This window comes from Hordeum vulgare, chromosome 3H, assembly GCF_904849725.1.
Source record: "Hordeum vulgare subsp. vulgare chromosome 3H, MorexV3_pseudomolecules_assembly, whole genome shotgun sequence".
NCBI lineage: Eukaryota > Viridiplantae > Streptophyta > Magnoliopsida > Poales > Poaceae > Hordeum > Hordeum vulgare.
In genome coordinates this window covers 59394639-59466727 of record NC_058520.1, presented here as the reverse complement: position 1 = coordinate 59466727, position 72089 = coordinate 59394639, and positions in this window count along the sequence as shown.

Sequence of the window (72089 nt, the reverse complement as noted above, 5' to 3'; positions counted from 1 at the left end):
GGGTTCTTCGTAGACATCGACGACGACGAGTAGCTGGTGTCCCAGCTACGATCTGGCCCTACGTTGGATCTGTAGTATAGTCAGGCCATGTGCCTTCTAGTTGCCCTGTCTGTACTCAGACAGTTTAAACTCTTCCGCTGGCTTGTAACTGAATGACTGCTATTATGGGTCGTGAGACCCTTAATGTGTAATATTATGTGTGTGGCTCTTCCAAGCCTCTTAAATAAAGGTTGTATGTTTATGGTTATGTTGTGATGCCATCGATGTATCTATACATATCGGTATGCCATGCGTACGTGTGTCGTACTTGATATGTATGGGGTTCGATTACCTAGTCGTGAGCTTTAGTAGCATTCCTTACAAGGAAATGCCCCTTTGTGATCCAACGAGCCTTGGTAGTTCGCTACTGCTCCGGACACATTGGTTGACCGGCATGTGTCCTTCTTAGCTGATGTGTCTGTCCTCTTTGGGGAAATGTCACGCGATGTAATGGAGTCCTTGTAGCTTGATACGACTCGTCTACACTCGCTGGTGACCGACACCTGCTTTGTTGGGTCATGTATGCCTATCCTTGTGCGGTACTGCCACTTTGGTTTATGACTAGACATGTCGATCCGGGTTCTTTGACATTGGAATGCTAGCGACACTATTGCATACGCGAGTCAAAAGACGCAAACGGTCCCGGCTAAGGTAAGGCTGCAGCCGTGGAGTTAACCGTGCGTGAGACCGCAAAGGGATGCGATGTGTTACAGGCTGGATTCCTATGGCTTAGGATCGGGGTCCCGATAATTCTCCACTAGCTCCTCCGCGAGACACACCGTTCTCAGGCTGCAGGTGGGACTACCCGTGGGCACCCCACCTCAACCCACCTGACCCCACTATGTATTGGTGGGAATGATTGGGTAACCCACCAAAAAATACATTGGTTAACTAGGTGTCAGTGTAACCCTAGCCGCCAAAAGAGGTCAGCCTTCCAGCGTCGTCCTCCGGCGGCACTCCTCCACTGAAGTGCTTGGTCCTCAGTGGTGTGGGGGTCGCCGGATCCACGCATGTGGATAGTTTTAGTCCAAGGTAGTTTAGTTTTTAGGTTGTTCATCGTCTTGGCTTCGGCGATGGCGACGCTGAACAAAGTTTCATCAGATCCTACTTCGACAAGGCAATCGATCCTATGGTTGGGGATGGATCTGGAATCCAATATGTTCAAGCAAGGATGGTACGGCGGCGGAAACATCCTCATGGTGGACATGTGTCCTCGGGTTCCTCCATTGCGACGGCATTTGCTCCAGCGCCGGCATGGATCTTGGGAGGTAGTCTAGGAGTGGATGCAGATTGTGATCGGCATCAATGGAATCTAGAATATGATGGACTGTGTGCTGGGTTTGTGGTACCTGGATGACACGTATGATTTCCTCCTCCGATGTCTTAGTCATGTGGGGATGCCAGATATGGAGTTTGATGGTGTGTGCGAGATGTTGCCCCGGTCTGATTCGTTCAACGGTAATGGTTTCACCTTTGGCGAGCCACCTCGAAGGTCCGCAAAGCTGCATATCAGCGATGGAGCTGCCTCGAGCTCAGGTGTGGAGGTGATCCGTCATTTTTTCCTTTCATCGCTACTATGGTGGTGCCAGAGGCACATGACGGGCGTTTGTGTCAAGCTCAGAGGTTTCTTCGGTCTTGTTTGTAATTTTACTTCTTGGATGTTGTTCCTTTGTGCAAAGACTAGCGTTCTGCTACTTATTCAATTTTATCGGGTTGGTGTGTATGAAAGCACAATATGCTCCGTTGGTGGTTTTGATAATTCATGACAACATACACTGTCTCTTGGACTAACACTTTTACCTAGATATTTCAGGAATAGTCCATGGAGAGCATTGGCTAAAGGTTTATGTGGAGATGCCCCTTGATGCAAGAAAGGAATAAGATTGGCTCAATCTTCAAGCTAGAAGACTCTTCATTTTATATTTCTGAGAAATCACTTTTGAGTCCAAAGGAAAGCCAATACTATTAAAATGGGGTGAGGTAGTAAAATAAACGGATTGCTCAAGTGCTCAAAGTTAGCCACCAAAATACTCAGTCATTTTTCCCACATAACCATTCTGTCCAATTCCACATACTCAAATTTGGTGTCACCAACTTTCATATTTCGGACTCACCGAGTTTGACCTCAGACAAAAGTCCTAGCCTGTCCCACCAAATCGATGCAACCGACTCCATATCGGTGCTACCGAGTTCAGGGTGACCAACTTTTTGTTGCCTCGGTGCACAAAATCGAAATTTCTGAGTTTGAGTATCGGTGCCACCGAGTTTGGCCATCTAACCGTTACCCACCTTTTCGGTGCCACCGAGTTGTGTATATTGTCCCACCGAAACTCAAAAGTTACTGCCTTTGTGAGAATCGGTACCACCAAGTTTATGACTTCGGTGTCACCGATTTTTCCACCTTAGGTGTAACGGTTGGATTTTGTGTGCTGTCAATATATACCCCTTCACCCACCTCTCACTCATGGGAGAAGCACTTTGAACACACACTTCATTGCGAGATCCATTTTTTGAGAGAGAACCTCCTACTCATGTGTTGAGATCAAGATATTCCAATCCAATCATTTGAAACTTGATCTCTAGCCTCCCCAAACTGCTTTCCACCAAATCAATCTCTCCTACCCATGTCTATTGTGTGAGAGAGTGATTTTGTGTTGAGGAGACTATCTTTAGAAGCATAAGAGCAAGGATTTCATTGATCTACCACATCTATTACCTTTTGGAGGCTGGTGCCTCCTAGATTGGTTTGGTGTCGCTTGGGAGCCTCCTACTTCGTGTTGTGGAGTTGAACCAAGTTGTTCGTAAGGGCAAGGAGATCGGCTACTTTGTGAATATCTACCGTGAGTAAGGCTAGTCATTCGTTGGGGGAAGCCTTGGTGGAATAGACAAAGCCGCTTCTTCGTGGACACCTTGTGGGTGGAACCCTTCGTTGACTCTTGCAGCCGTTACCCTCCATGGGTTGAAGTCTCCACTAACATGGACGTGCGATAGACCCACCTATCGGAACCATGCCAAAAATCGTTGTGTCAAACTCTTTGCGTTTGATCTCCTAAACTCTACTCCCTTACATGTGCAAAGTCTTTACTTTTCCGCTGCCATATATGTTGACTAGCATGTGTAGGGTGCACTAGACTTGTTAGAACTGATGAATTTATGCCTTCCTTAAAATTGGGTTAGGCTAGGAATTTTATCTTGCCAAGTAGTTTATTCACCCCCCCCCCCCTCTAGACACATATTCTATCGATCCCATAGTGTAGGTGACTTGTATTATGATCCTTATGACATAAACAAGACACGTATTATCATGAAAAAATTGGATGTAAGTGGGATCCGAGCGTCCCACTTAAAAAATGCAAACCCTAGAAATATTCCCACCAACATGATCTGCAAATCAATTCATGCACGATGCTCTGCATCTCTTATCTTTCTATGAACGAAACAAAAGCCCCCTACTTTCGATCGTGTTCTCGTGTTCGTCTCTCCGGCCACCAACAGGCATACATAAATTACTTGGTTGGCCGACGACATGCTCGACCTCCTGATGCGGCTACGCTTCTCATTAGTCTGGTTGTCTTCCCCATTGCCATCCAAGCCTTGAAGGACCTATGCTGCCAGTCTACTCCCTGTCGTCTGGCCGGTGACCTCAAATCGTGATTGTTCTTCCTTTTCTCTTTCTTGAAAATCGCGGGTACAAAATTCAGCACCTCCGCGAGCATCGACGCCAGTTGTGTCCTCTCCATCGGTGATCTTGGCATGGACATGCTCTTTACTGGGTGTCGGGGTCAAGGCTGACGGAGGAGGGGAAAGGAGTGAGGCAGTGGTGTGAGGAGTAGCTAGCAGAAGGTGCGCTAGCAAAGTGGAGCGCTGCCGCCGTCACATGGAATTTATGCACTTGGAGTCTCGAACGGCTTGCTCTATCGACTCTAGTCTGGGCCCTCAAGGCTCAAGTAACCAGTGGGTTGTGGTGGGTTCCCAATGCGCAAATAGGGCTAGCCTACATAATATTTTTCGAGTCCAATGAAAGTCCACTAATGCAATTTAAGTGGGATGGGATGATCAGTCCCACTTAGTTCCACCTTCAATCACAAGTGTACAGGACAAACTCTATTGCGACAAGAAGGTTTTTCCCCTTGCTTTAGGGTTTTCTTCCTCTCATCTCCTGCGGCGATGTTGAGACTACGCCGTCCTTCTCCTTGCTAGACCAAGTTCTTTGCTTTGGTTGATGATTTTTTCACATTTACATGGGTATTATTTCTTGATGATAAGTCGCATGTACAAAAGATCTTCAAGAACTTTGCTTGGAAAGCTCAAAATCAGTTTGAACTGAAGATCAAGAAGGTTCGAAGCGACAACAGAATAGAGTGCAAGAACACGAATGTGGATACTTTTCTTGATAAAGAATATATCTCACATGAGTTCTCGGCGGCGTACACACCTCAACAAAATGGAGTTGTTGAGAGGAAGAATCGTACTCTCATAGAGATGGAAAGAACGATGCTTGACGAATACAAGACTCCAAGACACGTTTGGGCACAGGCCATGGAAACAGCTTGCCATGCCATAAACCGACTCTACCTGCACAAGCTTCTCGATAAAACGGCATATGAGCTACTCACCGGTAACAAACCTCGAGTTGAATACTTTCGAGTATTCGGCTCTAATTGCTATATTCTTGATAAGCATTGTCGCTCTAAATTTGTTCCTAAATCTTATGAAGGTTTCCTACTTGGTTACGGATTGAACTCTCACACTTACCGTGTCTACAACAACTTCACTCAAAAAGTTGAAGAGACGGTAGATGTGAAGTTTGATGAGACAAATGGTTCGCAAGTCAAACAATTGCCAAACGATGTAGGAGATAAGGAACCTTCATAAGCTATCAAAGACTTGTCCATTGCAAAGATTCTTCCCACAGATATGAAGGAAAGTACTTCGTCAATTCAAGTGGAAGCTCCTACTTTGCGTCAAGGCGAACCACAAAACGACATGGAAGCATAAACAAGCGGTACACAACATGATGAAGAAGAGGAAGACGTACATCATGATGATCCACCTCAACCCTCCTCACCACCACCTCAAGGAGATGACAATGTCAATGACAATGTGCAAGATGATGATGATGAAAAAGAAGCTCCACCATCCAACAAGAAGAAGATGTCAAGAGTTAGAGCAAGAGTGGATATAGATCATCCATTGAATCAAATCTACAATAAAAACTGGGAGAATCACTCACTCTAAATCTCGTTTAGCTAAATTTTGTGATCATTATTCTTTCCTTTCCAGCATTGAACCTCTCAAGGTTGAATAAGCCCTTCAAGATACGGATTGGGTGAACGACATGCACGAAGAGCTACACAACTTCGAGAGGAACCAAGTATGGACACTTTTTGAAAAGCCTGAAGGCGAGCAGAACATCATTTGTACAAGATGGTGTTTCGGAGAAAGCAAGATGAAGACGGACTAGTTCTACATAACAAGGCATGTTTCGTAGCCCAAGGATACACGCAAGTCGAAGGTATGGACTACGGTGAGACTTATTCTCATGTTGCTATACTTGAAGCCATTCGCATTCTTCTAGCTTATGCCAATCACCATGGTATTACTCTATACCAAATGGATATCAAAAGTGCTTTCCTCAATGGAGAAATTGAGGAGGATGTTTATTTTAAACAACCTCCTGGATTTTTTAATCCTAAGAAACCTAATCATTTTTACAAACTTCATAAAGGTTTATACGGTCTTAAACAAGACCTTAGAGCTTGGTACAAATGCCTAACGAAGTTCCTTATTGATAAGGGCTTTGAGATTGGAAAATTTGATACAACCTTATTCACTAAAAGAGTTAATGGAGAACTATTTCTTTGCCAAATATATGTGGATGATATTATCTTTGGTTCTACTAACCCACATTTTAGTGAAAATTTTGGAAAGTTGATGTCAGAGAAGTATGAGATGTCCATGATGAGTGAACTGAAGTTCTTCCTTGGATTGCAAATCAAACGATCGAGAGAAGTATGTTTATCTTTCAAACCAAGTCACCAAGGACTTAATCAGAAAGTTCCACATGCAAGAATGCAAAGGTATGAGAACCTCCATGCCTACTAGTGTACATCTTGACCTCACTAAGGAGGACAAACCAGTTGATCAAAAGGTTTATCGTTCAATGATTGGTTCATTTCTATATTTATGTGCCTCCCGTCCCGACGTCATGTTGAGTGTTTGCATGTGTCCCCGATACCAAGCAGCACCAAAAGAGTGTCATCTATTGGTTGTAAAAAGGATAGTGAGATACCTGATACATACATCAAACTTTGGCATATGGTATCCCAAGGGATCTTCTTTTAATCTCGTTGGCTATTACGACTCGGACTATGCTAGAGACAAGGTTGACAGAAAATCCACATCAGGTACATGTCAACTTCTTGGGAGATATCTTGTGTCTTGGTCATCCAAGAAACAAAACTCGGAGTCCTAATCTACTGTCGAAGCTGAATACATTGTCGTTGGATCATGTTGTGCACAATTACTTTGGATGACTCAAACGCTTAAGGATTATGGCATTCATTTTTAGAAAGTTTCCATTGTTATGCGACAATGAAAGTGCTATTAAGATTGCCTATACTCATGTGCAACATTCTAGAACAAAACACATCCAAGTGCGACATCATTTCATTCATGATCATGTTGGAACAGGAGATATAGGTCTCAAGCACATTCGTACTGACAAACAATTAGCTGATATCTTTACCAAACCACTTGATGAGAAAGTGTTCTATCATTTGAGGAGTGATTTGAACATCATTGATGCTTCAAACCTGAGCTAGACTCACTCAGATGCATGTAGGGGCATGATCTTGATTCCCATTCCATGATGCCATTGATATGTCTACCTTGTATCTTGGAAACTATGCTCCCTTTTATTGCATCTCACCTTTTGTAGGTACTTGGAAGAAATACACTCCACGAGATTGCAAATCAACTCACATCAAAAAAATCTTGACATGGCCAAGTATCAACAACCTTTTCTTCGAAGATGGAGGAAGAAGACAACAAAATCACATCCTTGACAATTCTATGATATTGAATTTCACTCATGTCATTTGGATATATTATGGTCTTCCTTGCAAGAATAACCGCTGTAGGTGAAAAGTGAACCAAAACGACATGGATAGCTCCCAACTCAAGATGATTTTCATCAATCTTGAGCATCCACAACAAGTTCACCTACAGGCCATGTCATCAACATCATACAAAGGTATGTACTCATATCCTTGATAAAGCTTTACACCAATTTATGAGGTAAAGCAACTCAAGTGATATGAAGATATTGAAATGCTTAATCGAAAAATGGTAACCCCATTTCATGCTTAACGATGAGTATGACCTATGATCAAGCATCCTTGCTTGACTCCTCAAGTCAAATACTCTAATATAGATGACCTAGTCACCGCCCCACATCTAGATGGAGATTATTGTATGGTTCACATCTGTCATTTCATACATTCTTGGAACCATTTAACTCTCATCTATTGTATGTATATTTCAAAAACACACACAAAAAATTGTTGCTACCTTATGTTTTTTCTTTTACTTTTGTGTTCTTTCACAATTGGAATCATTTACAATTGGAATCTTGAAAAATCCTTTCATTCTTATCAGCCATTTTTATTTAAGGAGTTGGTTTTCATTGCAACCCGGTCTCACCGATCTGGGAAACACGGTCCAACCGATTTCTCCGAGAGGCCTGATTCTCATTCTTGGTTCTACCGAACTATTTTTCCTCGGTGACTTTGATATTATAACTGCCTTAGATTTTCTGATATTTTCTTATGGATTTTTTCCTTATGGGGAGAAAGATTATCAATGATCCTATGTTTCACTGCCTCCTAACATCTTATTGAAAAATTTCTGAGACAAAATCCGTTTTAGCATTATTTATCTAGGGGGAGAAAACTTCTCTTGGGGAGAAAAACCTGACTGATCCCATACAATATAAGAGGGAGAATCATCTAGGATCCCTAACATGGGGGGAGATAGTTCAAGGGACTCTTATCCATATCAAAGGGGGAGAACATTCGATGAACCCTACATACTATCCAGGGGGGAGAAAAGATAAATTCAAGGAACCCTTATAAAAGAGAGAAGATTCAAGGAACCCTTTCTCTCAATGATCCCTTACCCTCTGTCCTTTTTAGAAAATAATGCCAAAGGGGGAGACATATCAAAGCTTCCATCCAATGAACCTATTTATAGGGGAGAAATATCACCAAGAAGCTTACACAAAAGAGGGAGAAATATCAATTGGGCAGATATATGTTCCTAAAGGGAGATCTACGTGAAGGGAGATATATCAAACCTTACATATTACGGTGGAGAGAGATAAAATTGTTTTATTAGTTTGAACGTATATTACCCTACCTACTCCCAATATCCACAATGCTATAATTCAGGGGGAGAGGAAACTATTACATATTCATCCTTAGGGGAGAAAGTACTTATTTCTCTTGGAGACATATCTTTCATCAAATCCTATCTTCAACATGTCTTAAATATCTTGGTACTTTTGAAGCTCTTTGCATATTTACAATAGAGTACTCTTGTGTTATCTAACATTTGTTTTCCAAAGTGTACTCCTATGTTAAGACGCTCAAGACCATCAGGGTAAATATATGCATCATATCCTTGATCATGATGATCTCTTGTTTCTTGCACATATTGTTTGCAAGAGGGAGTCTTGAACATGGAAACTCTTCATTCACTCATGTTTGATGCATATAGTGAGGATGTTTATGACTTTCTGGTCCTTCTACCTTGTGTGTGTCCATGCATTCGAAAGCGACTATCATTTAAAAGGAATTATACACATTTAGGGGGAGCCTGTATGTCGGGGATATACCCTGCGGTGTATCCCGGCTTGAAGCATGACCCAGTTGGGACTTGGCGACTCACTGGCGACTCATTAGTGACCTGGCGGGCGGCTCATACATGACCCGGCAGGCGACTCAAACAAACGACAAAACCCAACGGCCCAGAAGGCGGCTCATGAGAGGGTCGGCTCACAAAAGAAAGCCCAAAGAAGAGGAAAGACTCCCTCGCAAAGGAAACAAGACCCGGATTAGGATTCAAGAGAGACTAGTCTTAGTCCTACTCCTAGTAGTACCCTACATGTAAACATACCCCTTCCACCTATATAAGGAGGGGTAAGGCGCCCCAAGAGGGACAAGTTAGGTTGAGCCATGACAAGTTCCAGTCATTAGAGATAGACAGATTAGACACCCTCGAGATTAGAGGTAGCGATTCTGCACCCTTGTAATCGAGATCATCATCTTCATCAATGAAACACAAGCAGGACGTAGGCTTTTACCTCCATCGGAGGGGCCGAATCTGAGTAAACTCGCGTCTCTAGATTCAGACCAACCCCTCTCAAGCCGCCAGATAGTTGCAATGGCTCCACACCTAAGTCCTTGCACGAGGACATATGCCGTGATAAGACCACGACATTTGGCGTCTATCATGAGGCCACGCACGATGGATTTGTGTTCTTGAAGGGATCTCTCCTAGAATCGAGAAAGCTCATGAATTGCCGGATCCATGAGAGCTGATGCAGAAGATCACATCATCGAAAAGCAGTCAAGACGATGTGTACAAGTTTTGAGATCAAGATGAAATTAGGGTTTCCTGGTGTGCGTCGACGCAAGTCGGCACAGGATTTCCATCGCGTTAGCTGCCGTGCTCGAGATTGAAACCAGAGAATCAGCATTGCGCCAGTACGCGACACGACCCATCGAATCCAGCACAATATTGATACCTCTGTTGCTGCCGCACGAAGCCAAGATCGAAAAATTCAACCAGGGTCGTCTCCGATTGGTGCAATACTTTCAACATCAACACGCGTGGAGAAAATCAGGAGACAATACTAGTTTGGATACGTCAAAGGCTGAAACAAAGACCAACTCTGATAAAGAGCGTCTGGCGATTGACCAGGCTCCCCTATACTCGACCGCCGTGGCCTCACCCCGAACTGGGTCGCTATCACGCTTCACCACGCCTATACGTCCCCGAGCCGCCGCACCTGTTTGCCTCCCCCTGAGCCGGTACGTCGTCGTGCCCCTCCTGGCCTCGCCTCCGTCGTGCTCTTTCTGGCCTCGCCTCCACCGTTGCATAACCGAGTCGTACTTGGGGTTGACCTCTTCTCCCAGTCATCATCCCAGCCATCGCCCGTCTCGGCTTGGTCTCGACCCGCCGCTGCACATGGGGCCGCAGCACCGGTCACCGTCGCACCTAGTGCCGCCATGGCACCGGCCTGCAGCTCCGCCATGACCAAGCCGCCATCGCAGCCACCGCCTACGGTCGCAGTTTCCGCTGTCGAGCGCGCCCGTTTGCCCACCTGCTGCACTTCGCCTCACGCATCGCATCGGCCCCTCCCAACCATGCCTGCCGGCTTGCCGCGCTCAAGACGCTCCACCTCGGCACTGCGCGTCCGCGTGCCTGTGCTGGGTCCGGCTAGCTCAGCTCCGCCATCCATTACGCACATAGCCAGCCACCACGGACGAGGATCCATTCACCAACACACAACAGCGACCGTACACGACTGCATCTATATCCAGCTATGAGACGTGCGACAGCAGTCAGACCTGAGCATGATGAGACGAGACGCATGACTGCAGTCGGCCATCGCGAGTTTCCAACACCTCTCTCGAATGAGACCATGGATCTCTTACCCGCATCGCACGAATAGATCAATACAGATGCAGACGAGGGAGGAGCTAATGGTACTCAGCAACCAGGACAGATTCATCTCTGGCATCTTCAACGGCGAAATCAATTTTGTCGGCATGGAGAGGGAGGAGCTGTTGCAGGTTATAATCGACAAGGGATTCGATCCCATATGGGGGCACACGTCTGTTCACGAAGCAGTAGTAGGCGGAGAAGAAAACTCGGCTGAAGAAGACCCCAGCAGCTACTGTTACGAGTACCTCATCTATATCCCACTCCGTTTCCTCAAATGATGATAGCGACTCAAATCAGCAGACAAATTAATTGGGCAACAGGAGCAACCCAAAGTATTAATATAAACCAAATACTAAAAATTGCAGCTGCACTATTTCGGTGGAACGAGCGCTCCCTCACATAGCACGTCATTCCACTTTATTTTATTTTTTAAAAAAATACTATAACTTTTGAACCAAGCGTCAGAACGACGTACGATTCCTTTTCACGGATGTGTTTCTTACGACGAGCTCTTCAAAACTAGATCCCATATGGATAGATTTTGGCAAACTTTTTTAAGCAACTGTGGGGTGATATTTAGGCAACTTTAGTGCTAAAGAAAAGCAACTTTTTATTAGTGTGTGTAGTATGATCGCCTATCAACAAAAATTCCTTCAAAATTATCTATCATGACTAGAAGGTTAAATAACTTCACCCTTTAGCAACCACATGGTAAATGTCATCAGCTATTTCCAAACTAGAATGGTTAAATTATGTGTCGGATGTGCATGCTCGACTCTGCATGTGTTGGATGTCCATTAATTCATGTATGAAAAAAATTCAAAAAGCTATAACTATCAAACTGTGTGTAGAAATTATGATGTGTTTTCATCGTTGGGTTCCTCGTGAGGAACTCTTCAAAATGAGATCCCATATGAATATGTTTTGAAGAATTTTTTCAAAAGCAACTTCGATGCTAGATGAGGCAACTTTAGTGCTAAACAGAAGTAGTTTGATGCTACATGTATTGCATTGTGGGTATACACATGAGTTGCTTGTTGAATGCACTGGAGTTGCGCAAAGAACTGTGCAAAGTCATAACGATATCTAAGGCAATGATCATACATATAGGCATCACGTCCGAGACAAGTAGACCGATACTTTATGCATCTACTACTATTACTCCACACATCGACCGCTATCCAGCATGCATCTAGTGTATTGAGTTCATAACAAATGGAGTAACGCCTTAAGCAAGATGACATGATGTAGAGGGATAAATTCATGCAATAGATATAAACCCCGTCTTTTTACCCTTGATGGCAACAACACGATGCGTGCCTTGCTACCCCTTCTGTCATTGGATGAGGTCACCGCACGATATGAACCCAAAACCAAGCACTTCTCCCATTGCAAGAATTATAGATCAAGTTGGCCAAACGAAACCAACAACTCGAAGAGAATTACAAGGATATGAAATCATGCATATAAGATATCAGAAGAAACTCAAATAAGATTCATAGATAATCTGATCATAAATCCACAATTCATCGGATCTCGACAAACATACCGCAAAAGAGGATTACATCGGATAGATCTCCATGAAGATCATGGAGAACTTTGTATTGAAGATCCAAGAGGGAGAAGAAGCCATCTAGCTACTAGCTATGGACCCGAAGGTTTGTGGTGAACTACTCACGCATCATCGGAATGGCAATGGTGTTGATGAAGAAGCCCTCCGTGTTCGAATCCCCCCTCCGGCAGGGCACCAAAACGTGCCCCAGATGGGATCTTGAAAATTCACGATGAGTGCATGTCTCACTCAAAAGGTGTGCATCAAGGATGATTGTGACACAACAAAAAGAAAAGACTCCTATAATACACGACGCTCCAAGCAAAACACATATCATGTGGTGAATAAAAATATAGCTCCAAGTAATGTTACCGATGGATTGAAGACGAAAGAGGGGATGCCTTCCCGGGGCATCCCCAAGCTTAGGCTTTTTGGTGTCCTTAAATTTGGCTTGGGATGCGTTGGGAATCCCCAAGCTTGAGCTCTTTCCACTCTTTACCCCGTTTTCCATGAGAACATCACCCAAAACATGAAAACTTCACAACACAAAACTTAAACAGAAACTCGTGATATCATTAGCACAAGAAAACAAACAACCACCTCTTTAGGTACTGTAGGAAACTTGATTTCTATTTATATTGGTGTTAGATTACTGTATTCTCACTTTTCCATGGCTAGTACCCCCCGATATTATCCATAGTTTCATCAAAATAAGCAATCAACACAACAAAAACATAATCTGTCAAAAAGAGACCAGTTTGTAGCAATATGTATACTCCGTATTTTTGTGGTATCTCACAAATTCTGAAAAATTACGACAATTTGGTCAATTGGCATATCAACTAGCAGCAAAAAGAATCAACTCAAAATCTCTTTCTGGATAAAAATGAAAAATAATTTCATGAGCGAAAAGTTTGTCTTTTACAGCACGATCAAACAACCACCACCAAAACTAGTCATAAAGGTTTTACTTGGCTCAAACACAAAAAGAAACAAAAAAAACACTATCATAACAAAATTATGATGGTATGGACGCAACAAAACAGAAAGCAAAAACCAAAGATAAATTCATTGGGTTGCCTCCCAACAAGCGCTATTGTTTAACGCCCTTAGCTAGGCATAAGGCGATAGAATCATGTATCGTCGTCTTTGGTGCTCAAACCATAAGTAGCCCTTATCATGGATTCATAAGGCAATCTTATTTTCTTTCTAGGAAAATGTTCCATGCCCTTTTTTAATGGAAATTGAAATCTAATATTCCCTTCCTTCATATCGATGACAGCACCAATAGTCCTTAGGAAAGGTCTACCAAGTATGATAGGACACGCCAGATTGCAATCAATATCAAGCACAATGAAATCTACGGGTACATAGTTCCTATTTCCAATAATAAGAACATCATTGATCCTTCCGATAGGTTTCTTAATAGTAGAACTTGCAAGATGCAAATTAAGAGAGCACTCATCAATCTCATTGAAGCCTAGAACATCACATAAAGACTTTGGAATCGCGGAAACACTAGCACCCAAATCACACAAAGCATTGCATTCATAGTTTTTGATCTTGATTTTATAGTAGGTTCCCACTTATCATGAAGTTTTCTAGGAATAGAAACTTCCAATTCAAGTTTCTCTTCAAGAGATTTCATCATAGCATCGACGATATGATCGGTAAAGGCCTTGTTTTGGCTATAAGCGTGTGGAGAGTTTAGCATGGATTGCATCAAGGAAATACATTCAATCAAAGAGCAACTATCATAATTGAATTCCTTGAAATCCAAAGTAGTAGTTTCATTACTACTCAAAGTTTTGATATCCTCTACTCCACTTTCAATGCTTTTAGCATCAAGATAGATAGACTCCGAATCATTGGGGCGTTTTTCAACCAAAGTGGATTCATATCCAGCCCCGTCATCATTAGGTTTGACACTAGAAAACAAGGATTCAGTGGGAGTCACACCAAGCACTTTAAGATCTTCATGATTCTTATCACGAGAACACGCCTTTTTAAGCCATTCATGTCTAGCACGAATTTGGGCGCTTGTTTCTTTACTATCATTCAGGGAAACACGCATAGCTTTCAAAGTTTCATCCATATTGATCTTGGTAGGAGAACATATCACTTTCAAAGCATCAATATCAAGAGACATTCTATCAACGCTCCTAGCCAAATCATCAATTTTGAGTAGTTCTTCTTCTATGGGTGCATTAAAAAATCTTTTGTGAGTTGATAAACTCTTTAATATTACTCTCTAGATCAGAGGGTAATTTATTGTAATTTCCGTGAGCATTGTTGTAGGAATTGCCAGAGTTATTAGAGGGATTACTAGGAATAGGCCTAGGAATATGTTTCCTCTAAACGCATTGTTGTTGCCAAAATTATTCCTACCAACAAAATTAACATCCAAGCTCTCATTGCTACTCTCAATCAAGGAAGACAAGGGCATATCATTTGGATCTAAAGGAGCACCTTTACTAGCAAATAATTTCATTAACTCATCCATCTTAGCACTCAAAGAGTTAATTTGTTCTATAGCGTGCACTTCTTTACTAGTAGGTGTCCTTTCAGTGTGCCATTGAGAATAGTTTGTCATGATATTGTCTAGGAGTTTTGTGGCTTCTCCTAATGTGATTTCCATGAAAGTTCCACCGGAGGCGGAGTCTAAGATATTTCTAGAAGCAAAATCAAGCCAATATAGAAGATTTGTATAATCATCCAAAGACTCAAGCCATGAGGGGAACAATTTCTAATCATCAATTTCATTCTCTCCCAAGATTGTGCAACATGTTCATGATCTAGTTGCTTAAAATTCATGATATCATTACGGAAAGAGATAATCTTTGCCGGTGGAAAGTACTTGGATATATAAGCATCTTTGCACTTGTTCCAAGAATCAATACTATTTTTGGAAAAATATGAAAACCAAGTTTTTACTCGATCTCGCAATGAGAACGGAAATAGCTTCAATTTAATCACATCATTATCCACATCTTTCTTCTTTTGCATATCGCATAACTCAATCAGGGTATTAAGATGGGATGCGGCATCTTCACTAGGAAGGCCGGAGAATTGCTCTTTCATAACAAGATTCAGCAAAGCAGCATTGATTTCATATGATTCCGCACTAGTGGCAGGAGAAATCGGAGTACTAATAAAATCATTATTATTAGTATTCGAGAAGTCACAAAGTTTGGTGTTTTTAGTCATGGTGACTTTAGCAAGCACACAAGCACACAAGCAAACAGAAAGCAAGTGAAAGAAAAGGGCGAATGAAAAAGGCAAATATTTTTGTAAATTTTTGTTTTTCAGAAGTGGGGGAGAGGAAAACGAGAGGCAAAAAAGTAAATGCAAGACATGAGTTTGCGACGGTTACTTGGATAAGCTTCACTTGGAATAATCCCCGGTGCCAGAGATTGACACGTTGGAGGAAGACTATTCTTGACTTGATGCTCCCCGGCAATGGCGCCAGAAATTGGCACGTTGACGGGAGACTATTCTTGACTTGATGCTCCTCCCCTGCAACGACGCCAGAAATTCTTCTTGCTGCCTCTTGAGCTTGCGTTAGTTTTTCCCTTGAAGAGGAAAGGGTGATGTAGCACAGTAGCAGTAACTATTTCCCTCAGTTTGAGAACCAAGGTATCAATCCAGTAGGAGTATCAAGCCAAGTCTCCAAAGTACCTGCGCAAAAACAGCAAACTTGCACCCAACGCTACAAAGGGGTTGTCAATCCCTTCATGATTGATTGCAAGGTGAGATCTGAAGGCGGAAAGTGCAACAAAGTAAAAGTGTAGGATTGAAAATATGATGGGAAGTAGACCCGGGGGCCATAGTGTTCACTAGAGGCTTCTCTCATGATCGCAAATATTACAGTGGGTGAAAGAATTACTGTCGAGCAAAGTCATGACGATATCTAAGGCAATGATCATACATATAGAACCGCGCAAAGTCATGACGATATCTAAGGCAATGATCATACATATAGGCATCACGTCCGAGACAAGTAGACCGATACTTTCTGCATCTACTACTATTACTCCACACATCGACCGCTATCCAGCATGCATCTAGTGTATTGAGTTCATAACAAATAGAGTAACGCCTTAAGCAAGATGACATGATGTAGAGGGATAAATTCATGCAATAGATATAAACCCCATATTTTTACCCTTGATGGAAACAACACGATGCGTGCGTCCCTACCCCTTCTGTCACTGGGTGAGGTCACCGCATGGTATGAACCCAAAACCAAGCACTTCTCCCATTGCAAGAATTATAGATCAAGTTGGCCAAACGAAACCCACAACTCGAAGAGAATTACAAGGATATGAAATCATGCATATAAGAGATCAGAACAAACTCAAATAAGATTCATTGATAATCTGATCATAAATCCACAATTCATCGGATCTCGACAAACACACCGCAAAAGAGGATTACATCGGATAGATCTCCATGAAGATGATGGAGAACTTTGTATTGAAGATCCAAGAGAGAGAAGAAGCCATCTAGCTACTAGCTATGGATCAGAAGGTCTGTGGTAAACTACTCACGCATCATCGGAAAGGCAATGGTGTTGATGAAGAAGCCCTCCGTGTCCGAATCCCCATCCGGCAGGGCACCAGAACGTGCCCTACATGGGATCTTGCGGAGACGGAAGCTTGCGGCGGCGGAAAAGTATTTTCGTGGCTCTTTCCCGTGGTTTTAGATTTTTCGGGGATTTATAGGCGGAAGAAGTAGGGCAAAGGAGCCACAGGGGACCCATAAGCCTGCTAGCCCCCCCCCCAGGCCGTGGCTAGGGGTCTTGTCACCTCCCGTGGTGCCCTTTGCCTTGGACTATGTTTGATATTCTCCTCTGAAAAAGGTCAAAAACAAGGAAAAAACAGGAACTGGCACTTCGCACTGAGTTAATAAGTCAGTCCCAAAAAAGATATAAAATGCATACAAAACATCAAAAGTTTGACAAGATAATAGCATGGAACCATAAAAAATTATAGATACGTTGGAGACGTATCAGTCTCCTCTTTGGAATTAATTCTTACTCTGCATTTTAAAGGTACTTCTCTTCATGTTTTTTATATTCCCATAGTTTATTATTTCTAGACTAGTATTCCTAAACTAGTATATGGTAGAGTAATTATATTTATCAATTAGTCTCTGTATTTACACATTAGTCCTAGAATTCTTTTAGACATAGCACTTTTCTTCCGTAAAACAGCTTGGCCATGATTTTTCAAATAGTCATAATTTTTTACTCGTTTATCCGAATTAGATGAAACCAACGCCTAGAGTTTCGTCTTGATCCCACCTATCTGGTGAACCTATCACATCAGCTTTTTGAAATTTTCAAATTTCGAAATTGGTTCACACTCATATTCAAACTTCTTTTGATCATATCTTTTTATCCGTAGCTCCGTTTTAGATGAATCCAATTGCGTCGGATTCGTATCAAAGTAATATTCCCGTTTGTTTCATTAGTTTTAACGTTTCAACTTATAATTTTGATCAAATCAGATTTATCTATTAGTGGCCAAAAGTGTTCACATCATCCTACCTTATTCAATGTTATATTGAAGTATTTGTATGTTTTGATCCGCTATTTCAAATCTAGTAATTCTTTTTTTCTAAATGTTCATATTGATCTCCTATATCCATTAGCATCATTAGTTTCGACCTTTGAACCACAAATTTGAGCGATTTAAATTTGTATTCGGACATTCATTTGATCGTATCTTGCAAATCGTAACACCTTTTCAATCGATTCCTTTTACCCCTAAATACTCATGTCATATATTTTTGTACATAACCATCGTACTTCAGTTCAACTTCTTTTGACCTTCTGAATGCAAATTCAGTTCATACTTCAATTCGCTATAACTTGTGTTGTAGTTGTGGTGCTCCATTTGAAGAAATTCTTTCTACAAATAAATTCTTATGTATTATTCTATTTGTCAAACAACATTGCATGTCGTTCTCCCAATATTTTTTATCATCTCCCACAGTGTATGCAAGTCGAGCTTATATAGCGATACTTGATCATCCTTTGACTCTTTTGAGTTGACCTCTTTCACCTTTCCTTTTACAACACCATAAGGCCCTATCTTTTCTTATTAAATCTTGGTATGTTGTTATTTTGCGCCAAGACATGTTATGTTCTTATGTTATTTTGGTTCTTCCTTTTGGCATGAATGTTTATTGAATGTTATTCATTTACGATAGATCGCTCGGAGTGTGACGAGTAGAATTATCAGGATTATGAGAGTGACTATCTTCATCAAGTAATACCAGGCAAGTTCACATTGATCATATTTTTACATATGGTTTTATTGCATTAGTTTCAACCTTCTTCACCCATTACATGCAAGTAGGTGATGACCCACAAGTGTAGGGGATCTATCGTAGTCCTTTTGATAAGTAAGAGTGTCGAACCCAATGAGGAGCAGAAGGATGTGACAAGTGGTTTTCAGCAAGGTATTCTCTGCAAGCACTGAAATTGTCGGTAACACATAGTTGTGTGACAAGATGATTCGTAGCAAGTAGCAAGTAACAAGTAGCAATAGTAACAAAGGTGCAGCTAAGTGGCCCAATACCTTTTGTAGCAAGGGACACGCCTGGACAAACTCTTATAGGAGGTAAAGCGCTCCCGAGGACACATAGGAATTTATGTGAAGCTAGTTTTCATCAAGTTCATATGATTCGTGTTCGCTACTTTGATAGTTTCATATGTGGGTGGACTGGTGCTTGGGTGATGCCCTTATTTGTAAAAACCTCCCACTTATGATTAACCCCTCTCGCAAGCATCCGCAACTACGAAAAAAGAATTAAGACAAAATCTAACCATAGCATTAAACTAGTGGATCCAAATCAGCCCCTTACGAAGCAACGCATAAACTAGGGTTTAAGCTTCTGTCACTCAAGCAACCCATCATCTACTTATTACTTCCCAATGCCTTCCTCTAGGCCCAAATAATGGTGAAGTGTTATGTAGTCGACATTCACATAACACCACTAGAGGAAAAAAAACATACAACGCATCAAAATATCGAACGAATACCAAATTCACATGACTACTTATAGCATGACTTATCCCATGTCCTCAAGAACAAAAGTAACTACTCACAAAGCATAATTATGTTCATGAACAGAGAGGTATTGACTAGCATCAAGGATCTGAACATATAATCTTCCACCAAGTAATCCAACTAGCATCAACTACAAAGAGTAATTAACACTACTATCAACCTTACAAGTACCAATCGGAGTCGCGAGACGGAGATTGGTTACAAGAGATGTACTAGGGTTTGGAGATGAGATGGTGCTGATGAATATGTTGATGGTCATGAGTCCCCTCCGATGAGAGGAGTGTTGGTGATGACGATGGCGACAATTTCCCCCTCCGGGAGGAAAGTTTCCCCCGCAGGACGGCCCTATCGGAGCTCTAGATTGGTTCTGCTCAAGTTCGCCTCGTGGAGGCGGCGATTCCTCCCGAAAGCCTCCTCTTGATTTTTTTTGGAACGAAACCCTCCTTATAGAAAAGAGGGGAGCCATAGGGCCAACAGGGATCCCACAAGCCCCCTAGGCGCGGCCAGGGGGGTAGGCCGTGCCTAGCAGGCTTGTGGCCTCCTCGTGGCTCCCCTGTGGTACTTCTTCAGCCCAGTATTTTTTATAAATTCCAAAATAATTCCTCGTTTATTTTCACGGCTTTTGGAGTTGCGCATAATAGGTATCTCAAACTTGCTCCTTTTTCAGGCCAGAATTCCAGCTGCCGGCATTCTCCCTCTTCATGTAAACCTTGAAAAATAAGAGAGAAAAGGCATAAGTATTGTACCGTGAAGTGTAATAACAGCCCATAAAGCGATAAATATCAACATGAAAGCATGATACAAATTGGACGTATCAACTCCCCCAAGCATAGACTTCGCTTGTCCTCAAGAGGAAACCGAGATCAATAAATATGCCCACATGATTAGAGAGAGAGGTATCAACTAAACAAAATATGGAATTGCAGGCATCATGATCATAATCAGAACAGAAATATCATCATATAATATCTTATGCTAAAGTGATAATTCCTTCACAAAGTAAAGTATGGATCAAGAACTTTATTGAGAATTAACAACCAATAGCCTTTAGTCATTGAAGCAATTGGAATTTATCATAACATCAGAAAGAGTCAAATAAGAGCTTGTAAAGCAAATCCACATACTCAGTTATCCATTTGTCTTCTACAATTGCTACAACTCACGTGGTACTCATGAGATCAAAGTTTCTATCGGACACAGAGAACGATAGGGGCTTATAGTTTCGCCTCCCAACTATTTACCTCAAGGGTAATGTCAAAAATAATAATTCATGAATACTTACTTCCAAGTTAACATATGAATATAGATCTTTCCCTAGCATATGACGTTAGCCAAGATAAAGGCGAAATAAGGAATTGGTGTAGATCACCATGACTCATTCAAGGGAAAAAGTAAAGGTACAAGATAGGCCCTTCGCAGAGGGAAGCACAGGTTGTCATGCGCTTTTGAGGTTGGATGTGTGACCTCTTAGTGTGAAGGAACGTCACTTTATATTGCCTCCTGTGATAAAGAACATTATTATGCAGTCTGTCGCTTTTATGTCTTCTTCATCACAGGTTCGTACAAAGCTTATTTTCCACACACTAATAGATCATACATATTTAGGGAGAAATTTTTATTGCTTGCAACGATGACAACTTACGTGAGGGATCTTATTAAATCCATAGGTAGGTATGGTGGACTCTCATGGCAAAACTGGGTTGAAGGTTTATGGATGCACAAGTAGTATCTCTACTTGGTGCGGGAGTTTTGGCAAATATGGGCTGGAAGCAATCGTCACATGCTAAGGGATCTCTAGTCATATAATCATTGTTCGGAACCAAGCAAACATAATTCATTATGTTGTCTTCCTTATCCAACATCTACTTCTAAGCATGCAATAGTTTAGTGAGTGTTCACAGTTATAGATGGTGCCCAAGATGATATATTTATATGTGAACCTCTCTTTCTTTATTACTTCCTATTAATTGCAACAATGACCAAGGTCTACGTTTGTCCACCCACAACAAGTTTCAATCAACATTCTTTTTATATGTGAAGTCATCACTTCCCATAAGATGATTACATGATCTTTCATGCTTTGGTTCTTTTATGATTCTTTTCTTTAGATCATGGCATGAAGCAAGTCCCTTAATTAAAACACTCTTTACTATAAGACTCACGAACTCGAATACATCGGGGGCGACACAAAGCAAAACTCAAACCTAAAACGCTAAGAACTTTATTCTACTAGAGAAAGATAGAACCAAAAAGGATCGAACTAAGAAAAGGTAAAGGCAAAAGATGTGATGATGATACGATACCGGGGCAACTCCCCCAAGCTTGGCACAAGCCAAGAGGATTGCCCATACCCGTGCTTAGTTGTCTTCCTTTGAAGGTGATAGTGGTGGAGTTGTTGCAACCTGGGTTTGATCCTCCGTCTTCCAAGGCATAGGTGCTCCATCATGGAAAGATGATCGAGTCTTCGGAATCCTCAAATCTGCAGCCAACCGTATTGATTTAAATCTATACTCATACTCACAGTTTTGGTTCTGCAGGTCATAGATCAGGGCTTGGAGTTGATCAATTCTGTCATAGAGCCTGGAGAGGTGCTTCCCGATGTCATTGGCATCGATCTTGTGCTTGTTGGTGAACTCCGTGATCATCATGTGTTTGGCCTTGAGTCCGCGTTCCACCATCCCTTGGCACTTGAAGACTTGTTGCTCCATTGCTTCGAGCCTCCCCTCCATGCTTCCGGTCTTCTTGGACCCCTCAACATCACGGATGTGCAGCACCCCCTTGGTGTCCCACAAGCGTATGGGATCGCAGCAGTTTTCGAGGGTAGAGTATTCAACCCAAATTTGTTGGTTCGCACGATGGGAAGCGAAAGAATATTCTCAAGTATTAGCATCTGAATGTGTCAGATTCAACCACACCTGAAAGATTAGTGTCTGCAAGCAAAGTATCAGTAGCAAAGTAGTATGATAACAACGGTGCCAGAAACGATCTGTTGATGGCAGACTATTCCTAACTGGTGTATCAATGGCGCCAGCACGTTGGCGGGGGATTATTCTTAAGAAGAATGCTTCCCCGGCTACGGCTCCAGAAAAGTCTTGCAAGAAGTAGTAGCAAAGTGGCAAGGAACAGCAGTAGCAGCAGCAGCAAAGTAACAAGTAACAGCAGCAGCAAAGTGGCCCAATCCCTTTTGTAGCAAGGGACAAGCCTAGGCAAAGTAACGTATCGAGGACTAGTAGTATAAGACTCGTAGGGAGTGGATCGGTGATGGATGAGTATAACGGATGTGATTCATCATGTAACTGCTATAACACGAAGAGATATGTAACTAGCTCCCATTCATCAAACTAATGTAGGCATGTATTCCGTATGTAGTCATACGTGCTTAGGGAAAAGAACTTGCATGACATCAATTGTCCATCCCTCCCATGGCAGCGGGTCCTAATGGAAACTACGGGATATTAAGGTTCTCCTTTTAATAAAGAACTGGACCAACGCATTAACACGCGGTGAATACATGAACTCCTCATACTATGGTCATCTCCGTGAGTGGTTCCGGCTATTGTCACTCCGGGGTTGCCGGGTCATAACACATAGTAGGTGACTACAACTTGCAAGATAGGATCTAAAACACACATATATTGGCGACAACATAATAGGTTCAGATCTGAAATCATGGCACTCGGGCCCTAGTGACAAGCATTAAGCATAGCCAAGTAGTAGCAACATCAATCTAGAACATAGTGGATACTAGGGATCATTCCCCGTCAAGAACTAACTCGATTACATGATAGATCTCATCCAACTCATCACCGTCCAGCAAGCCTACGATGAGATTACTCACGAACGATGAAGAGCGTCATGGAATTATCGATGGAGAAAGGCTGATGATGACGATGGCGACGATTTCCCCTCTCCGGAGCCCAGAACGGACTCCAGATCTGCCCTCCAGATGAAGAACAAGAGGTGGCGGCGCTGCCGTATAGTAAAACGCGATGAATCCTTCTCTCTGATTTTTTTTCCGGGCGAGACGGAAGATATAGAGCTGAGTTTGGAGGTGGTGGTGCCACATGGTCCCCACAAGCCTGCATGGCGCGGCCATAGGGGGTGGTCGCAGCCTGTGGGCTTGTGGCCCACTCGCACGCCCCTCCGGTGGATCTTTGCGCAGGTATTTTTCTTTTATTCCATAAAAAATCTCCGTAAATTTTCAGGACATTCCGAGAACTTCTATTTCTGCACAAAAACAAAACCATGGCAATTCTGGTGAAAACAGCGTCAGTCCGGGTTAGTTCCATTCAAATCATGCAAATTAGAGTCCAAAACAAGGGCAAAAGAGTTTGGAAAAGTAGATACGACGGAGACGTATCAACTCCCCCAAGCTTAAAGCCTTGTTTGTCCTTAAGCAACTAAGTTGACAAACTGAGAGACACAAAAGAAAAACTTTGATGAACTCTGTTTGATCTTGTTGTTGCAACTATGTCTAACTCATAACCAGAGTTTCAGCAACATCACAAGCTAACCACATAAGAAAATGACATATAGGTCTCACGGTAAACTCATATCAATGGCATAATCAACTAGCGAGCAAATAATAGTAAGTCTCAAGTGTCAACACTTCAATCAAAACAACATGAAGCAGTACGAATAGATGGTATCTCGCTAGCTCTTTCTGCGACAGCAAAACATAAATGCAGAGCACCTTCAAACACCAAGGGCTGACTAAACATTGTAATTCATGGCATTGAAGATCCAGTCATAGTCATACTCAACAAAGTTAAAAGCAAAGCATATAAAAATGACAGAGGTGCTCTCTAATTGGTGCTTTTGTAAGAGGAGGGTGACTCAACGGGAACATAAATAGACAGGCCCTTCGCAGAGGGAAGCATTGATTTGCAGAGGTATCAGAGCTCAAGCTTTGAAAACACAGATAATAATTTTGGGTGGCATGCTTTCATTGTCAACATAATGACTAAGAGTTATCAACATCTTCCACGCTACACATGCTATAGGCGGTTCCCAAATAGAAAAGTAAAGTTTTGACTCCCCCAACCACCAATCAATCACACTCCACGGCTAGCCGAATCCTCGAGTACCGTCCATACCAACATCAATCCAGGGGGAGTTTTGTTTGCAATTATCTTTTTGATTTGAGCATGGAACTGGGAATTCCAATTACCGGCCCCTTTCTCGTGAATGATAGTGAATAAACACATATCGAGGATAACACGCCTAGCATGGAAGATACCAATAGCTCCCTGTCACCACATGAGCGGTTCGGGCATGCAAAACTGTGGCACATGCAAATTTACTTGGAACGGCAGGTAGATAACGCACATAGGTAGGTATGGTGGACTCATATGGCACAACTTTGGGTTTATGGACGTGGATGCACAAGCGCTATTCCCGCTTAGTACAAGTGAAGGCTAGCAAAAGACTGGGAAGCGACCAACTAGAGAGCGACAACAGTCATCAAAATGCATTGAGAGTAACTAACATTGAGTGCAAACATGAGTAGGACATAAATCACCATGAACATGAACATCATAGAGGCTATGTTGATTTTGTTTCAACTACATGCGTGAAAATGCGCCTAGTCAAGCACTTGAAACATTCAAACGAGGATACCATCCTATCATACTACATCATAGTCATCTCAACATTCATGTTGGCTGTTGGAATTATGCCCTAGAGGCAATAATAAATATAGTTATTATTATAATTCCTGCATCAAGATAATAGTTTATTATCCATGCTATAATTGTATTGAATGAAGACTCATTTACATGTGTGGATACATAGACAAAACACCGTCCCTAGCATGCCTCTAGTTGGCTAGCCAGTTGGTCAATGATAGTCAGTGTCTTCTGATTATGAACAAGGTGTTGTTGCTTGATAACTGGATCGCGTCATTGGGAGAATCACGTGATGGACTAGACCCAAACTAATAAACGTAGCATGTTGATCGTGTCATTTTGTTGCTACTGTTTTCTGCGTGTCAAGCATTAATTCCTATGACCATGAGATCATATAACTCACTGACGCCGGAGGAATGCTTTATGTGTATCAAACGTCGCAACGTAACTGGGTGACTATAAAGATGCTCTACAGGTATCTCCGAAGGTGTTAGTTGAGTTAGTATGGATCAAGACTGGGATTTGTCACTCCGTGTGACGGAGAGGTATCTCGGGGCCCACTCGGTAATACAACATCACACACAAGCCTTGCAAGCAATGTAACTTAGTGTAAGTTGCGGGATCTTGTATTACGGAACGAGTAAAGAGACTTGCCGGTAAACGAGATTGAAATAGGTATGCGGATACTGACGATCGAATCTCGGGCAAGTAACATACCGAAGGACAAAGGGAATGACATACGGGATTATACGAATCCTTGGCACTGAGGTTCAAACGATAAGATCTTCGTAGAATATGTAGGATCCAATATGGGCATCCAGGTCCCTCTATTGGATATTGACCGAGGAGTCTCTCGGGTCATGTCTACATAGTTCTTGAACCCGCATGGTGTGCACACTTAAGGTTCGACGTTGTTTTATGCGTATTTGAGTTATATGGTTGGTTACCGAATGTTTATCGGATTCCCGGATGAGATCACGGACGTCACGAGGGTTTCCAGAATGGTCCGGAAATGAAGATTGATATATAGGATGACCTCATTTGATTACCGGAAGGTTTTCGGAGTTACCGGGAATGTACCGGGAATGACGAATGGGTTCCGGGAGTTCACCGGGGGGGCAACCCACCCCGGGGAAGCCCATAGGCCTTGGGGGAGACACACCAGCCCTTAGTGGGCTGGTGGGACAGCCCACAAGTGCCCTATGCGCCAAGGAGAAGAAAATCAAGAGAGAAAGAAAAAAAAAGGAGGAGGTGGGAAGGAAGGGGGACTCCCTCCCACCAAACCTTGTCCAACTCGGTTTGGGGGGGAGAGTCCTCCCCCTTGGCTCGGCCGAACCCCTTGAGGGTCCTTGGACCCCAAGGCAAGGCCCCCTCCCTCCCACCTATATATACGGAGGTTTTAGGGCTGATTTGAGACGACTTTTCCACGGCAGCCCGACCACATACCTCCACGGTTTTTCCTCTAGATCGCGTTTCTGCGGAGCTCGGGCGGAGCCCTGCTGAGACAAGGTCATCACCAACCTCTGGAGCGTCGTCACGCTGCCGGAGAACTCTTCTACCTCTCCGTCTCTCTTGCTGGATCAAGAAGGCCGAGATCATCGTCGAGCTGTACGTGTGCTGAAAGCGGAGGTGCCGTCCGTTCGGTACTAGATCGTGGGACTGATCGCGGGATTGTTCGCGGGGCGGATCGAGGGACGTGAGGACGTTCCACTACATCAACCGCGTTCTCTAACGCTTCTGCTGTACGGTCTACAAGGGTACGTAGATCACTCATCCCCTCTCGTAGATGGACATCACCATGATAGGTCTTCGTGCGCGTAGGAAAATTTTTGTTTCCGATGCGACGTTCACCAACAGTGGCATCATGAGCTAGGTTCATGCGTAGATGTCTTCTCGAGTAGAACACAAAAGTTTTTTTGGGCGGTGATGTGCGTTTTGCTGCCCTCCTTAGTCTTTTCTTGATTCCGCGATATTGTTGGATTGAAGCGGCTTGGACCGACATTACTCGTACGCTTACGAGAGACTGGTTTCATCGTTACGAGTAACCCCCTTTGCTCAAAGATGACTGGCAAGTGTCGGTTTCTCCGACTTTAGTTGAATCGGATTTGACCGAGGAGGTCCTTGGATGAGGTTAAATAGCAACTCATATATCTCCGTTGTGGTGTTTGCGTAAGTAAGATGCGATCCTACTAGATACCCTTGGTCACCACGTAAAACATGCAACAACAAAATTAGAGGACGTCTAACTTGTTTTTGCAGGGTATGATTGTGATGTGATATGGCCAACGATGTGATGTGATATATTGGATGTATGAGATGATCATGTTGTAATAGAAATATCGACTTGCACGTCGATGGTACGGCAACCGGCAGGAGCCATAGGGTTGTCTTTATACTAACGTTTGTGCTTGCAGACGCGTTTACTATTTTGCTAGGATGTAGCTTTAGTAGTAATAGCATAAGTAGCACGACAACCCCGATGGCAACACGTTGATGGATGATCATGGTGTGGCGCCGGTGACAAGAAGATCGTGCCGGTGCTTTGGTGATGGAGATCAAGAAGCACGTGATGATGGCCATATCATGTCACTTATGAATTGCATGTGATGTTAATCCTTTTATGCACCTTATTTTGCTTAGAACGACGGTAGCATTATGAGGTGATCTCTCACTAAAATTTCAAGACGAAATTGTGTTCTCCCCGACTGTGCACCGTTGCTACAGTTCGTCGTTTCGAGACACCACGTGATGATCGGGTGTGATAGACTCAACGTTCACATACAACGGGTGCAAAACAGTTGCGCACGCGGAACACTCGGGTTAAGCTTGACGAGCCTAGCATGTGCAGACATGGCCTCGGAACACATGAGACCGAAAGGTCGATCATGAATCATATAGTTGATATGATTAGCATAGGGATGCTTACCACTGAAACTATACTCAACTCACATGATGATCGGACTTGGGATAGTGTAAGTGGATCATGAACCACTCAAATGACTAGAGAGATGTACTTTTTGAGTGGGAGTTTAGCATATAATTTGATTAAGTTGAACTCTAATTATCTTGAACATAGTCTAAGTCCACTTTGAATATATTTGTGTTGTAGATCATGGCTCACGCGACAGTCATCCTGAATTTTAATACGTTCCTAGAGAAAGCTAAGTTGAAAGATGATGGAAGCAACTTTGTAGACTGGGCTCATAATCTTAAGCTAATCTTACAAGCTGGGAAGAAGGATTATGTCCTTAATGCTGCGCTAGGAGATGAACCACCCGCTACGGCTGATCAGGATGTTAAGAACGCTTGGTTAGCACGTAAGGAGGACTACTCAATAGTTCAATGTGCAGTCTTGTATGGCTTAGAACCGGGACTTCAACGTCGCTTTGAGCGTCATGGAGCATTTGAGATGTTCCAGGAGTTGGAATTTATCTTTCAGAAGAACGCCCGGATCGAGAGGTATGAGACCTCCGATAAATTCTATGCTTGCAAGATGGAGGAAAACTCGTCTGTCAGTGAACATGTGCTCAAAATGTCTGGGTACTCAAACCGTCTAGCTGAACTGGGGATTGAACTCCCGCAAGAAGCTATCACTGACAGAATCCTTCAATCACTGCCGCCAAGCTACAAAGGCTTTGTGTTGAACTACAACATGCAAGGGATGAACAAGTCTCCCGGCGAGTTGTTTGCGATGTTGAAAGTCGCAGAGTCTGAACTCCGTAAAGAGCATCAAGTGTTGATGGTGAATAAGACCACTAGTTTCAAGAGAAACGGCAAAGGCAAGAAGGGCAATTCGAAGAAGAGCGGCAAGCCTATTGCCAATCCGCCGAAGAAACCCAAAGCTGGACCTAAGCCTGAAACGGAGTGTTTCTATTGCAAGGGTATGGGTCACTAGAAGCGCAATTGCCCCAAGTATCTGGCAGATAAGAAGGCGGGCAAAGAAAAATCAGGTATATTTGACATACATGTTATTGATGTGTACTTAACTGGCTCTCGTAGTAGTGCCTGGGTATTCGATACCGGTTATGTTGCTCATATTTGCAACTCGAAGCAGGAACTGCGGAATAGACAAAGGCTGGCGAAAGACGAAGTGACGATGCGCGTAGGAAATGGTTCCAAGGTTGATGCAATCGCCGTCGGCAAAGTGTCACTTCAGCTACCATCGGGATTAGTGATGAACTTAAAACATTGTTATTTAGTGCCTGCGTTGAGCATGAACATTATATCTGGATCTTGTATATTGCGAGACGGTTACTCTTTTAAGTCTGAGAATAATGGTTGTTCTATTTCTATGAGTAACATCTTTTATGGTCATGCACCGAATGTGAGAGGATTGTTCATATTGAATCTTGATAGCGATACGCATATACATAACATTGAGACCAAAAGAGTTAGAGTAAACAATGATAGCGCCATATTTTTGTGGCACTGCCGCTTGGGTCATATTGGTGTAAAGCGCATGAAGAAACTCCATGCTGATGGACTTTTGGAGTCACTTGACTTTGATTCACTTGACACGTGCGAACCATGCCTCATGGGCAAGATGACTAAGACTCCGTTCTCCGGAACAATGGAGCGTGCAAGTGACTTATTAGAAATCATACATACCGATGTGTGTGGTCCAATGAGCGTGGAGGCACGCGGCGGATATCGTTATTTTCTCACCTTCACTGACGATTTAAGTAGATATGGTTATGTCTACTTGATGAAGCACAAGTCTGAAACATTTGAAAAGTTCAAACAATTTCAGAGTGAAGTGGAAAATCATCGTAACAAGAAGATCAAGTTCCTACGGTCTGATCGTGGGGGTGAATATCTGAGTTTCGAGTTTGGTGCTCACTTAAGACAATGTGGAATTGTTTCACAGTTGACACCGCCTGGAACACCACAGCGTAATGGTGTGTCCGAACGTCGTAATCGTACTTTGTTAGAGATGGTGCGATCTATGATGTCTCTTACTGATTTGTCGTTATCATTTTGGGGCTATGCATTAGAAACAGCTGCATTCACTTTAAATAGGGCACCATCAAAATCCGTTGAGACGACACCATACGAACTGTGGTATGGCAAGAGGCCAAAGTTGTCGCTTCTTAAAGTTTGGGGATGTGATGCTTATGTCAAAAAGCTTCAGCCTGAAAAGCTGGAACCCAAAGCGGAAAAGTGCGTCTTCATAGGTTACCCAAAAGAGACAGTTGGGTACACCTTCTATCTCAAATCCGAGGGCAAAGTGTTTGTTGCTAAGAACGGAACTTTTCTCGAGAAGGAGTTTCTCTCGAGAGAATTGAGTGGGAGGAAGATAGAACTTGACGAGGTTGTCGAACCTCTCATCCCTCTGGATGGTGGCGCAGGGCAAGGGGAAACCTCTGTCATTGCGACGCTGGTTGAGGAGGAAGTTAATGATGATGATCATGAAACTCCAGTTCAAGTTTCTGTTGAACCACGCAGGTCGACGAGATCACGTGCTGCTCCAGAGTGGTACGGTAATCCCGTCTTATCAATCATGTTGTTAGACAACAATGAACCTGCAAGTTATGAAGAAGCAATGGTGGGCCCAGATTCCAACAAATGGCTAGAAGCCATGAAATCCGAGATAGGATCCATGTATGAGAACAAAGTGTGGACTTTGGAGATACTACCTGAGGGCCGCAAGGCTATTCAGAACAAATGGATCTTTAAGAAGAAGACGGACGCTGACGGTAATGTGACCTTTTATAAAGCTCGACTTGTGGCAAAGGGTTTTTCACAAGTTCCAGGAATTGACTACGATGAGACTTTCTCACCCGTAGCGATGCTTAAGTCCGTCAGAATCATGTTAGCAATAGTTGCATTTTTCGATTATGAAATCTGGCAGATGGATGTCAAAACGGCGTTCCTTAACGGTTTCCTTAAGGAAGAGTTGTATATGATGCAACCCGAAGGTTTTGTCGATCCTAAGAATGCTAACAAGGTGTGCAAGCTCCAGCGATCCATTTATGGACTGGTGCAAGCATCTCGGAGTTGGAACAAACGCTTTGATGAGGTGATCAAGGCATTTGGGTTTATACAAGTGGTTGGAGAATCTTGTATTTACAAGAAAGTGAGTGGGAGCTCTGTGGCATTTCTAATATTATATGTGGATGACATATTACTGATTGGAAACAACGTAGAGTTTTTGGAGAGCATAAAAGGTTACTTGAATAAAAGTTTCTCTATGAAGGACCTAGGAGAAGCTGCTTACATTCTAGGCATTAAGATCTATATGGATAGATCAAAACGCCTGATAGGACTTTCACAAAGCACATACCTTGATAAAGTTTTGAAGAGGTTCAAAATGGAACAGTCCAAGAAAGGGTTCTTGCCAGTTTTACAAGGTACGAGATTGAGTAAGACTCAGTGCCCAGCAACTGATGAAGATAGAGAGCATATGCGCTCCGTCCCCTATGCTTCAGCCATAGGTTCTATCATGTATGCGATGCTGTGCACTAGACCGGATGTTAGCCTGGCCATAAGTATGGCAGGTAGGTTCCAGAGTAATCCAGGAGTGGATCACTGGACAGCGGTCAAGAATATCCTGAAGTACCTGAAAAGGACTAAGGAGATGTTTCTCGTGTATGGAGGTGACGAAGAGCTCGCCGTAAAAGGTTACGTCGATGCAAGCTTTGACACAGATCCGGACGACTCTAAGTCGCAAACCGGATACGTATTTATTCTTAATGGGGGTGCAGTAAGCTGGTGCAGTTCCAAGCAAAGCGTCGTAGCAGATTCTACATGTGAAGCGGAGTACATGGCTACCTCGGAGGCGGCTAAGGAGGGTGTCTGGATGAAGCAGTTCATGACGGATCTTGGAGTGGTGCCAAGCGCACTGAATCCAATAACCTTGTTCTGTGACAACACTGGTGCCATTGCCTTAGCAAAGGAACCACGGTTTCACAAGAAGACCAGACACATCAAACGACGCTTCAACCTCATCCGCGACTACGTCGAGGAAGAGGACGTAAATATATGCAAAGTGCACACGGATCTGAATGTAGCAGACCCGCTGACTAAACCTCTTCCACGGCCAAAACATGATCGACACCAGAACTGTATGGGTGTTAGATTTATTACAATGTAATTCACATGGTGATGTGAGGGCTGGATTATTGACTCTAGTGCAAGTGGGAGACTGTTGGAATTATGCCCTAGAGGCAATAATAAATATAGTTATTATTATAATTCCTGTATCAAGATAATAGTTTATTATCCATGCTATAATTGTATTGAATGAAGACTCATTTACATGTGTGGATACATAGACAAAACACCGTCCCTAGCATGCCTCTAGTTGGCTAGCCAGTTGGTCAATGATAGTCAGTGTCTTCTGATTATGAACAAGGTGTTGTTGCTTGATAACTGGATCACGTCATTGGGAGAATCACGTGATGGACTAGACCCAAACTAATAAACGTAGCATGTTGATCGTGTCATTTTGTTGCTACTGTTTTCTGCGTGTCAAGTATTTATTCCTATGACCATGAGATCATATAACTCACTGACACCGGAGGAATGCTTTGTGTGTATCAAACGTCGCAACGTAACTGGGTGACTATAAAGATGCTCTACAGGTATCTCCGAAGGTGTTAGTTGACTTAGTATGGATCAAGACTGGGATTTGTCACTCCGTGTGACGGAGAGGTATCTCGGGGCCCACTCGGTAATACAACATCACACACAAGCCTTGCAAGCAATGTAACTTAGTGTAAGTTGCGGGATCTTGTATTACGGAACGAGTAAAGAGACTTGCCGGTAAACGAGATTGAAATAGGTATGCGGATACTGACGATCGAATCTCGGGCAAGTAACATACCGAAGGACAAAGGGAATGACATACGGGATTATACGAATCCTTGGCACTGAGGTTCAAACGATAAGATCTTCGTAGAATATGTAGGATCCAATATGGGCATCCAGGTCCCGCTATTGGATATTGACCGAGGAGTCTCTCGGGTCATGTCTACATAGTTCTCGAACCCGCAGGGTCTGCACACTTAAGGTTCGACATTGTTTTATGCGTATTTGAGTTATATGGTTGGTTACCGAATGTTGTTCGGAGTCCCGGATGAGATCACGGACGTCATGAGGGTTTCCGAAATGGTCCGGAAACGAAGATTGATATATAGGATGACCTCATTTGATTACCAGAAGGTTTTCGGAGTTACCGGGAATGTACCGGGAATGACGAATGGGTTCCGGGAGTTCACCGGGGGGGCAACCCACCCCGGGGAAGCCCATAGGCCTTGGGGGAGACACACCAGCCCCTAGTGGGCTGGTGGGACAGCCCACAAGTGCCCTATGCGCCAAGGAGAAGAAAATCAAGAGAGAAAGAAAAAAAAAGGAGGAGGTGGGAAGGAAGGGGGACTCCCTCCCACCAAACCTAGTCCAACTCGGTTTGGGGGGGAGAGTCCTCCCCCTTGGCTCGGCCGACCCCCTTGAGGGTCCTTGGACCCCAAGGAAAGGCCCCCTCCCTCCCACCTATATATACGGAGGTTTTAGGGCTGATTTGAGACGACTTTTCCACGGCAGCCCGACCACATACCTCCACGGTTGTTCCTCTAGATCGCGTTTCTGCGGAGCTCGGGCGGAGCCCTGCTGAGATAAGGTCATCACCAACCTCCGGAGCGCCGTCACGCTGCCGGAGAACTCTTCTATCTCTCCGTCTCTCTTGCTGGATCAAGAAGGCCGAGATCATCGTCGAGTTGTACGTGTGTTGAACGCGGAGGTGCCGTCCGTTCGGTACTAGATCGTGGGACTGATCGCGGGATTGTTCGCGGGGCGGATCGAGGGACGTGAGGACGTTCCACTACATCAACCGCGTTCTCTAACGCTTCTGTTGTACGGTCTACAAGGGTACGTAGATCACTCATCCCCTCTCGTAGATGGACATCACCATGATAGGTCTTCGTGCGCGTAGGAAAATTTTTGTTTCCCATGCGACGTTCACCAACATTGGCAACCAAGACAAACCATTATAAGCTCCTAGCTAATTAAGCATGGCATCAACAACTATGATCTCTAAGTTGTCATTGCAAACATGTTTCTCTCACAACAAAGCTGAACTAGGAATAGTGAGCTAGTCATATTTACAAAAACAAAATAGATCGAGTTCATACCAGCTTTTCCAGGCTCAGTCACTTCATCATATATCGTCATTATTGCCTTTCACTTGCACGACCGAACGATATGAACAATAATAAGAGTGCTCGTGCATTGGACTAATGCTGGAATCTGCAGGCAAACACAAAGGAGAAGACAAAGTAATATGGCTCTTGATAGCTAAACAGGTATGCATGCAAGAGCCACTAAACATTGTAACCAATATCTTCTACCTTGACCCAAAGAAAAAGAAAACTATCTACACGGGAAAGCTCCCAACAAGCAAAAGAAAAAAAAAGAAAATATTTTTGGGTTTTCTCAAACTAGACAGACACACGAAAAGAAAACGAAAAAAAGAAAATAAACTAGCATGGATGATACAATGGCAAAGTGTGAACACCGGCTAACAAAGTGAAAGCGTAAGCAAGAATGTAAAGTCGGTGAGAACACGTACTCCCCCAAGATTAGGCTTTTGGCCTAAGTTGGTCTACTCCCAAGGAGGGAAATAACCAGCTCCGGGGTACTCCGGAGTGGACTGAGGATGCCACTGATGTGTGAGCTCCTGTGGCTCCCACTGATAAACTGGCGTCTGGTACTCGACTGGCGGCTCGGGCACGGGCACCTGTGGTTGGGCTAGGCCCCAATATGCGTAGATGTCCGAGGGCATAATAGTGTACTTGCCTGCATGAAGATTGAACAAAGAAGGAGCAGGCAAAGTAATAGTCTCACGGGTACCCTGACTAAATACCAGGTTATAAATCATCCTTCTACTTATATCTCTATCAAGAAAGTCATGGCGAACCATGCTATCGTAATCTAGATATCTCTCGGGAAGAAGAATCTCTTCTTCCTCCTCCAGTCTAATAGGTATCTCAAACTGTCTAGCAAGACGAGTAGCGTAGATACCTCCATAGACAATACCCTTAGAACGATTCAGGTTCAACCGTTGAGCTACTATAGCGCCCAAGCTATAAGTTTTATCGTTATAAAGGGCTTCGCGCAAGACCGCAAGATCTGGGGAACTAAGTGACCCAGCTTTCCCACAACCAATCAAACATTTTCCCACAAATAATGAGAAGTACTGAAGTACGGGAAAATGAATGTTAGCAGCTCTAGCGCAAGACACTCCTCTATCCTCTCCTACAGCAGTTGTACCGATGAAAGCTTCCAAGTCTCGTGGACGAGGTTCATGAATATCCCCAACGTAAGGCAATTTGCAAACAATGAAAAAATCCTGGAGTGACATGCGCTGGGGGATCTCATAAAGTTTAAACTCAACCATAGGAGGATTCTTCCTCGGATAGAAGTTAAAGCTTTGTACAAAGATATTAGTGAGGAGGAGGTATTGCAGACACTTACCTTGAATGAAGGCGGTAAGGCCTGCGTTCTCCACCAAGTGATAAAAGTCCTCATAAATTCCAGCGGCGCGTAAGAACACGTCGCTTGGCCACTCGCACGCTCGAACTTCTGCGACTCGAGGAACCAAATACTTGGGCTTCTTCTCACTCACATCATCGTTGGGGTCACGGCTTGACGAGCCTCTTAAGAACCTCCTCATCTTTTCCCTTTCTATCTCTGAAAATTTCTGAAATTTTTAGTGATTCTAAGGAAAAGTGAATAAGGCTCAACGAAACTTGTAGCAACTACTCCAACAAGTTCCTAGAGGCCATATTACGCATCAAAACTACTTCGGACCAGCTAGAATCAGCATGCAAAGCTCAAGAACATGGTCACCAAGGCAGCAAAAATACGCGGAGTATAAGGCACTAGAGCAAAAACTAATTGGACCAATGGAGGAGTCACTTACCAAGGAGTAATTTCCCCAAAACAGTTCGGAGAACGGTGATTTGAGCAAAGAGATCGAAAATCCCAGTAAGAGGAGCAAGAACACGGGTTTGAGCTGCGAAACGATTTTTTCTGGAGGTAGGAGAAGCGGATGAGAGCAAGAATGAGTGGATGGGGTGCCTGTGGGCCCCACAAGCCTGGCTGGCGCGACCAGGGGGTGCCCGCGCCCCTAGGGCTTGTGGCCCACTCGTGTGGCCCCCAGACAGACTCTTTGTCCCATTATTTTTCAAAAAATCCAGAAAAATCATACTTGATTTTCACAGCGTTCGGAGAACTTTGATTTTTGGGGTTCTTTTCTACCGGACACTAAAACAGAAAATAGGGAAAACTAAACTAAATCTATCATTTTTCTTCTAAGCAACCTAAAGGAAAGCTTGGAACACAGGTTTGTGACTCCTTGATTCATCCATCTCACGGTCATCGAAAGAAATCCGTCAATGGGGTTGATCAAATCCTCTCAACAAAATATCTGGAATCGCAAAAGAAGACGGAGAATTTTCGAATAGTCACTAGGTCACCTCAATGGGGATGTGTATCTCCCCAACCAGTAAGTCATACTTCATCTTGACACGGGGAATAGGGCATTCAAAGCTCCCAATAAGAATTGATGAAGTCTTTTCGATAGCATTGATGCAACGTACGCGATATTGTTTCTTCGGAAAGTGCACCGTATGCTCATTACCGTTGACATGGAAAGCGACATTGCCTTTGTTGCAATCTATAACAGCCCCTGCAGTGTTTAAAAAGGGTCTTCCGAGGATGACAACCATGGCATCGTCCTTAGGAATATCCAAGATAACATAGTTTGTTAAGATAGTGGTATTAGCAACCACAACAGGCACATCCTCACAAATGCCGATAGGGAAAGCAGTTGATTTGTCGGCCATTTGCAGAGAGATTTCAGTTGGTGTCAACTTATCCAGTTCAATTCTACGATAAAGAGAGAGAGGCATAACACTAACACCGGCTCCAAGGTCGAATAACGCAGTTCTAATGTAGTTGCCTTTAATGGAGCAAGGTATAGTGGGCACACCGGGATCACCTAGTTTCTTCGGAGTTCCACCCTTGAAAGTGTAATTAGCGAGCATGGCGGAGATCTCAAGATCAGGTATCCTCCTCTTATTTGTCACAATATCTTTCATGTACTTAGCATACGGAGACATCTTGAGCATATCAGTCAAACGCATATGCAGAAAGACAGGTCTGGTCATTTCAATGAATCGCTCAAAATCCTCATCATCCTTTTTCTTGGATGGTTTGGGAGGAAAGGGCATAGGTTTCTGAACCCATGGTTCCCTTTCTTTACCATGCTTCCTAGCAGCGAAGTCATTCTTATCGTATCTTCTATTCTTAGGTTGTGGGTTATCAAGATCAACTTCAATCTCCACATCCTTATCGTTGCTAGGTTGAGCATCAACATGAACATCACTATTGATATTATCATTAGGCTCATGTTCATCACCAGATTGTGTTTCAACATCAGAGACAGAGACATCGTTTGGACTCTCAGGTGTAGCAGCAACAGGGTTGCTAGCGTGCAGGTTCCTATCATCTTTCTTCTTCTTTCTAGGATGACTAGGTGCATTAGTGCTAACTCCTTGAGAATCTTGTTTAATTCTCTTCGGATGACCCTCACGATACAAAGGTTCCTGGTTCATTCTACCGCCTCTAGTGACGACTCTAATGGAATTGTCATTCAACTCATTGAGCAAGTCATTTTGAGCTTTAAGTACTTGTTCTACCTGAGTAGTAACCATAGAGGCATGTTTACTCAAAAGCTTAAGATCGTTGACGTTTCTATCCACACAAGCACTTCAATGACTAAGCATACGAGCATTCTTTTACAATTGTTTGCTAACATAATCATTGAAGCTCTGTTGTTTGGCAACAAAGTTATCAAATTCATCCATGCATAGGCTAGCAGGTTTATCAAAAGGAATTTACTTCTACTACTTGTATCGGGTTATCGAGACCATGGATCTCTTTGATAGGTGGTAGATTTTTGACATCTTCAGATTTAATGCCTTTCTCTCGCATAGATTTGCTTCTTGCATATCTTCAGGACTGAGGAATAGAATACCTCTTTTCTTTAGAGTTGGCTTAGGAGGTGGTTCGGGAATAGTCCAAGCATTCTCATTGCACAAGATGTTATTCAATAGAATCTCAGCTTGTTCTACAGTTCGTTCCCTAAAAACACTACCGGCACAACTATCTAGGTGGTCTTTGGAAGCATCGGTAAGTCCATTATAGAAGATATCAAGTATTTCATTCTTCTCAAGAGGGTGATCAGGCAAAGCATTCAGTAGCTGGATAAGCCTCCCCCAAGCTTGTGGGAGACTCTCTTCTTCAGCTTGAGCAAAGTTGTATATTTCTTGCAAGGCAGCTTCCTTCTTATGGATAGGGAAATATTTTTCAGAGAAGTAGTAGACCATATCCTGGGGGCTATGCACACAACCAGGAGCAAGAGAAGTGAACCAAGTCTTAGCATCATCCTTTAGCGAGAAAGGAAACAGCTTGAGGATATAGTAGTGGAGGATCTTTTCCTCACTAGTGAATAGGGTGGCTATATCATGCAGTTTGGTAAGATGGGCTACAACCGTTTCAGACTCGTAACCGTGAAAAGGATCAGATTCGACCAGAGTGATTAACTCAGGGTCGACAGAGAATTCATAATCCTTATCGGTCACAAAGATAGGTGAACTGGCAAACTTCGGGTCGTATTTCATCCTAGCGTTCAGAGACTTTTCTTTCCACTTACGCAGATGTTTCTCAACATCATAGCTATCCTTACACGCAAGAAAGTCCTCAGCTATCTCTCCCTCCATAACATAGCGCGTATCAGGCATAACAGGCAATTCACGCATAGTAGCAGGTTCTACCTCAATAGTATCAGCAGTTTCAGAAGTATCATCACGTCTAGCAGCAACTCTAGCAATATGTGCATCAAGGAATGCACCAAGTGGCAAAGCAGTATCAGGCATAGCATCATCAGGCATAGTATCAAGCATAGCATCATCAGGCATAGTATCAAGCATAGCATCATCAGGCATAGTATCTAGCATAGCATCATCAGGCATAGTATCAAGCATAGCATCATCAGGCATAGTATCTAGCATAGCATCATCATAAGCATCATGGACAGCAGAAGTAGCATCATCAAGCACAGGTGACATATCAAGATTTCTAGCAGGAGGCGATGTCGCAAACTTACTCAAAACTGAAGGTGAATCAAGTGCAGAGCTAGATGGCAGTTCCTTACCTCTCCTCGTAGTGGAAGGTAGGATTTTAGTTCTTGGATCTTTTGGATTAATCATAGTGATCAGCAGACGTCAATCCCAAGTGACTCAGACAATATAGATGTGCCTCCCCGACAACGGCGCCAGAAAAAGCCTTGGTGTCCCACAAGTGTATGGGATCGCAGCAGTTTTTGAGGGTAGAGTATTCAACACAAATTTGTTGGTTCGCACGACGGGAAGCGAAAGAATATTCTCAAGTATTAGCAGCTGAATGTGTCAGATTCAACCACACCTGAAAGATTAGTGTCTGCGAGCAAAGTATCAGTAGCAAAGTAGTATGATAACAACGGTGCCTGAAATGATCTGTTGACGGCAGACTATTCCTAATTGTTGTATCAATGGCGCTAGCACGTTGACGGGGGGTTATTCTTATGAAGAATGCTTCCCCGGCTACGGCTCCAGAAAAGTCTTGCAAGAAGTAGCAGCGAAGTGGCAAGGAACAGCAGTAGCAGCAGCAGCAAAGTAACAAGTAACAGCAGCAGCAAAGTGGCCCAATCCCTTTTGTAGCAAGGGACAAGCCTAGGAAAAGTAACGTAGCGAGGACCAGTAGTAAAAGACTCGTAGGCAGTGGATCGGTGATGGATGAATATGACGGATGTGATTCATCATGTCACAGCTATAACACGGAGAGATATGTAACTAGCTCTCGTTCATCAATCTAATGTAGGCATGTATTCCGTATGTAGTCATACGTGCTTAGGGAAAAGAACTTGCATGACATCTATTGTCCATCCCTCCCGTGGCAGAGGGGTCCTAATGGACACTACGGGATATTAAGGTTCGCCTTTTAATAAAGAGCCGGACCAACACATTAACACGCGGTGAATACATGAACTCATCATACTATGGTCATCTCCGGGAGTGGTTCCGGCTATTGTCACTCCGGGGTTGCCGGGTCATAACACATAGTAGGTGACTACAACTTGCAAGATAGGATATAAAACACACGTATATTGGCGACAACATAATAGGTTCAGATCTGAAATCATGGCACTTGGGCCCTAGTGACAAGCACTAAGCATAGCCAAGTAGTAGCAACATCAATCTAGAACATAGTGGATACTAGGGATCAATCCCCGTCAAGAACTAACTTGATTACATGATAGATCTCATCCAACTCATCACCGTCCAGCAAGCCTACGATGAGGTTACTTACCAGCGATGAAGAGCATCATGGAATTGTCGATGGAGAAAGGTTGATGATGACGATGGCGATGATTTCCCCTCTCCGGAGCCCCGAACGGACTCCAGATCTGTCATCCAGATGAAGAACAGGAGGTGGCGGTGCCTCCGTATCGTAAAACGCGATGAATCCTTCTCTCTGATTTTTTTTCCCGGGCGAGACGGAAGATATAGAGCTGAGTTTGGAGGTGGTGGTGCCACGTGGGCCCCACAAGCCTGCACAGCGCGGCCATAGGGGGTGGCCGCGGCCTGTGGGCTTGTGGCCCACTCGCACGCCCCCTCCGGTGGATCTTTGCGCAGGTATTTTTCTTTTATTCCAGAAAAAATCTCCAGAAATTTTCAGGACATTCCGAGAACTTTTATTTCTGCACAAAAACAACACCATGGCTATTCTGCTGAAAACAACGTCAGTCCGGGTTAGTTCCATTCAAATCATGCAAATTAGAGTCCAAAACAAGGTAAAAAGAGTTCGGAAAAGTAGATACGACGGAGACGTATCAACTCCCCCAAGCTTAAAGCCTTGCTTGTCTTCAAGAAACTCAGTTGACAAACTGAGAGACACAAAAGAAAAACTTTGACGAGCTCTGTTTGATCTTGTTGTTGCAACTATGTCTAACTCATAACCAGAGTTTCAGCAACATCACAAGCAAACCACATAAGCAAATGACATATAGGTCTCACGGTAAACTCATATCAAAGGCATAATCAACTAGCGAGCAAATAATAGTAAGTCTCAAGTGTCAACACTTCAATCAAAACAACATGAAGCAGTACAAATAGATGGTATCTCGCTAGCTCTTTCTGAGACCGCAAAACATAAATGCAGAGCACCTTCAAAGACTGAGGGCTGACTAAACATTGTAATTCATGGCAATGAAGATCCAGTCATAGTCATACTCAACACAGTTAAAAGCAAAGCATAAAAATGACAGAGGTGCTCTCTAATTGGTGCTTTTGTAAGAGGAGGATGACTCAACAGGAACATAAATAGACAGGCCCTTCGCAGAGGGAAGCATTGATTTGCAGAGGTGCCAGAGCTCAAGCTTTAAAAACAGAGATAATAATTTTGGGTGGCATGCTTTCATTGTCAATGCAATGACTAAGAGTTCTCAACATCTTCCATGCTACACATGTTATAGGCGGTTCCCAAACAAAAAAGTAAAGTTTTGACTCCGCCAACCACCAATCAATCACACTCCATGGCTAGCCGAGTCCTCGGGTACCGTCCATACCAACATCAATCCAGGGGGAGTTTTGTTTGCTATTATCTTTTCGATTTGAGCATGGAACTGGCAATTCCAATTACCGGCCCCTTTCTTGTGAATGATAGTGAATAAACACATATCGAGGATAACACGCCTAACATGGAAGATACCAACAGCCCCCTGTCACGACATGAGCAGTTCGGGCATGCAAAACAGATTATTTCTTGAAGATTTAGAGAGTGGCACATGCAAATTTACTTCAAACGGCAGGTAGATACCGCACATAGGTAGGTATGGTGGACTCATATGGCACAACTTTGGGTTTATGGAAGTGGATGCACAAGTAGTATTCCCGCTTAGTACAAGTGAAGGCTAGCAAAAGATTGGGAAGCGACCAACTAGAGAGCGACAACAGTCATCAAAATGCATTGAGAGTAACTAACATTGAGTGCAAGCATGACTAGGACATAAATCACCATGAACATGAACATCATAGAGGCTATGTTGATTTTGTTTCAACTACATGCGTGAACATGCGCCAAGTCAAGCCACTTGAAACATTCAAAGGAGGATACCATCCTATCATACTACATCATAGTCATCTCAACATTCATGTTGGCAACCAAGACAAACCATTATAAGCTCCTAGCTAATTAAGCATGGCATCAACAACTATGATCTCTAAGTTGTCATTGCAAACAGGTTTATCTCACAACAAATATGAACTAGGAACAGTGAGCTAGTCATATTTACAAAAACAAAATAGATCGAGTTCATACCAGCTTTTCCAGGCTCAGTCACTTCATCATATATCGTCATTATTGCCTTTCACTTGCAGGACCGAACGATGTGAACAATAATAAGAGTGCTCGTGCATTGGACTAAAGCTGGAATCTGCAAGAAAACACAAAGGAGAAGACAAAGTAATATGGCTCTTGATAGCTAAACAGGTATGCATGCAAGAGCCACTAAACATTGTAACCAATATCTTCTACCTTGACCCAAAGAAAAAGAAAACTATCTACACGGGAAAGCTCCCAACAAGCAAAAGAAGAAAAAGAAATCTTTTTGGGTTTTCTCAAACTAGACAGACACACGAAAAGAAAACGAAAAAAGGAAAATAAACTAGCATGGATGATACAATGGAAAAGTGTGAACACCGGCTAACAAAGTGAAAGCGTAAGCAAGAATGTAAAGTCGATGAGAACACGTACTCCCCCAAGCTTAGGCTTTTGGCCTAAGTTGGTCAACTCCCAAGGTGGGAAATAACCAGCTCCGGGGTACTCCGTTGTGGACTGAGGATGTCACTGTTGTGTGAGCTCATGTGGCTCCCACTGATAAACTGGCGTCTGGTACTCGACTGGCGGCTCGGGCACGGGCACCTGTGGTTGGGCTAGGCCCCAATATGCGTAGATGTCCGAGGGCAAAATAGTGTACCTGCCTGCATGAAGATTGAACAAAGAAGGAGCAGGCAAAGTAATAGTCTCACGAGTACCCTGACTAAATACCAGGTTATAAATCATCCTTCTATTTATATCATCCTTCTACTTATATCCCTTATGTACTCCTTCGGAGTTATGGTATTGATAATATTGCTTTCAACATTTATGGGAGTACCTCAGATATAGTGCTTGATTCTTTGCCTATTTACCACTCTCGGAAAATGACCTTCCGTGTTGTTGATCTTGATGGCACCGGAACGATATACTTCCTCAATAATGTAAGGACCTTCCCATTTAGAGAGAAGCTTGCCTGAAAAAATCTTAAACGAGAATTATATAGCAAGACATAATCACCTACATTGAACTCACATTTTTGTATCCTTTTATCATACCACCTCTTAATTTTTTTTTTGAACAACTTGGCATTTTCATATGCATGAGCTCTCCATTCATCAAGTGAGCTAATATCAAATAACCTCTTCTCACCAGCAAGTTTGAAATCAAAGTTGAGCTCTTTGATTGCCCAATAAGCCTTATGCTCTAGCTCAAGAGGTAAATGACATGCTTTACCGTAAACCATTTTGTACGAAGACATGCCCATGGGATTCTTATAAGCAGTTCTATAATCCCACAGTGCATCATCGAGCTTCTTAGACCAATTCTTTCTAGACCTATTGACAGTCTTTTGCAGAATTAGTTTAATCTCTCTATTACTTAGCTCTACTTGTCCGCTGGACTGAGGATGATAGGGAGATGCAATTCTATGGTTGACATCATACTTAGCAAGCGTTTTACGGAAAGCACCATGAATGAAATGTGAACCACCATCAGTCATTAGATATCTAGGGACTCCAAATCTAGGGAAAATAACTTCTTTAAGCATCCTGATAGAGGTGTTGTGATCAGCACTATTAGTTGGGATACCTTCTACCCACTTAGTAATGTAATCAACAGCAACTAGGATATGAGTATACCCGTTGGATTTTGGAAAAGTTCCCATATAATAAAAACCCCAAACATCAAATGGTTCAATGACAAGTGAATAATTCATAGGCATTTCCTGACGTTTACCGATATTACCTATTCTTTGACATTCGTCACAAGATAGGACAAACTTACGGGCATCCTTGAAGAGAGTGGGCCAATAGAAACCTGATTGCAATAATTTGTGTGTAGTTCTATCTTCCGCATGGTGTCCTCTGTAAGCCTCGCAGTGACACTTCTGTAGGATCTGTCCCTGTTCATGTTCAGGTACACAACGTCTAAGAACACCATTTACTCCTTCCTTATAAAGGTGAGGATCATCCCAAAAGTAATGTCTCAAATCAAAGAAGAATTTCTTCTTTTGCTGGTATGTGAAACTAGGTGGTATATATTTGGCAACAATATAATTTGCATAATCATCATACCACGGTGTACTACGTGAAGCATTGATGACATTCAATTCCTCATTAGGAAAGCTATCATCAATAGGTTGTGGGTCATCAACAACATTCCCCAACCTAGACAAGTTATCTACTACGAGGTTCTCAGCACCCTTCCTATCGACAACATGCAAATCAAATTCTTGTAGCAAGAGAACCCATCTGATAAGTCTAGGTTTAGCATCTTTCTTTTCCATAAGATACTTAATAGCAGCATGATCAGTGTGAATAGTCACCTTGGAGTCAACAATGTAAGACCTCAACTTTTCACATGCAAACACAACTGCTAAAAATTCATTTTCAGTAGTAGCATAGTTTCTTTGGGCACTTTCTAGAGTTTTACTAGCATAGTGAATAACATTCAACTTTTTTATCAACTCTTTGTCCTAGAACAGCGCCAACGACATAATCACTAGCATCACACATGATTTCAAAAGGTAAGTTCCAATCAGGTGGTTGAACAATAGGCGTAGCTATCAAGGCCTTTTTAAGTATTTCAAAAGCTTCCTCACAATCATCGTCAAAAACAAAAGGAATATCCTTTTGCAAGATATTGGTAACAGGCCTAGAAATTTTAGAAAAGTCCTTAATGAACCTTCTATAGAAACCAGCATGACCAAGGAAACTTCTTATACCTTTGATGTCAGTGGGGCATGGCATTTTCTCAATCGCATCAACCTTAGCCTTATCGACTTCAATACCTCTTTCAGAAATTTTATGTCCTAAGACGATGTTTTCATTAAGATTTTTATTCCCATGCCCCTGGTTCCTTAGTCGTACTCAGTTTTCCCCCACACGCTCATTTTGGGTAAGTTTTGAGCCATTTTTGAGGGGCAAAAGCGAGGAAAATGTGAAAGCATAATTTCACCGCATGGGGAAAAGTGAGCAAAAACTAAGGAAATGAGGAAAACTGAGTACGACTAAGGAACCAGGGGCATGGGAATAAAAATCCCTTTCATTAACCATAAAGTGGCACTTCTCCCAATTCAAGACAAGATTGGTATCTTTACATCTCTGCAAGACTCAATCAAGGTTGCTGAGGCAATCATCAAAAGAATACCCGTAACCGGAGAAGTCATCCATGAAAACCTCAACAATCTTTTCACAAAAGTCAGAGAATATAGCCATCATACATCTTTGAAAGGTAGAAGCTGCATTACATAAGCCAAAAGGCATACGTCTGTAAGCAAAGGTACCGAAAGGGCAGGTGAAAGTGGTTTTCTCCTGATCAGATTGTGCAACTGGTATTTGGGAGAAACCAGAATAACCATCTAGAAAGCAGAAGTGTGGGTGGTTAGACACTCTTTCTAGCATTTGGTCGATAAAAGGCAAAGGGTAATGATATTTCCTAGTGGCTTTATACAATTTTCTAAAATCAATCACCATCCTATAGCCAGTAATAATCCTTTGAGGGATCAATTCATCCTTATCATTAGGGACGACGGTAATACCTCCCTTCTTAGGGACGCAATGCACCGGACTTACCCAATCACTATGTAGCGACCCGACTCAAGACGAGTCAAGCCTCTGTGTTTCTGTGCCATCCCTGGATCAGTATGCTGGCACCCACAGTAGATCAATGTATATATAAAAGTGCAATCACATGTAAATAGCGTAAAACTGATATATACCTTAAATATCTCAGCGGAAGCAGTCAAGGGAGTGGAGTCCCAATAAACACCAACGGCAAGTTGAGTGTAGACCGTAACCCTGAATCGTACTCTTACTCGTCGAAGAAAAATATCTGCAACATAAGACGTTGCAGCCGTGTAGGTCAGCATATTTAATATGCCGGCAAGTCACATAAGAGAGGGGTGAAAAGTAATCATCTATACTATATGCATATATGGCAGGTGGGGCTATAAGTTTTTAGCGAAAAGCAAGTTTTCTCCTACATCAAGAGAGGGCTAAAAGCAAAATGTTACTACATTGTTGGTTGTTAACGAGATGGTTCCACCAACCAATTCTCGTACCCATGTTGTCAATAATACCCCCATCATTATTAAATTGTGTTGAGAATTTCAGATAACTTCAGTTCCTTTGGCTCAAGTTGTCCATGACCGTGGACACGGCTAATCGATTAGGTTTGAGTACTCTGTAGAGTTTTGCACACGTTCCCCACAAGATTTGATCGTCTCCGAGTATGTCCTCGCACTTCAGGGTGTTTGAAGACCGGATGATCAAAACATGGTCTTTCAACGGGTCCCTCTGAATCCCTGTCGGTGCCCATCCATTCCTACTGTTCTTCTACATCTGCTAGAACCGCCTGTCCAGAGTCGCCGCGTTGTCCTACCAAGCCAGAGCCCATAATGACTTGTGGCTGTGCAGGTAAGCCTTGGGTCTTGAAAATATCCGTCCGTCTCTTTGAGCCTGGGTGAAGCTTCCCGCAGGATGTCATGGCCGTCCCCAGCATCCCGGGCATCCACTGGGTTCTCCAGGGAGCCGATCAACCGCCCTTCACCCAGTGTTGCATTGCGTCCGAGGTCTTGAAAATCTTGTCTTAACCGGTCTTGATTATTTAATCAACCTCGCATCACTCGTGTTATGCACTCAACCGAATTCCCGTCTACTCAAGCATAGCAATATGAAATTTGTCGTCCCGGGCCAAGTATCGGGGTTGTTGTGTGCCTACCACATGATACTACAATCTATACTAAAATTTCCAAGTACCTAAGCAGCATGCAATTGGGCATAGGATGGTAGAGCTACGATGCATAAAACATAGGTGATAGTATGATCAAAGTGACTTGCCTGGTATTACTTGATGAAGATAGTCGCTCTCAAAATCCTAATAATTCTACTCGCCACACTCCGAGCAATCTATCATAAACGAATAGCATTCAATAAACATTCATGCCAAAAAGGAAGAACCAAGAGAACATAAGAACAAAGCATGTCTTGGTGCAAAATAACAACGTACTAAGGTTTAATAAAAAGGTCCTAAGTGTGTTGTAAAGTGAAGGTGCATGAATGAGATCAAAAGAGTTAATGGACGAGGAACCATTGCTATATAAGCTCGACTTGCATACACTATGGGAGATGATCAAACATATTGGGAGAACAACATGAATGTTGTTTGACAAATAGTATAAGACATAAGAATTTATTTGTAGCAAGAATTTCTTGAAATGGAGCACTACAACGCAAGTTATAGCGAATTGAAGTATGAATTAAATTTGCATTAAAAAGGTCAAGAGAAGTTGAACTGAAGTACGATGGTTATGTACAAAAATATATGACATGAGTGTTTAGGGGTAAAAGGAATCAATTGAAAAGGTGGTACGATTTGCAAGATAAGATCAAATGAATGTTTGAATATAAATTTGAATCACTCAAATTTGTAAGGTTCAAAGGTCGAAACTAATGATGCTACTGGATATAGGAGATCAATATGAGCGTGTAGAAAAAAAGAATTACTAGATTTGAACTAGCGGATCAAAAGATACGAATACTTCAATATAACATTGAATCGGCTTACAACGATGTGAACACTTTTGGGCACTAATAGATAAATCTGATTTGAACAAAATTATAAGTTGAAAAGTTAAAACTAATAATAGAAACGGGAAGATTACTTTGATCCGAATCCGACGCAATTGGATTCATCTAAAACGGAGGTACGGATAAAAAGATATGATCAAAGAAGTTTGAACATGAATATGAACAAATTTCGAAATTTGAAAATTTCAAAAAGTTGATATGATAGGTTCACAGGATAGGTGGGATCAAGATGAAACTCTAGGCGTTGGTTTCATCTAATTCGGATAAACGAGTAAAAAGTTATGGCTATTTGAAAAATCAGGGCCAAGCTGTTTTACGGAAGAAAAGTGCTACGTCTAAAAGAATTCTAGTACTAATGTGGAAATACGAAGACTAATTAATATATCTAATTACTCTACCGTATACTAGTGTAGGAATACTAGTCTAGAAATAATAAACTACGGGAGTATAAAAAAATACGAAGAGAAATACCTTTAAAATGCAGAGTAAGAATTAATTCCAATCAGGAGACGACTTCGAGAAATCCCGCCGAAGAGAAGAAAAAATATTTTTATTTAATAAATCTAGTTAAACCAAAAGATAGATTTAACCCGAAATAGATGATTTTTGGATGCTCCTATGGGTCTATATTTATTGGTGGAAAGGAGGTCTAATGGTCTATAGATAGGCAATGTGGGACTAAACATATACGTAACGTGGAGAGAAAATAAAAAGAAAGGAAGAGGGGTGCCGCATGGGCCAAAGAGTTTCGGCCAGCTGCATGAGCACGTTACGGCCGGCCGTGGCCTTTGTTTTTGTTTTTTTTTTTTTTTGCGAACGAACAATTTTTTTAAAAACAAAGAAGAAAAACGTATAAATAAAAAAAAGAACATTTTATATAGACATATTATATATCAAAATTTTCAGAATAAAATTTTCTAAAACATGAACATATTTTCAAAACCAAAAAAATACTTTTTAAAAAAATTTATTTTTTTGCAATAACTTTAAAATGAAAAGGAATTTGAATTTCAAATAAATTGCAAATACTTCAAATTTAAATCAAGACATTGTCTCTGATTTTGGAGTGTCATTTTCCTCCTCTCGTTTGATTTTTTTTTAATCAAAGGGTTTTGGAAATATTCAAACTCAAAATTGAAAAGGGATTCAAAATAGAAAATTTTGGAAAAGTCATTTTATTCCCTCTCATTTTTTTTGAGAAGTTTCAAATTCCACTCAAGTTTCAATCACTCAAACAAACAAACAATCAATCTAATAATTATATTAACATTCCAAAACTTATAATTTTGGATGTTACAAACTACCACACTTAAAATGAATCTCGTCCTCGAGATTCGGAGAGGCTAGAAAGAAAAGGTTATGGTTTGGGGGGTCTTCTAACAAATATAGTCTCCTGCAAAGTGGGGTGCTACCACACTTAAAATGAGAGTTACTGGTCGCTCAAATTTTTAACAATCCTCTCGGGTCTTGGCATCTCGCTCGTCATATTCTTCATGGTAACTTCTTTGGTGAAGTTCTTCCATTATAATCATAATGTTTCCATCAAAATCGAGGGTTCTTCTGTTGATATAAGATTCTTCCGTCACTGGGTCTTCTTAAGTGACAAGTCTCGTGACCATTCTAAATAACCTATCGATGATTTCTCATGGTGGTCTACCATTTGTGGTTATCCTGCAGAGAGAAGGGTCTTGGCTTCATCCTCACCGTAAAATTTTCTACGCGTGACAACAAGTGCCATGTACATGGGGCTTTCATCATACCATTCTAAGGCTTAAACAAAGGCTTCAAAGAACGTCGTCTCTCACTATGGTTAAGTCTCTTAGATTTACCATTCAGAATAGCAAGAGAATGACAATAGTAAGTCGTCATGGTGGCCAAGCCATGTCGCACTGAAATCATTACCTTGTATAAGGCTTAGTGAATCTCGTATTCTAACACTTGGACATCCTCACAAGCGTTGCAGAGTTTCTCTTGTCCACGAACGAAGTTCGGATAAACCATTGGTTCTGCAAGCTGAACAAAACATCTATCGTTTCTTCACAACTCTCAGGTTTTCGTATGCTCCTAAGAAAACGTTTGACGATCCATGTTTCCTTCTCCAAAAAGATAGTACTTGGTCCTTGTTAGTCCCGGGGTCTATGGGTTTCAGGCATACTTGGGGTAAATGTGACACTCAGCTGGGTAGTGGGTGGTTCCTTCACAAAGGAAACAAGTCACCTGACTACTTGGGCACTCCTCAGCTGGGTGATTTTCTTCACAATGAGTGCATCCATCCTTGTGTTCCTCCTGGGTGTGTCCTATTTCTCCACAGATCTTGCATGCACAAGTCTTCTTCTTCGGATTATCATAGCACTTCTGAATAAGACGGGATCTTAACAGAGTCTTCTTGAATTCGTCCCAGGTTTCTGCTCCACTAAATCCTTGTATGGCATGATGCATTTTCCACCAGATTGCAGCACTTTGTGTAAAGTACTGAAGAGCGTGTTCCACTTCATACTTCCTTGAGATCAAGTTGCTCCCGAATTGGTTCTCCATGTTCTGAATCCATATTTCAGCCTCCAGCTGGGTCATTGGTCCAGAGACTACAAGTCCAGCTTCATACTCCATCTGGTAGGGTTGAGGTTTTGGGGATGAGACGGGTAAGAGAGGGAGGGAGATACACACAATACAAACAATATTTTTGAGAATAGGTTTTATTTGTGGCCGTCGGAAAACACACACCAATGACGGCTCACAATTCATCGTATCTAACGTGGGTACATAAAAGGGGTTTGGACTTCTAATGGTCATATAATTATTCGGACACTTCAGGGTCTTTGAGTTCTTTGGGTCTTGTGAGTCTACTGTTGGTGTAGCTTCAATTCTTCAAACGCGTGTGAAACCCTCTTTACTTTGAAGTAGCACTCCGTTGATTCTTCATGAGGTCGAAGGGGTAAGGGAATTGTATAACTATTGGAGGTGAGAGAGAACATTTGATGAAATCAGAAGAGATGAGAAATGAAGGATGTTTTTGAAAATAAAATTTTTGAGAGATCCTATCCTAAGAAATTTCTAGTTTCTAGGGTCACGTCCTACAGTCAACATGTGCTCTGATACCATTTCTGTAGCGACCCGACTCAAGACGAGTCAAGCCTCTGTGTTTCTGTGCCATCCATGGATCAGTATGCTGGCACCCAAAGTAGATCAATGTATATATCAAAGTGCAATCACATGTAAATAGCGTAAAACTGATATATACCTTAAATATCTCAGCGGAAGCAGTCAAGGGAGTGGAGTCCCAATAAACACCAACGGCAAGTTGAGTGTAGACCGTAACCCTGAATCGTACTCTTACTCGTCGAAGAAAAATATCTGCAACATAAGACGTTGCAGCCGTGTAGGTCAGCATATTGAATATGTCGGCAAGTCACATAAGAGAGGGGTGAAAAGTAATCATCTATACTATATGCATATATGGCAGGTGGGGCTATAAGTTTTTAGCGAAAAGCAAGTTTTCTCCTACATCAAGAGAGGGCTAAAAGCAAAATGTTACTACATTGTTGGTTGTTAACGAGATGGTTCCACCAACCAATTCTCGTACCCATGTTGTCAATAATACCCCCATCATTATTAAATTGTGTTGAGAATTTCAGATAACTTCAGTTCCTTTGGCTCAAGTTGTCCATGACCGTGGACACGGCTAATCGATTAGGTTTGAGTACTCTGTAGAGTTTTGCACACGTTCCCCACAAGATTTGATCGCCTCCGAGTATGTCCTCGCACTTCAGGGTGTTTGAAGACCGGATGATCAAAACATGGTCTTTCAACGGGTCCCTCTGAATCCCTGTCAGTGCCCATCATTCCTATCGTTCTTCTACATCTGCTAGCACCGCCTGTCCAGAGTCGCCGCGTTGTCCTACCAAGCCAGAGCCCATAATGACTTGTGGCTGTGCAGGTAAGCCTTGGGTCTTGAAAATATCTATCCGTCTCTTTGAGCCTGGGTGAAGCTTCCCGCAGGATGTCATGGCCGTCCCCAGCATCCCGGGCATCCACTGGGTTCTCCAGGGAGCCGATCAACTGTCCTTCACCCAGTGTTGCATTGCGTCCGAGGTCTTGAAAATCTTGTCTTAACCGGTCTTGATTATTTAATCGACCTCGCATCACTCGTGTTATGCACTCAACCGAATTCCCGTCTACTCAAGCATAGCAATATGAAATTTCTCGTCCCGGGCCAAGTATCAGGGTTGTTGTGTGCCTACCACATGATACTACAATCTATACTAAAATTTCCAAGTACCTAAGCACCATGCAATTGGGCATAGGATGGTAGAGCTACGATGCATAAAACATAGGTGATAGTATGATCAAAGTGACTTGCCTGGTATTACTTGATGAAGATAGTCGCTCTCAAAATCCTGATAATTCTACTCGCCACACTCCGAGCAATCTATCATAAACGAATAGCATTCAATAAACATTCATGCCAAAAAGGAAGAACCAAGAGAACATAAGAACAAAGCATGTCTTGGTGCAAAATAACAACGTACTAAGGTTTATAAAAAGGTCCTAAGTGTGTTGTAAAGTGAAGGTGCATGAATGAGATCAAAAGAGTTAATGGACGAGGAACCATTGCTATATAAGCTCTACTTGCATACACTATGGGAGATGATCAAAAATATTGGGAGAACAACATGAATGTTGTTTGACAAATAGTATAAGACATAAGAATTTATTTGTAGCAAGAATTTCTTGAAATGGAGCACTACAACGCAAGTTATAGCGAATTAAAGTATGAATTAAATTTGCATTAAAAAGGTCAAGAGAAGTTGAACTGAAGTACGATGGTTATGTACAAAAATATAGGACATGAGTGTTTAGGGGTAAAAGGAATCAATTGAAAAGGTGGTACGATTTGCAAGATAAGATCAAATGAATGTTCGAATACAAATTTGAATCACTCAAATTTGTAAGGTTCAAAGGTCGAAACTAATGATGCTACTGGATATAGGAGATCAATATGAGCGTGTGGAAAAAAGAATTACTAGATTTGAACTAGTGGATCAAAAGATACGAATACTTCAATATAACATTGAATCGGCTTAGAATGATGTGAACACTTTTGGGCACTAATAGATAAATCTGATTTGATCAAAATTATAAGTTGAAAAGTTAAAACTAATAATAGAAACGGTAAGATTACTTTGATACGAATCCGACGCAATTGGATTCATCTAAAACGGAGCTACGGATAAAAAGATATGATCAAAAGAAGTTTGAATATGAATATGAACAAATTTCGAAATTTGAAAATTTCAAAAAGTTGATATGATAGGTTCACAGGATAGGTGGGATCAAGACGAAACTCTAGGCGTTGGTTTCATCTAATTCGGATAAACGAGTAAAAAGTTATGGCTATTTGAAAAATCAGGGCCAAGCTGTTTTACGGAAAAAAAAGTGCTACGTCTAAAAGAATTCTAGTACTAATGTGGAAATACGAAGACTAATTAATATATCTAATTACTCTACCGTATAATAGTGTAGGAATACTAGTCTAGAAATAATAAACTATGGGAGTATAAAAAAATACGAAGAGAAATACCTTTAGAATGCAGAGTAAGAATTAATTCCAATGAGGAGACGACTTCGAGAAATCCCGTCGAAGAGAAGAAAAAATATTTTTATTTAATAAATCTAGTTAAACCAAAAGATTGATTTAACCCGAAATAGATGATTTTTGGATGCTCCTATGGGTCTATATTTATAGGTGGAAAGGAGGTCTAATGGTCTATAGATAGGCAATGTGGGACTAAACATATACGTAACGTGGAGAGAAAATAAAAAGAAAGGAAGAGGGGTGCCGCATGGGCCAAAGAGTTTCGGCCAGCCGCATGAGCACGTTACGGCCGGCCGTGGCCTTTGTTTTTTTTTTTTTTGCGAACGACCAATTTTTTTTAAAAAACAAAGAAGAAAAACGTATAAATAAAAAAGAGAGAACATTTTATATAGACATATTATATATCAAAATTTTCAGAATAAAATTTTCTAAAACATGAACATATTTTCAAAACCAAAAAAAATACTTTTTAAAAAAAAAAATTGCAATAACTTTAAAATGAAAAGGAATTTGAATTTCAAATAAATTGCAAATACTTAAAATTTGAATCAAGACATTGTCTCTGATTTTGGAGTGTCATTTTCCTCCTCTCGTTTGATTTTTTTTTTAATCAAAGGGTTTTGAAAATATTCAAACTCAAAATTGAAAAGGGATTCAAAATAGAAAATTTTGGGAAAGTCATTTTATTCCCTCTCATTTTTTTGAGAAGTTTCAAATTCCACTCAAGTTTCAATCACTCAAACAAACAAACAATCAATCTAATAATTATATTAACATTCCAAAATTTATAATTTTGGGATGTTACACACTATGAGCAAGAGGGTAGATAATACCTCCTTCAGGAGCTTTAGTATTTGTTTTCTTACTACCTCTTTCATCTTAGGATTTAATCTCCTTCGATGATCGGCAACTCGTTTGGAATGAGGATCGGTTTTAATTTTGTGCTGGCATAGAGTGGGACTAATGCCCTTAAGATCATCAAGAGTATATCCAATAGCAGCACGGTGCTTCCTCAGAGTTTTTAAACTTCTTTTCTTCATGCTCTGAGAGGCTAGCACTAATAATAACAGGATATATCTCTTTTTCATCAAGATAAGAATACTTAAGAGTATCAGGCAACTGTTTAAGCTCGAACACAGGATCACCCTTTGGTGGGGGTGGATCTCCAAGCAGTTCAACATGCAAATTATTCTTAAGGATAGGATGTTGTTCAAAGATAACTCTATCTATCTCATTCCTTTCATCCATATGCATATCATTTTCATGCTCAAGAAAGTATTGCTCTAAAGGATCAGTAGGAGGCACAGCAATAGAAGCTAGAGCAATAATTTCATCTTTACTAGACAACTTTTTTTCATGAGGTTGTCTACCAAACTTGGAGAAATTGAACTCATGTGACACTCCTTCAAAGCCACCAGTGACAGTTTGCTTCTCACAGTCAATATGAGCATTGACAGTATGGAGGAATGGTCTGCCAAATATGACGGGACAAAAGCTATCTTGTGTGGTAGCAAGAACGAGAAAATCAGCAGGATATTTCGTTTTACCACACAAGACTTCAAAATCCCTAACAATTCCCAAAGGGCAGATAGTATCTCTATTGCCAAGCTGAATAGTGACATCAATAGGTTCCATATCGAGAGGTGCAATCTCGTCTTTAATTTCATCATATAGAGATTGAGGTATTGCACTAACGCTCACCCACATCACATAAACCATGATAACAATGATCTCCTATCTTAACAGAAACAACAGGCGTGCCAACAACAGGCCTATGTTTGTCTCTAGCATGAGGTTTAGCAATTCTAGCAGCATCTTCACAGAAGTGAATATCATGGCCCTCAACATCGTCGGACGGGAGATCTTTCATAATAGCATGCTAGGTTCAACTCTAACTTGCTCACGGGCGTAGGTGTTCTAATGTATCCCCTACGTATCATAGTTGAAACTTTAGAATGATCCATTATCCTAACACGGAAAGGTGGTTTCTCAATGTAAGCACTGGGAACAACAGGATCATTATAAGCGATGACTTTCTCTTCAACTGGATTGGGTTTAACTACATTGACTTCTAAGGGAGGATGATATTTAAACCACTTCTCTTTAGGGATGTCAATATGTGCAGCAAATGATTCACACAATGAAGCTACTATCTCAGAGACAAGTTCATATTTAGCGCTAAAATCACAAAAAGTATTTGTTTCAAAAAAGGATTTAATGCAATCAAACTTGAAATTCATAGCTGAATCCTTACCTTCATCAAACTCCCAATCTTCAGAGTTGCATTTAATTCTTTCCAATAAATTCCAATTGAAGTCAATATCTCTCTTCATAAAAGAACCGGTACAAGAAGTGTCAAGCATGGTGTGATTATCATGAGAAAGCCGAGCATAGAAGTTCTGAATGATAATTTCTCTCGAGAGCTCACGGTTGGGCATGAAAATAACATTGATTTAAGCCTACCCCAAGCTTGAGCGATACTTTCTATATCATGAGGCCAAAAATTATAAATATAATTCCGATCACGATGTACCAAATGCATAGGATAAAACCTTTGATGAAATTCCAATTTCAATCGGTTGTAGTTCCATGATTCAGTATCATCACATAGCATATACCATGTCAATGCTCTATCCCTCAAAAATAAGGGAAAGACCTTCTTCTTGACCTCATCCTCGGGGAAACCTGCAAGCTTAAATAAACCACAAACTTCATCTACATAGATTAGATGCAAGTCGGGATGTGATGTTCCATCTCTTGTAAAAGGATTAGCCAGCAGTTTCTCAAGCATACCCGAAGGAAATTCATAGAAAATATTTTTAGTAGGTACAGCAGGTTGAGGAGCAACTCCTTGTGCTTCCGTTCGAGGTGAAGATACCCCGAACAAGCTCCTCAAAGGATTAGTTTCCATAGTGACAAGTGACAATACATTTCAGCACACTATATAAATGTTTCCTTACCAAATTCCACTTACCAAAGGCTCTTCACTCCCCAGCAACGACGCCAGAAAAGAGTCTTGATGACCCACAAGTGTAGGGGATCTATCGTAGTCCTTTCGATAAGTAAGAGTGTCGAACCCAACGAGGAGCAGAAGGATCTCACAAGTGGTGTTCAGCAAGGTATTCTCTGCAAGCACTGAAATTGTCGGTAACAGATAGTTGTGTGACAAGATGATTCGTAGCAAGTAGCAAGTAACAAGTAGCAATAGTAACAAAGGTGCAGCAAAGTGGCCCAATCCCTTTTGTAGCAAGGGGCAACCCTGGACAAACTCTTATAGGAGGTAAAGCGCTCCCGAGGACACATAAGAATTTCTGTCAAGCTAGTTTTCATCAAGTTCATATGATTCGCGTTCGCTACTTTGATAGTTTGATATGTGGGTGGACCTGTGCTTGGGTGCTGCCCTTAATTGGACAAACCTCCCACTTATGATTAACCCCTCTCGCAAGTATCCGCAACTACGAAAGTAGAATTAAGACAAAGTCTAACCATAGCATTAAACTAGTGGATCCAAATCAGCCCCTTACGAAGCAACGCATAAACCAGGGTTTAAGCTTCTATCACTCTAGCAACCCATCATCTACTTATTACTTCCCAATGCCTTCCTCTAGGCCCAAATAATGGTGAAGTGTTATGTAGTCGACGTTCACATAACACCACTAGAGGACAAATAACATACAACGCATCAAAATATCGAATGAATACCAAATTCACATGACTACTTATAGCATGACTTATCCCATGTCCTCGGGAACAAAAGTAACTACTCACAAAGCATAATTATGTTCATGACCAGAGAGGTATTGAATAGCATCAAGGATCTGAACATATAATCTTCCACCGAGTAATCCAACTAGCATCAACTACAAAGAGTAATTAACACTACTAGCAACCTTACAAGTACCAATCGGAGTCGCGAGATGGATATTGGTTACAAGAGATGAACTAGGGTTTGGACATGAGATGGTCCTGATGAAGATGTTGATGGTGATGAGTCCCCTCCGATGAGAGGAGTGTTGGTGATGACGATGGCGACGATTTCCCCCTCCGGGAGGGAAGTTTCCCCGGTAGGACGGCCCTGCCGGAACTCTATATTGGTTCTGCTCAAGTTCCACCTCGTGGCGGCGGCGATTCCTCCCGAAAGCCTCCTCTTGATTTTTTCTGGAACGAAACCCTCCTTATAGCAAAAGAGGGGAGCCAGAGGGCCAACAGGGAGCCCACAAGCGCCCTAGGCGCGGCCAGGGGGGTAGGCCACGCCTAGCAGGCTTGTGGCATCCTAGTGGCTCCCCTCTGGTACTTCTTCGGCCGAGTATTTTTTATAAATTCCAAAATAATTCCTCGTTGATTTTTCACGGCTTTCGGAGTTGCACGGAATAGGTATCTCAAAGTTGCTCCTTTTTCAGGCCAGAATTCCAGCTGCCGGCATTCTTCCTCTTCATGTAAACCTTATATAATAAGAGAGAAAAGGCATAAGTATTGTACCGTGAAGTGTAATAACAGCCCATAAAGCGATAAATATCAACATAAAAGCATGATGCAAAATGGACATATCAGTAGATACTTGGAAACTTTGGTTATTAAGTAGTATGTTATGATAGGCACCCCTAAACCCTTGTTACTTTGGCTGAGACGTTATTTTTCTATGCTCCTAGTAGACGGGGTTTGGTTGAGTGTTTATCATGAGTGTTGTGAGAAACTTAATAATCAAACCATGAATACTCCAAGACTTGCAAGACCTCAGAATGAAATATACCTTTGGGTGAAGGTTGGTTCAGATGGGCTCCTTGGAAAAACCATCGGAGGACCCGGGATGCATGGAGAAGCGCCATGACATCTTGCGGAAAGCTTCACCCGGGCTCAGAGAGATGGGTGGATATTTCAAGACCCAAGGCTTACCTGCACAGCCACAAGTCATTATGGGCTCTGTCTTGGTTGGACAACGTGGTGACTCTGGACGGGCGGTCCTACGAGATGTAGAAGAACGGTAGGATTGGATGGGCACCGACAGAGGCTTAGAGGAACTCGTTGAAAGACCATGTTTTGATCATCCGGTTCTCAAACACCCTAAAGTGCGAGGACTCCAACGGAGGCGGTCAAATCTTGTGGAGAACGTGTGCAAAACTCTGCAGAGTACTCAAACCTAATCGATTAGCCGTGTCCACGGTCATGGACAACTTGAGCCGAAGGAACTGAAACTATGAGGAATTTCTCAACACCATTAAATCTTATTGATGTGGGCAATATTGATAACTTGGGTATGAGAAATGGTTGGTGGAACCTTCTCATTAACAACCAACAAGGTAGTAAATTTTCCTTTTTACCTCTCTCTTGTTGTAGGAAAAATTTGCTTTACACAAAACTTAAACTACAGCCCCACCTGCCATATATGCATATAGTATAGATGATATTTTTCACCCTCTCTTTTGTGACTTGCCGGCATATTCAATATGCTAACCTACACGGCTGCAACGTCTTATGTTGCAGATATTTTCTATGACGAGTAAGAGTACGATTCAGGGTCACGGTCTGCACCCAACCTGCCGTTGGTGTTTATCGGGATTCCACTCCCTTGACTGTTTCCGCTGAGATTTTGAGGTATATATCAAATTTTACGTTATTTACATGTGATTGCACTTTGATATATACATTATGTACTGTGTGTGCCAGCATAGATCCAGGGATGGCACAGATACATAGAGGCTTGACTCATTTTGAGTCGGGTTGCTACAGATATGGTATCAAAGCACATGTTGGTTGTAGGATGTGACCCTAGAAACTGGAATGCTCCTAGGACATGATATCTCTAAAACTTTATTTTCAAAAGATCCTTTACATCTCATCTTTTCTGAGTTTTATCAACTATTCTCTCTTAGTCCAAATAGTTAGACAATACCCTTTCCCTTTGACCACACGAAGGATCAACTGAGATCACTTAAAGAAGGGCGAGATATGAAAACAACTTATTGCCACTTCAAAGTAAAGAGGATTTCACCATGCATTCGAAGAATTGAAGCTGCACCAATTGAACACTCTGAAAACCCGAAGAATTTGAAGACCCTAAAGCGTTCTGATATTTATATGGCCATTAGAAGTCCAAAGCCGTGTTATGTACCCACGTTAGACACGATGATTTGTGAGCAGTCATTTGTGTGTGTTTTCCGAGAGCCACAAATAAAACCTATTCACAAAGTATTGTTTGTATTGTGTGTATCTCCCTCTATCCCTCTCTCCCTTACCCATCTCATCCCAAACCCCTTGGACCCAATAGATGATGAATGTAGATGGACTTGTGTTTTCTAGATCGATGACTCACTTGGAGATGGAACAATGGATTCAGACCATAGAGGATCACCTAAGGAGCAACTTTGTTGCAAGAAAAGAGATGGTCCAGTATGCTCTTCGGTACTTTGTAGTAGGTGCTGCAACTTGGTGGAAGATGCATGAAGCTATCCATGGAAAGCAAGGTGCAATAACTTGGGAAGAATTCAAGAAGACTCTGTTAAAATCCCGTCTTATTCAAAAGTGTTATGATAACCCGATGAATAAGCCTTGTGCATGCAAGATCTGTGGAGAAATAGGGCATACCCAGGAAGAACATCAAGATGGATGCCCTCATTGTGAAGAAAATCACCCAGGGGAGGAATGCCCAACTAGTCAGGTGACTTGCTTCTTGTGTGAAGGAACCACCCACTACCCAACTCAGTGCCACATTTACCCCAAGGTGCAACAAGTTGTCAAGCAGCAGAAAGAAGTAATGAAGGAAACCCTCAAGAAGAAGATTCTAGAAGAACCTATGATGAAGGAAAGTATAGAAGACCCTGATGGACAAAGCCTAACTAGATTTTTCTCCATTGCATGTTACTCATGTGGAGAGGAAGGACATTTTCATAGGAGGGCATGAAGAAAAGCCAAGAGTGTCGTGGTTTTGTCATGGCAGATGTCCTCGTGAAAGGACTTAGTGTTGGAGCCATCGCACCTTGGTGGCGACTCAAAGGGGTTGAACGGGAGCGGGACACAGATTTACCCAGGTTCGGCCCCTCGTGAGGAGGTAAAAGCCTACGTCCTGCTTTGTGTTGTATTGATGATGTTTCGATTACAAGGAGGGCGTAACTCGCCTGACCTAGCTCTCAATGATTTCTAACCTTCCCTCTCCTTCCCTGGGACTTGCCTTTATATACAGGTCGAGCCCTTAGGGTTTACAAGAGTCCTTGCCATCATACAAGTCATGATTATTTCTATGTCTAAGCCGTCATGCTTTCGAAGACTGGAGAACTCCCCGATGATTGATTCTCCACGAGGATCTTGAACCGCCATCCAGCTCCTGGGCCTACTGGGCCAAATCTTGAATCACCAAAGGATGAGTCACCCGCTTGGTGACCCGGCCCAGCTAGGGCGGGTCACACAACAGATAATATCCCCAACATTAGGCCCCAGATTGACTTGAACCCGTTCACGCCAATACTCTTACCTAGGCAGGAGCGACTCATTCTGCTCTTTTTTATGTATCATACGCCTAAACCGCCATCCTTTGCAGAAATATCCAAGTTGCTGAACCGTTTCTTGATGACATCATCTTATCCCTTTAATCTCGGAAAAAATGATGACGCAATCCCCAACGGATCTCTCGGCACAGATATCCCGAAAATTTTGGCGCTATTATGGCAAATCTTTATCCTGTCTTCAGTTCCCGCGCGAGACGCCTTGATTCCAACGATCGACCCAATAAATAGGCTCGGGGAAAGGGGCACAGAACATCTCCACCTACCCATTTCGTTGGCCTCTTCTTCCTCGCGGCCGCACAAAGAACTCCATCGCCGCCCGAGGAACTTCGTCTCCGGCCACCGCGTTCGACGCATCTCCAGGCCGACCAAGGACGCAGCATTCGCCGAGGATCTCTCTCGGTCACCTCCGGACACCAACATCAGGTCAACCTTTCGCCATTAGAAACAGATCTTAGCTCCTCGATGTTCATCGTTCGCCGGTTCCTTAGAGCACCTCGAACACTTCCATATATGTTGATTGATTCGTAGAAGTTGTAGGCGCGATAATATCGACCATATTCCCAATCGATTAGCTCCTTTCGAGGAACTAAGAAAGGCTTATGTCAAATCAATCTCACTGTTTTTACCCTAGCCATAAGCTATTTCACCTTATCCAGGCTCTTTTCTATCCATTTTTACCTGCTCGTAGATCTATATTTTACTGCGTGCCGTGTAAAAACCTGTTTATAGATCCGCACTTTACCGTTTTAATGAACATCTCTGAGGCTCTGGGTTGTCTCCCTAAACAATGGGAAAGACCTAAGTCGCCCTTGTGCCCAGATCCGGTCCCTTATTGGTGAGTCAACAGATTCCCTTAGTCACTTGACAAATGTTCAGTGAGTTAACAGATCCTGTTAGCCACTCAGCAAGCGTTTGGTGAGTTAATTTATCCGTGACCTTTTCCTCTGTAGCTATGGGTACCGTTTTCAAAGCCGATTGGCTCCCGACCAAAGTTGACGACGCCTTCCTCAACGACTGCATGAAGATGGGGAATCTTGACCCGAAAGAAGTTATCGGATGGCGATCCGGATTAGGCGAAGAAATCCCCAACCCGAAGGAAGGGGAGATAGTTGTTTTTGCTGAGCACCTCGAACAGGGGTTTAAGCCGCCATGGTCAAAATTCCTCAGAGATGTTATGGCCTTCATGAACGTCCACCTCCAAGACCTGGGCCCCAACTCGATTAGCAACATATGTCAGTTCCAAGTATTCTGCGAAGCCTACTTGCGGATGGAACCTTCAGTCCCTTTGTTCTGGTACTTCTTTCATTTGAATCGCCAAACCGAGTTTGCCAATGGCCCCAGCTTAGAACTTGGAGGTGTCAACGTTCAACGTCGCAGGGACAGCTCATTCCCATCACTCTCCATGCCTAGCCATCCCAAAGGCTGGGGCGAGTCTTGGTTTTATTGCCAGGAAACTTCTAATCCGGGTGAAAACAAACTCCTCGGCTATAGGAAGGAACGCCTACCTACAAACTTTAAACTTCCAGACAAGCTCACCGAAGAAGAGGAGTTGCATTTTATTCTGGTGATATCCGAGTTACGATCTCTAACGAACAATGGTCTTACTGGGGTTGATCTGATCCGCTGCTGGGTGGAATGGCGCATCCTTCCCTTGAGTCGTCGAGACGGCTTGATGTGTGAGTTTGATGGCACTTTGGACCACCCCCAATGCTACTTCCGCACAGCACTCACAAAATATGATATTGTGACCATTATCAAGAAGTTAACCGGCGAGCCCATGGCCAAGTGTAGCCAAATAGGGCTCAAGCCATTCTGCAAGATTAACCCGGCTCCTAAGGTAAATAATTTAACCCACCTTTGGTTCATTCTTTCTGACTTACTTGGATTCTGATTCGCATAATAAAAATTCCACTTCAGAAAGGCGACCGATTCTTGTCCAAGAGGCTGAAGAAGATGGCCCTGAAGCAAGCGAGGCCACCTCCAAAAAAGAAAACCAAGGGTAAAAGCAAAGCCGCCATCACCGAATCGTCCGATGTGGACGAGTCCCAAACCGGCGACGTGTCTTCAGAGGTAAAATTCTATCTTCTTTGTTTTGACATCCGTTGCTATAATTTGTGCTTATATCTCTGCATCTCTTATGTATAGAATGATGATAATGAAAGCCAAGATGACGGCATAGAGGTAATTTCTATTTCTTCCGACTCACCTTCTCCTCCGCCTAAGTCGGCCAGGCGGGTTTGTGGGAAAGTTCCCATGTCTCACCCGAATGCTTGTCTGGATCCTAATTTTCTCTTGAAGAAATCGCAACACGCTTCCTATCGGAAGACTCGGAGCCACTCAGGAGATTTAGTGTCTGGGTTACCAGTGAAGACTCCCACTAAGAAACGGCAACATGAGGTATCCTTTATCGATGTCCACCTTCATTTTCTTTTGGATCATACTTGTGACCCGCTCATATTTTGATATATTACTTTTTGCAGACTTCTCCCCCTTCCTCAGGCGACTCAGTGATGTCAGCCCTTCCGCCAATGGTTCGCGTACCAGGGTAAGTTCTTTATAATACTTATGTTCTTCCTGATACTGATGATGCTTGCTTTTAAGCATGACCCTCTTTTCCTTTAGAGAACAAGCGAAGAAGAGAAAGACTGGCGGCTCAACTTCCACCCCGGCTCCAGAACTTAAATAAATGCCAGCACCGGCTCGTGTTGACCCCGCGAAAGATATACCTGATGATCGGGTTGACCTTCCAAGTTCTTCCAAGGAAGGCATGGAAACGCCCAACCCGCCAAATCCGTTGAAGGCGACTGAAGATCCTGACGCTGTAATCATTACTGGTACTAGCTTTTCTAAGCCGGCTTCGGCAGTCTTATCGAAGCATGTATCAACATCATCCGATCCTTCTACTGGACATGAAATTTCCAAGGCAAAACTCTCTCAATATGAAAATCTTGAGTTTAAAGAGCTCTGCTCCGGCTTCGCAAGTCGCCTGGAAACAAGTTATGAACTCGACAAGAGTCTGCTCCATATAATGAACAGTAAACATGAGGTACGCCTTAATGCATACCTTTCTCATTAGCCCCCAAGGGCCGGGTCATCTTTTGAAACAAAGATAGACACTGTGCAACAAGAGCTGGGCGGCTTAAAGAAACATATCTCCAACATGACACAGGCCATCTTTGGTAAGAAGGAAATCCTTGATTTTGTACTTTGCAAGAGAAAAAAAATAGTGTGAAAAAAGCACTAACCATTATCGTCCCTTAATGCAGGCCCGAGAGCCGCCAAACTTCAGGACGACTGCATCTTGAGGCTAAAGGCGATTTACACATTGACTGAGCAGCTGTATACTGGGAGTGTGCTGACCGTGAAAGCAGTGAAGGGCGCCAAGGAACCAATCACATCAATCAAAAAGATGCTTGGCTGCTTATCTGCCCTTCCACCTCAGATAGGTGAGCTGACCCGATCAGCCGCCCGGAAAGGGGTACTGACTATGCTGAGTCGGTGTTTGGCGTATGCTCCAGAACTGAAACCGAATATGTAGGAGCCGGCTTCCCACAGCTCAAAGACGACGAGTCAGAATTTACTCAAGATGATTATCAGCCTGTCATCAGGGAATCGCGCTTGGCGGCGACTCAGCTAGCAGCAAGCTTGGACTTGTCAAAATATCAAGCTGCTTATGACGAGAAGAACAAGAAAGTAAACCCGCCAACCTTTGTGACCACCAGCCTGACTCCTCGTCGGCCCAAAAACCCTTTTGATTTGGAGGCGGATATCTCGGCATTCTTGAATGATGAAGACGAATTTGCCGCTCTATCCAAATCTAACTGGGTGCTAGGCGACTTACAACTTGAAGTCGGCCAGAGCTCAGGGCAAGCTGACCCGGAGGCACCAGCAAAAATGACCTTTACTGAATCGGCCATCCGAGCAATGTAATAGGTTAGTGTAGAAAATAATTCCTTGCTGTGATATTGAAAAAAACTTGTGTCGCCCTCAGGGCGCCTTATGATGCTTGACCCGCCATGTCAGTAGAGATTTTGACCATCAACCTGTTGGGCTAAAAACATACATCAAACCATCTCAGTGAGTAATGGATGATAATAAATAATAACTGACTCAAGATGTTCTGGCGAATTGTATGCAGAAGAGCCTGGGTCAAAAAGATCCAGCGAGTCGTAAAAATTTGTGAAACCTTGTGGCAGTGCCAGGAAGGTGAAAGTAAGAATTTCGTCGGCTCGTTCAAGTCACGACAGGATAAGACGAGTTAGATAAACTCAAGTGCTACCCGAGGGAGACTTTTTGTGTAAAAAATCTCAAGTATTTAGACCGGCTGATCAGGCACGAGTCAAGCTTCAGTGAAGCAGGTTCAATGAACCAATGGTTTCTCTATTCTCCATGTGTGGCGCTAGCCGGTACCATGCATGTTTTAACCAAGGCGAGTTCAGGGTCCATATGGCGATTCGGCCAACACACAGTCCAGTATAACCATTTGTAATGCGGTAATTTTTCGCTAGCCAAATGGGTAGTAAGGCTGATCTCACTGAGAGGAAGCCCCCAAGTGACCTATTATTAGGGGAAAGACCGGTCATAGGATTTTAGAAGCGTATACACTCTTACCACAAAACGACTTGGGAGCTAATAGCCCCCAAGTAAGCCGGCCTAATCCCCAGAATCATATAAGCCGCCCATGTTTGAATCACGCGCTTGTAGCGACTTGATCCTCTTTGGCTTATCGATACCCAGTGTTGTAATAAGTGCAGCATGGCGACTTATGCTCTCTGGTATGGATAGCGCCCATGCTTGGGCGACTTGTCGAAGAGCAATAAAGATCCATGCTTTCAATAAGATGAAGTGGCAGGCAAGACCTAGAATTCGTGGGCATCAACTTTATTGCTTTATATAAATGAAAGACTTACAATTTTTTCAAAAGATGAGAGAAGAAAAAATGGAGCCAATAGCTCAAGTGTAATAAGGCCGCAAGTGGGCTATGTTCCAGGGGCGAGTTGACTCAGCCTCCGTGGTTGGCCGATCAGGCCGAAGATCCACCAGATAGTATGACCCGTTGCGAAGGTTTTTGCTGACGACGAACGGTCCTTCCCATGGTGGTGACAAATTATGCATGCCAGTGCGATCTTGGATCAAACGGAGCACTAAGTCGCCCTCCTGAAAAGCTCGGCTCTTGACCTGGCGGCTATGATAACGCCGCAAGTCCTGCTGATAAATAGCCGATCGGGAGGTAGCCAGATCGCGTGCTTCCTCCAAAGCGTCCAAAGAATCCTGATGTGCCAACTCGTTGTCCTGTTCCACATAAGCAGCAACTCTGGGCGAGTCATGCCTAATGTCACTGGGAAGAACGGCTTCTGCTCCGTACACCAGGAAAAAGGGAGTAAAACCCGTAGAACGGTTCGGGGTGGTTCGGATGCTCCATAACACTGAAGGCAACTCCTCAACCCAACATCCCGGGGTGCGTTCCAGGGGAACCATAAGTCGGGGCTTGATTCCTCGCAGTACTTCCTGATTTGCCCGTTTCGCCTGCCCATTAGATTGTGGATGAGCGACCGCAGATACATCAAGCCGGATGTGCTCACGGAGGCAAAAATCCTGCATTGCTCCTTGTGATAAATTGGTACCGTTATCAGTGATAATACTGTGTGGGTATCCAAACCGGAAGATCAACTTTTTCAAGAATTTGACGGTCGTTTCTGCATCACAACTACCGACAGGTTCTGCTTCGACCCACTTGGTGAATTCATCAACCGCCACCAGCAGATGAGTTTTCTTGTTGGATGACAACTTAAAGGGGCCAACCATATCTAACCCCCAGACCGTAAGGGCCAGGTGATAGGGATCATCCTCAGCTCTTGAGCCAGCACATGGGCCTGTCGGCCATAACGTTGACAGCCATCACATCGACGAACTATATGTTCTGCGTCTGCATGAGCCATCAACCAAAAGAATCCATGTCGGAACGCCTTTGAGACCAGGGAACGTGACCCGGCATGATGCCCACAATCTCCGGCATGGATCTCATTCAGAATTACGCACCCTTCATCGGAAGAAACGCATCTTTGAAATACCCCCGAGGTACTTCGCTTATATAATTCGCCGTTGATGATGACCATGGACTTGCTCCGACGGATGATTTGGCGAGCCAACACCTCATCCGAAGGCAACTCGCCTCGTGTAAGGTACGCCAAATAAGGAAGAGCCCAATCCGGCATAACACGGAGAACCGCCACCAGCTGGGACTCAGGATCTGGTATCGCCAACTCCTCTTCTGAGGGAAACCTCACGGAAGGATTATGCAAAATGTCCAGAAAAACATTAGGAGGAACCGGCTTACGTTGCGAGCCGAGGCGTGAGAGGGCATCAGCTGCTTCGTTAAGTCGCCGGTCGATATGATTGACTTGGTAGCCATGGAAATGACCCGCCGCATCAGACACGGCCCTTCTGTAAGCCACCATCAAGGGGTCCCGAGAGTCCCATGTACCTGAAACTTGTTGAGCCACCAGATCAGAATCACCAAGACATCTGATGTGCGTGAGGTTCATCTCCTTGGCGAGTCGCAAACCATGAAGCAAAGCTTCATACTCCACAGCGTTGTTGGTGCACGGGAACATGAGTCGAAGAACATAACAGAACTTGTCTCCCTAGGGTGAAATCAACACCACACCAGCCCCCGAGCCTTCCAATTGCCTAGACCCATCAAAATAAATAGTCTAGTACGTGAGTTCAGGCCTGTCTTCCGGAATCTGCAATTCGGTCCAATCATTGATGAAGTCGACCAATGCCTGGGACTTGATGGCCGTGCGAGGCGTATATCGCACGTGGTGCGGCCCAAGCTCAATCGCCCATTTGGCGATTCGCCCCGTTGCTCCCCGGTTCTGGATGATGTCCCCAAGAGGGGTGGAGCTAACCACCGTGATAGGATGTTCTTGGAAATGGTGTTTGAGCTTCCGACTCACCATAAAGACCCCATAAACCAACTTCTGCCAGTGCGGGTAACGTTGTTTGGAGAGGGTTAGCACCTCGCTGATGAAATACACCGGCCGTTGTACCGGATATTCTTTTCCTTCTTCCTTCCGTTCGACAGCTACTGCCACGCTCACCGCCTTGGAATTCGCCGCGATGTATAGAAGCATAGGCTCCTTTTCAGTGGGGGCGGCCAAAACTGGAGGGTTAACCAGCTGCTGCTTCAGGGCTGCAAAAGCTTCATTGGCCTCGTCCGTCCAAACGAAGCGATCAGCTTTGTTAAGCAACTGATAGAGGGGAATAGCTTTCTCCCCCAGGCGGCTTATAAAGCGACTTAAAGCCGCGATGCGACCTGCCATGCGTTGAACTTGATTGATATTCGCTGGCTTCCCAAGCAAAGTAATTGCTTTGATTTTGTCCAGGTTGGCCTCAATGCCGCGTTCGGACACCAAGAAACCCAACAACTTTCCTGCGGGAACGCCAAAAACACATTTGATGGGATTAAGCTTCATCTGATACACCCGCGGATTGTCAAAAGTTTCCTTGAGATCCTCCAAGAGCGTCTCCTTCTTACGAGTTTTAACCACAATGTCATCAACATAAGCGTGGACGTTGCGTCCGATTTGGCCACGGAGCCAGTTTTGGATGCAGCGCTGGTAAGTCGCCCCAGCGCTCTTGAGCCCGAACGGCATGGATACATAGCAAAAAGCCCCAAACGGGGTTATGAAAGTTGTCTTCTCCTGATCTTCCATAGCCATCTTGATTTGGTGATATCCGGAGTAGGCATCCAAGAAACACAAACGCTCGCAGCCCTCCACCGAATCAATGATTTGATCAATGCGGGGAAGGGCGAAAGGATCCTTTGGACAAGCTCTGTTGAGGTCGGTGTAGTCGATGCACATGCGGAAAGTGCCGTTATTTTTAAGCACCAGGACCGGGTTAGCCGACCACTTAGGGTGGAAGACCTCCACGATGAATCCGGCGGCCAAAAGACGGGCGACTTCTTCCCCGATTGCCTTGCGTCGCTCCTCATTGAACCTGCGAAGATATTGCTGAATCGGCTTTTCCTTAGGGTCAACATTAAGGTGGTGCTCAGCGAATTCTCTCGGTACACCAGGCATGTCAGAAGGTTTCCATGCGAAGATGTCCTGATTCTCATGGATGAATTCGATGAGCGCGCTTTCCTATTTGGGATCCAGACCCGCCCCGATAGTAAACTGCTTGGATGAGTCGCCAGGAACGAAGTCCACCATCTTAGTGTCATCCGTCGGTTTGAACTTGAGGGGCGGCTCAGCATCTGTTGTTGGCTTCTTGAGGGGCGACATATCTGTCGGATCAACATTGGCTTGGTGATATTTGAGTTCTTCTGCAGCACAGGCGATTTCTGCGTGAGCCGCATCTCCTTCCTCACACTCCTTTGCTATCCTCCTGTCACCATCGACAGTGATGGGTCCCTTAGGGCCAAGAGGCAGCCCCCGTGCAGAGACTGAATTGAATCTGTGTCGTCCATGGATGACTCGTCGTCCGTGTCGACCGGTGTAGTCTCCTGGGTCGCCGATCGCTCTCGTTCATCAGAATCCTGCGTGAAGCCAACGAAGACCGGGCGTGTCAGGTTTGGTATCGCAACGGGACGGATATACCTGGCCGGCTCGATGATGTCGGTGGAGGTGTTCGGCTCAGGCACGGGTGCTCTGACCATGCCGATGAAGATGTTGACCTTGCCGAAGGGAACTCTGTAGCCGGATTCGATTGAATCAGCCTCGGGCCCCCACAACGAGTTGTCGATGTAGTACTTTCCGCGGCGGCTCTGGGTCATGAGCCCAGCCGCGTAGGCCCCACGGTGGGCGCCAACTATCGTGGTTTTGTCACGGCAGATGTCCTCGTGAAAGGACTTAGTGTTGGAGCCATCGCACCTTGGTGGCGACTCAAAGGGGTTGAACGGGAGCGGGACACAGATTTACCCAGGTTCGGCCCCTCGTGAGGAGGTAAAAGCCTACGTCCTGCTTTGTGTTGTATTGATGATGTTTCGGTTACAAGGAGGGCGTAACTCACCTGACCTAGCTCTCAATGATTTCTAACCTGCCCTCTCCTTCCCTCAGAGTTGCCTTTATATACAGGTCGAGCCCTTAGGGTTTACAAGAGTCCTTGCCATCATACAAGTCATGATTCTTTCTATGTCTAAGCCGTCGTGCTTTCCAAGACTGGAGAACTCCCCGATGATTGATTCTCCACGAGGATCTTGAACCGTCATCCAGCTCCTGGACCTACTGGGCCAAATCTTGAATCGCCAAAGGATGAGTCACCCGCTTGGTGACCCGGCCCAGCTAGGGCGGGTCACACAACAGATAATATCCCCAACAAAGAGTGTCTCGGAAACTTCCCGACAGAAAAAGTAGAGTTTGATCACATGAAATGGAAGTACTAACCAGAACGAAGCAGTCCGGAAAGAAGAGAAAGTACACTCGAAAAAGCCAAATCTCTGCAGATAAGGAGTTGAGTCATATCACATGTTTTAAATGCAAGACCTTAGGTCACTATGCCAATATGTGCCCAAGGAGGAAGAAGGAAACCCAAGGAGTAAAAGCAAACACCAAGAAGCCCCGAGACTTGTCGGAACTCATTTGTTTTCGTTGCAAGGAAGTGGGACATTATACTAGTAATTGTCCATAGGGGAAGAAAGCTAAAATGGAGTAGTTAAGTTTTGACAATGGTAATAAGTGTGACATGAAGCACTCTTGTTTTCATGAGTTTATGGAGTTAAATTTTATAACGGAAGTCTCTGGGAATTGTAATAACTTCATGAAACAATGTAAATTTATTGTCTCATGCTTTCCTATGATGAAATTGTATGAGTTGTTTCTGTGTGAACAAAGATCTCTGACCCTTTTCCAGGATATGAGAAAATATGGTCTATGCAGGCATGAGTATATTTCAATTTTAAGTGTGGTAGTAATCGGTAAACCCACAGGATCCAATAAGTAAGAATGTACCATGCATACCAAGGAGTCAAACCCAGTGAATACAATTGAAGGAAATGTTGGATCATATCAAACTATGGGGATGACAACAGATGAATAATGTACCTTGGTATTGCAATTTTGAGGACAGATTTAAAATGAGGAACAAACACTTTGATTGTTAAACAAACCAATGGCAAGGAAAAAGGAGTTCAAGGAATTCAATCATTACCAAGGTGCATCCCAAGATTTTCATGAAGGTAACCCCAAGAGAATTGAAGGAATAAGCTATGATGGATCAGCAAACGTTTCTTAGGAGCATGCTTAAACCCGAGAGTTGTGAAGAAACGATAGATGTTTGTTCAGCTTGCAGAATCCCTGGGTTTATCTGAACTTTGTTCGTGTAAAAGAGAAATTCGACAAATGCTTGTGGGTATGCCCAAGTGTTAGAATACGAGATTCACTAAACCTTATACAAGGTAATGATTTCAGTGCGACATGGCTTGGCCACCATGATGACTTACTCTTATCATTCTCTTGCTATTCGGAATGGTAAATCTGAGAGACTTACCCATACTGAGAGATGACGCTCTTTGAAGCTTCTGTTTAAGCCTTAGAATGGTATGATGAAAGCCCCATGTACATGGCATTTGTTGTCACGCGTAGGAAATTTTACGGCGAGGATGAAACCAAGACCCTTCTCACTACAGGATAACCACAAATGGTACACCACCATGAGAATCATCGATAGGTTATTTAGAATGGTCACAAGACTTGTGAGTTAAGAAGACCGAGTGCCAGAAGAAGCTTATATCAACAAAAGAGCACTTGATTTTGATGGAAAACATTAAGAGTATAATGGAAGAGCATCACCAAAGAAGTTACCATGAAGAATGTGAGTAGCTACATGCCAAGACCCCAAAGGATTGTTAAAAAAGTTGAGGGACCGGTAACTCTTATTTTAAGTGTGGTAGCACCCTACCTTGCAGGAGACTGGATTTGTTAGAAGACCCACAAACCCTAACCTTTTCTTTCTAGCC